The 72,089-nt window shown below is 41.2% G+C and overlaps 2 protein-coding genes across 12 annotated transcripts; one reads left to right on the top strand and one right to left on the bottom strand.

Annotated features, from left to right (window-relative positions):
- Window positions 1-6,289: 6,289 nt before the first annotated feature.
- LOC307110043 (olfactory receptor 5J3-like) lies at window positions 6,290-14,393 on the top strand. Of its 4 annotated transcripts, none has more exons than XM_079789087.1 (3): window positions 6,290-6,345; window positions 6,763-7,333; window positions 11,490-14,393. In XM_079789087.1, the coding sequence occupies exon 3, from the start codon at window positions 11,490-11,492 to the stop codon at window positions 12,447-12,449; it is 960 nt and encodes a 319-aa protein (XP_079645213.1). In that variant the 5' UTR covers window positions 6,290-6,345; window positions 6,763-7,333; the 3' UTR covers window positions 12,450-14,393. The 4 variants fall into 4 exon arrangements, with proteins under 4 accessions (XP_079645213.1, XP_079645214.1, XP_079645212.1 ...); XM_079789088.1 differs by having other exon boundaries at window positions 6,295-6,345; window positions 7,121-7,333; XM_079789086.1 differs by having other exon boundaries at window positions 6,299-6,345; window positions 6,471-7,333.
- Window positions 14,394-23,285: 8,892 nt separating this feature from the next.
- CTNND1 (catenin delta 1) lies at window positions 23,286-70,346 on the bottom strand. Of its 8 annotated transcripts, none has more exons than XM_079787722.1 (21): window positions 70,128-70,346; window positions 46,174-46,292; window positions 44,659-44,949; window positions 42,402-42,473; window positions 41,671-41,823; window positions 40,240-40,775; window positions 36,263-36,726; window positions 34,975-35,158; window positions 34,005-34,122; window positions 33,398-33,551; window positions 32,934-32,951; window positions 32,415-32,483; window positions 31,466-31,593; window positions 31,213-31,363; window positions 29,764-29,956; window positions 29,311-29,425; window positions 28,437-28,524; window positions 27,405-27,467; window positions 26,441-26,544; window positions 25,712-25,798; window positions 23,286-25,434 (listed from the first exon to the last, which is right to left on the bottom strand). In XM_079787722.1, exons 3-21 carry the CDS (start codon window positions 44,851-44,853, stop codon window positions 25,423-25,425), a joined length of 2,904 nt encoding a protein of 967 aa, XP_079643848.1. In that variant the 5' UTR covers window positions 44,854-44,949; window positions 46,174-46,292; window positions 70,128-70,346; the 3' UTR covers window positions 23,286-25,422. The 8 variants fall into 8 exon arrangements, with proteins under 8 accessions (XP_079643848.1, XP_079643849.1, XP_079643853.1 ...); XM_079787723.1 differs by lacking the exon at window positions 70,128-70,346 and adding an exon at window positions 51,578-55,619; XM_079787727.1 differs by lacking the exon at window positions 25,712-25,798.
- Between the last annotated feature and the right edge of the window lie 1,743 nt (window positions 70,347-72,089).

Here is a 72,089-nt window from a genome sequence, read left to right as displayed (position 1 = left end):
CCAAGGCTGTGAGATACCTCTGTCACCTGATGATAAGTCCTCTTCTTTTTGTTTAAGCTGACTCAAATTGAATTCCTCAGTGCTTCATTCATATGTGTTTATTAAGCACTTATATGTTACTCTTCTCTAGTAAGTTTTGGAGGATACATTTTAAAATTCTACCTCCCAGGAAACTAATCTAAGACTGGGAATACCTGTTTCAAAAATTGATAAATACACTAATTATGTCAAAATAACAATACTTTATACTTGTATAGCACTTAGGACTTCATATGACCTTTCCCAGTGGATACCTACTCCAGAAATCTGTGGTAGAGATCAAATGAGAGAATGGCTGTGAAGTTTCCAAAAGCATGAAGTGTTATTTTCTCTAGAGATGATTCATTCAATAGATAAGCAACTAATGTTTGGTTTTTATACCCCTACAGAAGGGCATAACACTTTTCATATAACTTCATACTTTCATGCATTCAACAAATATATGTGGTCTACTTTGTACCTCATGCTGGAGTTAGTGTGATGAATGAGAATGTCCCTGCCCTCCAGGAATATAGATTCTTGTATTAAAATAATTATCAAATTATGTGTCCTGACTATCTCTGGATGGCTGTGCCTGTCGCCATTCACCTTTCCAACCTGGGCCTGCTTACTAAGAATCCCCCTTTTCTGGGCACTGGATAGAATAGTGAGGTCAAGAGACCCTGCTTTGAGAAGTGGCTGTTCTAGCAGGAACCAGATGGCCAGAGGAATGAAGTTGTCTGAAGTTTAATTTTCATGTGCTATGAATACTTTTTCCCTTTGCCTGCTGCAGGGATCTGGGCCAAAGACTGAGTGGGTAACAGCAATAGAGAAATGAAAAACTAAAAATGACAAACAAGGGACACAATGACACATTCTCACTTGAGAAAGAACTGAGAAAGGACTGCAGGGAGTTAATGTGGGTGTATGGAAATGATATGCAAATGTGACATACAGGCCAGCTCAAATTATTAGTCTTTTTATTTTACAAACCTGAGTGTTGGTTCACTGAGAACATTCACCTGGGATCAACTGTGTGAAAATATTGACTGCTAACCTCACTCACCTTCACTATCCATTTGATCTGGTGCTCAGTGATGAAACATTTTTAATAAAATAAATAAATAAATAAAATAAAACATTTTTTATTCTGGCCCTTAGTGTCTCATTTTACTTGACAGAGTTGGATACATAGTTTTCAAGGTTTCTTCCATCTTTTACGTATGTTCTTAGTACACAGAGTAATAATTTCATTTGTCCTCATTATATTCAAGAAACCCATCCCAGGAATTGAATGCTCCTAGAAAGTCTAAATCATGGTGAATGTGCGTGAGAAAAGGAGAGGATAAAAAACAAAGTTGTGGGAAGAATTAACTGGAGAGGGAAGGATAGGAAAAGGTAGAAAACTAGAAATGAACCTGACAAAAGGTTGTAGAAAACCCTCCACAACCCCCTAGCTTCTTTAGAAATGCAGAGCCATAGATAATCTGCTCTCTCCCAGCAGGAGCACATACCACAATGCTACATATATATTAGGTTCTCAAATATTTTTTAATTGTTGAACTGAGACAAACTGAAATTCATTCCATTGAAGTTATTGTCTCTGTAGCTAGGGAAATTCCCAATAGTAGAGTGTCTGAGTAGAGGTTTGTTGCTCACCTTATGATGATGTTGAAAGTTGAATTATGTATCAGCCAATGCCTTTTGGAGGGACCCCTGATGCCCCTTCCAAGTCTGTGATTCTACATTTCTATGACAGTTTATTCAGATAAGATTGAATTTAGTTTCTTGCAACTCTCAAAATTTAGGCTGACACACCTGAGTCTATATTTGGAAATCCTTCTGTAGCCTGCTCTTTCCCAGTTCCAACTACTTCCTCCTATATCCAATCCCCAGTCATCCTTTCTGGCCTAATTGGGGGGAAGTACCAGATTCCCTCGTCCTGTGCCCCTTCTGAGTTGCTATTAGTCATTTCAATCCACTTTTCTGTTTCTTTAATTTCTCCCAAAGTCATTTCCTTCTATTATTCAACCAATAAATAGTTATTGAGCACCACAGTGTACCCTGCGATGTTTGGATCTATATGGAATACAGAACTTGAAAACACCTTGGTCCCTGCCCTCCACGGTGCCTATATTTTGAAATTGAGGGGCAAAACAGCCACATGTTCAGTAATTAAAATGAGCTTAGGGCAGTTTCTAACCAATGACTAAGTGGCATGTCCAAGGGAAAGTGCTGTAGGATTTCAAAATAAAAAAGTGTTGCTTTCAGTTAGAATGGTCTAGAGAAGGGAAAGTTTAAATTGGACATTGAATTATGGGAAAGATAAATTTGATTGGGGAAGAAAGAAAGCCATCATAAGCTTGAAGAATAAAATAGGAATTCGAGCAGGGCATTACTTGCAAAGCCCTGACTGCATGAGCACAGGGCCAGTCCATGCCTGATGAGTGTAGCACAGAATAAACCGTGTTTCTGAAAGCTGTCATCCTCAGCATCTTCAGTTCTTGAGGCTGTAATCCAGCCACGTTAACACTGAGGGCTGTTTATGACTGAGGGAGAAAGCATTTTGTAGTCATTAGCTCTCAGAGGCTTATTGCAGATACTTCCCACACTCAGCCCCATCCTAGGAAGGAAGCATATGCTGGCAGCTGTGAGCATTATTTGCAGGAAGGTGAGCAATCAGCCAGCTAGAAGAGAAGATGGGATGGGATAAGAGAGAAAGGTAGATGTAGCTGAAAGGCTGAGGTGACAGGCTGTAAGAAAGGTGGGAAAGAAGAGGCGTACCTGAGATATTATTTTTAGGAAGCAGAGATGTGTTTAGACAAATTATTTGCAACTTGCTGTCTGCGGCACTGCGCCTTTTCAGCACCCTCCTGAATGGACAGCAGCGCTTCGCCCAGGCTTGCTCTTCCCTGGAGATGATCATCTTGTTCCAATTCTACCTCACAGTTACCTTTTTCTTCTTCATCCCAATCCCAAGAAAAATCTACTGTATTAGGATGAAATCAAATAGGTTACTCTTTTTGTCTTTGTTTCCAGGAAGACAAAATTATATTCAGCAATTGGTAAATCTAAATTGCAAGACATAGTCAATCTAAGCGATCATTAACTGAAAACTTGCTATGTACTAGGACTAGGCTGCTACACACTATAGGTGCTGTATCTCATTTGGTTCTCTCAACATTCCTGTGAGGTAGGGATTTTCAACCCACTTTACATATGAGGAAGCTACTAATCCTAGCATTATGTGATTAATCCTAGGCTACACCACTAATAAATATCAAAATCAGGATTTAAACCTGGTTTAAGTAATTCCCAAAGCCTTGTTAGTGTGGACCCCAAGATTTTAGGTGAGACACAAGTTAAATTTATTTTAATGTTATATTTTTAATGTGCATTAAAAATGAACAACTGTTATATTAAATCCAAGGATTTTAGAAATGTTTTTTCTTAAGGTAGAACTAGATTTAGTTCATTTTTAAATGAATTGGCTTTTTAAAATATTAAGTAAATATTACAAGTAGCATGTAGATTTAGCAAACATCATGACTGACTTTTAGAAAACATGGCACTAGGCTAGACTTTACATTATTAAATGATATTTCTGGAAATGTATCCAATCCTCAATCTTTGAAATATCACTATAGCATATAATTTCCTCATAAAATGCATATCCAACAAAGGTATGCTGAGATGCAAATGCTGGGGGCTCAGCTAAATTCACTCACTAGAAAGTGACTCACCCCAGACACCAGCGGGATAGTGCAGGTGGCTTGAATTCATTTTTCAGCAAAATTGCGAGTTTCATCTCTGATGAATCTTTAAGGTCATGGAACCGCACATGTTAATTTGATGAGTTCCTAGAGTCCTAGAGTTCCTTAGCTCCTACCAGGTTCCTTTCCTGCTCCTTTGGGTGTCTAAGACAAAGGACTTATCTAAGGCAAAGGAACCATGCATGGACTCTTGCACAGGGTAGGTATTCAATTGATAGCTATTAAACAGCCCTAGCCTGTTTGGCTCAGTGAATAGAGCATCAGCCTGCGAACTGAAGGGTTCTAGGTTCGATTCCAGTCAAGGGCACATGCCTGGATTGTGGGTTCAATCCCCAATAGAGGGCATGCAGGAGGCAGCTGATAAATGATTCTCTCTCATCATTGATGTTTCTATCTCTCCCTCTCCCTTCCTCTGTGAAATCAATAAAGATATATATTTAAAAAATAATAATTAAGTAATGCCTACAGAGGCATGAGTGAATAGTAGGTATTATATGTAAGTAGAATTTAAACATGAAGGGGAAGATATTCAAAGAGAAAGTTTCCATTTCTCCTTCATAGAGAAAGCAGCATAAAAATAGACACCAAATCCATCCAGCTCAGGGTTTTTGACCTTCTGCTAACATCAGTGGATTAAGAAGTCACCTGCCTCCCCTACCAATCTGAGCCCAGTGTTGCAGACCCAGCAACCACCCCTACTCCTTCTCCCTTGCCTGCCTCAAATTATACATGCTTAATAAGCCAATAAGCCAAGTACTTTCTTTCCCAGTTACCTTTATGGTGAGAGGTGACCATATGATCTACTTCCGGCCAACAAGCCTTCAGGAAAAATTAGCTACCTGGCTTCTGGGCAAGATATTTGTTCACTGATTAAAAGAAGTCTGCCACCACATGGCCAGGATGACTCAGTGGTTGAGTGTCAACCTATTAACCAGGTGGTCACAGTTTGATTCCCATTGAGGACATATACCCAGGTTGTGGAATGGGTCCCCAGTAGGGGGTATGCTGGCAGCAGTGAACCAATGATTCTCTTTCATCATTGACTAGAGGCCCAGTGCACGAATTCGTGCACCAGTGGGGCCCCTCGGCCTGGCCTGTGGGATTGGGCCAAAACAGGCTCTCCAACATCACCCAAGGGGTCCCAGATTGCGAGAGGGCGCAGGCCAGGCCGAAGGACCCCATCAGTGCATGATCGGGGCCGGGGAAGGACACAGGAGGTTGGCCATCCAGGGAAGGACTGCGGGAGGGCTCCAGGGCGTGTCCAGCCCATCTCGCTCAGTCCCAATCAGCCAGATCCCAGCAGCAAGCTAACCTACCAGTCAGAGTGTCTACCCCCTGGTGGTCAGTGCACATCATAGCAAGCAGTTGAGTGGTCTTAGCATATCATTAGCATATTACACTTTGATTGGTTGAACAGCTGACCAGATGACCGGACACTTAGCATATTAGGCTTTTATTATATAGGATGTTTCTATCTCTCCCTCTTCCTTCCTCTCTGAAATCAATAAAAATATATTTTTTAAAAAGGAGTCTGCCACCAAACTAGTCATAAATTGTTTACATTTTGTTCCATTTATATATATACTAGTAGCCCTGCACATGAGTCCATGTGCCAGTAACTCGGCAGTAGCTCATTGCCGCCCTCCAGTAGCTCCCCCCGCCCCTTCATAGCTTGCTGCCCTGCCCCCTCCTATAGCTCTCCGCTTCCTGCTTGTAGCCAGTAGCTCACTGACACCCTCCTGTAGCTCTCCACCTGCTGCCCCGCCCTCCTGTAGCTCCCTCCGCCCCCTCGACCCCCCCATAGCTTGCTGCCCTGCCCCCTCCTGTAGCTCTCCACTACCTGCTTGTAGCTCACTGCCCCACCCTCCTGCTGATCCGTGATCTGGTCGTTCCGCAGTCAGTCGTTACACTTCACAGCTTAACGACCATTTGCATATTACATCTTTATTACATAGGATTATATAATATATACACATGATAGACAATTTATATGAAATTTTTTCCAAACACAAAACACTTCAGTGAGAAGTTCTTAAGAGTTGGTGATTCTCTTCCTAGTCAGTACAGTTATCAAAATCAGGACAGTTTACAGTGATCTAGTTCTATTATGTTATCCACAGCTCATATTCAAATCATGTCAATTGTCTCCAAGATGTCCTTTATATTTTTACCCATGTATCCATCCAGAGATTATTTAATGCCAATGTCCTATCATTTCCTGGTACTTTTTTTAATGTCCAAGTATGTCCTTTGACTAATGCTGGTACTTTGCTGGTGCCCTGCCCTGTCCTGCTCTTGGTCTTTCTGTCAGTATCATCACAGCTCAGCTGAGCACCCACTGGACTACACATACCTCAACTCTCTGTGACTCACAGACCCACAGCCACGCCCCCTTCAGTGGCCTCAGCTGAGCCCAGCATGACGAAGTGTCAGGCGAGGTGTCAGCTGACAAGTGAATAGGGAGGAAGCTGTCCCCCTCCCTCCAAGCACAGTCCGAGGAAAAGGAGGGGAAACATGACAACTGGGAAATGATCAGTGTGCATCTCTGCTTCAGGTAAACAATTCCCTTGGCTCCTCCTTATGCCCATTGGCATTTCCTGTGTTTAGAAGTTAGCTTCATTGTTAAATACATAATTTTTTAATTGCTAATATAAATAAACTACCCATTCTGTTAACAAGGCCTCCAGTGCCTCCTCAGATGACTCCCTAACAGCCTAAGCCAGGAGAGCTTCCTAGAAAAGGTCAGACCCCAGAATCCCTGGCCCATGCGCCTCCAAATCCCCTGGTGCCCCACCACTGTGGAGACACAAAGTGAGGAACTGAGCCCTAGCCCTATCTAACCCTACACCCACACTTTGTGGAGCTCAGTGTCACCAATTCGACCAGCATTAGAGCCCAAGACAGGCCCTTGTGTCCAGCAGAGAAGCCCCCCTGTGTCATTTAGAAATAACTGGGTAAACTGTCCCCAAAGTCTCTGCAAGTTCCCAGGGGGAAGATGACTTTTCTTCATCCAAACCTCAGCATTCTGGAAAGAGATGGGAAGGCTCTACGTACTCCTGTTGAATCTTCCTGCTGGCAAAAAAAATGAACCGAAAGTTCAACTCCTCAAGGAGACTCTAGCCTCCCTCCTCCTTAAGACTTTGCAAAGCATGTGACCAAAATCTATAGGGGAAAATCTCTTCTTCCCTGAGGTCTGAACCTTCCAGGACCCCTGGAGAGGATATGGGGGTAGGGGTGGTTAAGGACCTCCCCAGAGCCTTCAAAGCCACCTGGGATCAGGAGGGCATCTAGCTAGCTTTATAGACTGATAAGACTGGGATGTGTCACAGCTCTGGTCCCGAGTTTCACATTCTGTTATCCTACGTGTGTGTCCTGTCATCAAATCTGGATGAGTGGCTATCCCAGAAACAGCTCTGAGGAGAAGAACCTGATGGACACAAGCTGGAGTGAGAGTGAGTCCCAGCATTTCCCCACATGGCTGGTCCAGAGGATCTTGAGTCTCCACTGCAGCTGTAACAAGCTGGGGAGCACCATCTGCTAAGGTTTGTATTTGTCTATTAAAAAGTCTACTAAGTCCCACCAGAGTTGATTCAGAAAGCTGAGGTTGTCTGTTCTCCTTTCTCTCTCCCAAAATCCACCCCATCCTGCCTCATCCTCTACTCTGTCCGCCTTCAAACATTTCCTGAGACCCCCACTGCCTTCTAGGTTATCAGATTGACTGTCATGGTATCACAGTGCTTGTGTTCAAGTCACCCTTATTTTATTTAATAAGGCCCCAAAGTGCAAGAGTAGTAATGCTGGCCATTCAGGTATGCCAAATAGAAGCTGTAAAGTGCTTTCTTTAAGTGAAAAGGTGAAAGTTCTCAACTTAATTAGGAAAGCAAAAAATCATACCTGAGGTTGCTAACATCTATAGTAGGAATGAATCCTTTATCCATTAAATTGCCAAATTTATAAATTAAATTTTATAGGTATATATGTATAGGAATAAACATGGTATTTATAGAGTTGAGTACTACTCATGGTCCCAGGCATCCACTGGGGGGTCTTGGAACATATCTTCTGCAGATAAAGGAGAACTACTGTATCAAGTGCCTACCCCTTTTCCAGAAGTATGCCATTGACACACATTGTCTTTCAGCCCTCACAGAAACTGAGGAAAATGAGGCTCAAAATTGTTGAGTAACTCTATCAGGTTTCCTACTTTTTTCCAGTGCACCTTTGCCTAGTAAATGACTGAGATTAATTCTCACTTGAGGCTGTTGCACTTCCCCATCTCCTCCATGGAGCCCCACCTTCCTCATTCCTCCTGGCCCAGCCCTGCTCTTCCTCTTTCTGAAGCCTTCCCAGATGACTCCAATGGGTTCCTACAGCAGAGTGGGCACTAACGAACTTCACTCTTATGTCATGAAAGTGAAGCCATCTCTCAACAGAATTTCAATATCCAAAATGGCCTAAGCCATGTCTCACACAATTTTGAAAATTGTTGTTTAAATACTTTAAACAACTGTAATTGTTTAAATACTTTTGAGCAACCACAAATGTTCAAATACTTTCAGATAACAGTAGTTGTTCAAAGATTTGCTCTTCATTGGATTTAAAACTTAGAAGAGTCTCTTGTTTTCAGACGTTATAATGTGAAAGGGAAGCAAAACAAGCTTGTGGGGATGATGGGGGAGAAAGACTTAGAAATCTTGACAAAGCCTTGTTAAACAATTCTCTATACATCTGTGTAAGTAAAATGCAACAGTCTCAAAAAGAATTCAGTTGGGTAAGGGAAGGCTGACTAGAAGGGCTGAGGATGAGTTTGCAGGATTTATTAAAGAAACCTAGAGGCACTTTGTAAACTGAGAACCTCAGAGTACACCTGTAAGACTGTTGATCAAAGTCACCACAATTGAGACTTACTGAGAGTTGAGCCTCTGAAGGAATTGAATGGCCAGCTGGGAATTGGGATGAGAGTAGTAGAGGATTAGTAGAGGATTTCCAGTTTGAACCATGGAAAGATGGTGAGAGGTGGGAAGTTGGGGAGGAGGACAGAAAACTTTATTTACTGGAGAAGACGATACAGGTGCTCAGCCTAAATACAATGCTGAGAGAGAGAGTGTGTGTGTGTGTGTGTGTGTGTGTGTGTGTGTGTGTGTGTGTAGGGAATTGAGCTGCCATCCTATCAGAGAAAAAGGAAAAGATTAATAATCATTGTAAATCAAAGACTCATGGACAAGAACTAAACCCCTAAGAAAGTTAGAAAAGAGTAAACACAAAAGATACCTGAGTGGAGATACGAGTACAGGGCAGGAAGTTGACTTTGTTAGGTTAAACTTCAAGACTGACTCATGTGATAGGATTCTGCCATACCACCAGAACCCTGACTTTTAGGGTTGCATATTCTAACCTTTACAGTAAGCAGAAGGTTGGTCTGAGAAGTGGGGATGGGGTGTTCTAATGAATTCAGTGAAGCGGGGTGGGGTGTTCCAATGAATTCTACAAAGTCCCATTATCGCAAACCCAGCTCTGGGAAGAAGGAGAGGTAGCCGGGCAGAAGGTAGAGTCCTGAAACTGACTAGTTCTTCTAAGGCCACGGTCTTCAAACTGGGATTGGATACCCCTGAGGGTAAGTGAAGAACTTTCAAGGGATTCATAGGCAAAACAATTTTAAAGAAAGCAATTTCCAGAACCTCAGTGTCTACTGAGAAAAACCAGTGTTCATGTGAGTTTATCTGTGATGAGGGTAATGTATCCTTTATCATCTTCTTTTTCACAATTGCCCTTCTCCCATTTTGAAAAGAAATGCAGGCTTCTAACCCATCTTGAATTTCAGTATGTCATTTCACCAGCCTACAAAACTTCCAGGCTCCCACACAGAGATAATTTCATAAATTACTTTAATGACTGCCTATAAAATCCTTTGTAAGTCAGATGGGAACCTTTCAACAAAATGGAGGATCTTCTCAAATTGACCAATAATGGAGCGTTTAAAATAATTTTTGATGCTACATCACTATGTGATTCTTGGCATTAACTAACAAGGAGTTCAATGAGTTGAATGGCATTATCATAAAAGAAAAACTCCTTATATTCCTATCTATTCATTTATGTTAACAATGTTTCTCAGAACTTCCTTCTTTATGGACAAAATATTTGAGTGATCAAGGTACTTGTATAGATCCTTGTGAGCTGGTGAGCTGAACAGACCCTCCTAAACTTGTCAGTTACAATCAGGTGTAGCGTCTCCTTTTACTAGACAAATTCACATGGATTCTTTTTGTGTTGCCTGAGGCTACACTGGCACAAAGATCCACAGCCGGGCAGGAAGTTCAGGGAAGATGCACTCACTCACTGTCAGATTGTCAGGACCAGATGTGATCTTAGACGTCTTCCATACCAAAACTTGACTTTGCCAATGAGGAAAAACTTGACTTTGCCAATGAGGAAGCAGAAGCCCAGATAGAGAATTGTCCAAGGTAACAAAGCTCATTTTAGGCAACAGAGCCAGAACTAGAAAGCAGGTCTCCACCCGGTCACTCCAAGTGCTCTTTCGGTCATACCCTGTTCCTGTGACAACAGGTGGAAACAAGGCTGTTCCATATTCTTCTGCAAAATGGCACCACATTTCCTCCTTATCCTCTAGATAAACTGTTTGACATGGATGAAGAGGTCAGTGAGGTTTTCCTAGGACTGATTTCAGGATGTACCCCAGACCCTTGAAGAGGAGGGAGATGAAGTGTAGAATAGAGAGGAAAGTATGGGGAGAGGGCATTTCAAGTCCTCCTATGGATAAAAATAGTGGAAGATAGGCAAGCAAGCACTAAACCACCATTTCCAAGATGGTGATATCCCAGGTGACAGTCAACTCTATAGATCCTCAGAGGACAAAATGGTTATAATACAGAGGAGGGACTGCCCTGAAGGATGTTTAAATAGAAGACAAAGTGAATACTGATGCATAATACAACATGGATGAGCCTTGAAAACATTAAGTGAAAGAAACTAGACACAAAAGGCCACATATTATATGAAGCTATTTATATGAAATGTTCAGAATAAGCAAATCCATAGAAACAGAAAGTAGGTTAATGGTTGCCAGGGGCTGGGGAAGTGGAAAGTGATGGGGAATGACTACTAATGGGTACAGGGTTTTCTTTTTTGGGTGATGAAAATGTTCTGCAATTAAGTAGTGGGGATGGTTGCATACTTGTGAATATACTAACAACCACTAACTTATTCATTTTTAAATGATGAATCTTATAGTATGTGAAGAATATCTTGGTTTTCAAAAAGACAGAATGAATTGTCAAATAGAGTCATAAGCATATTTGTCAATACAGGCCTAAGATATTGGGGAAGAAGCCTTACATTTATCAATCCCTGCTGTGTCCCAAACATTCAAATATTTTACTTTTTTTTGTTTGTTTGTTTTAGGCCACACAGAAACCTTGAGAAGTAGGCATGTTTTCTTCATTCCACAGATGAGAAAACTAAGGCTCATAGATGTAGCTTATCCAAGGTTATATAACCAGTTAATGCCATAGTCAGAATTAAGGCAGATCAGCCTGACTTCACAGCCCATGTTCTGCCCACTATAGCATGATACTTCCATTTAGCTTCTTGTGACTGTTCTCCCTCATTCCAACTTGCACAGTGGTGGGCATGTTTGAGTAATACTGTTTGGGTGATTATCAATTGTCACCTCTGCAGATGACACCTGGAGAACTAGCCCTTGCCAGTGGCAACCACACCCCAGTTACCCAGTTCATCCTGCTGGGATTCTCCAAGTATCCAGATCTCCAGGAGCTTCTTTTTGGAGCCTTCCTGCTCATCTATGCCATCACAGTGGTGGGCAACCTGGGGATGATGGCGCTCATCCTCACAGACTCCTGTCTCCATAGCCCCATGTATTTCTTCCTCAGTGTCCTCTCTTTCCTTGATATTTGTTACTCTTCTGTGGTCACACCCAAGTTGTTGGTCAACTTTCTGGCCTCTAATAAGTCCATCTCTTTCAAGGGCTGTGTGGTCCAGCTGACCTTCTTTGTGGTACATGTCACAGCTGAGAGCTTCCTGCTAGCCTCCATGGCCTACGACCGCTTCATGGCTATCTGCCGACCCCTCCATTACAGTTCTGTCATGACCAAGGGGACCTGTCTCCAGATGGTGGCTGCTTCCTATGCATTGGGTGGAGTTAACTCTGTTCTCCAGACTGGGAATGTCTTCGCCCTGCCTTTCTGTGGGCCCAGCCAAGTGACACACTACTTCTGTGACATCCCACCCCTTCTCCAGCTGGCGTGTGCCAACACAGCCACAGCAAGGGTGGTCCTCTACATCCTCTCTTCTCTGGTTACCCTTGTGCCTGCTGCAGTCATTCTCACCTCCTACAGCTTGGTCTTGGTGGCCATTGGGAGGATGCGCTCAGCAGTTGGGAGGGAGAAGGCCCTCTCCACGTGTGCCTCCCACTTCCTGGCCATTACCATTTTCTATGGCACCGTGGTTTTCACATATGTTCAGCCTCATGGATTCACTAATGATACCAGTGACCAAGTGGTGTCCGTCTTCTACACCATCATAATTCCCATGCTCAACCCTTTCATCTATAGCCTCCGAAACAAGGAAGTGAAGGATGCTCTGCAGAGGAAGCTCCAGGTCCACATCTGTCCCTGCTGAGCCCTGCAAGGCTGTTTGTTGGCTTGAGAAAGGCATAACATCTTCCAAATCACATTCTGCATTGACCTAACCAAGAGCAGCCCTGGTTTTGAAGGAGGTGGAAGAAGTGGAGAAGAAACAGCAAATATCATACTCTGTCCAGAGCACTGCAATTTTTTAAAAATATATTTTATTGATTTTTAACAGAGAGGAAGGGAGAGGGAGAGAGAGTTAGAAACGTCGATGAGAGAGAAACATTGATCAGCTGCCTCCTGCACACACCCTACTGGGGATGTGCCCGCAACCACGGTACATGCCCTTGACTGGAATCGAACCTGACCCTTGAGTCCACAGACGGACACTCTATCCACTGAGCCAAACCAGTTAAGGCAAGCACTGCAGTTTTTAAAGCATCTTTATATCCATTATCATATTAAATCTTTGTCACCGTGTTGGGAAGCAGCATTGTTATGATGATGCATTTTATGAATGAAGGATACTTGACTCTGTGAAAATAAATTAGTTACCTGAAGCCATACAGTTAGTGAGAGAATAAGTGTTTGACATCAGAACTTCCACAGCAAAACAAAGGAAATTTCAATTATACCACAGCCACAAGTTAAGTCTTTTATTGGGAGCTCATCCTAGCTTTCAAAAAATATCCGACAAGGGCCAGCACAGTCATTTCTGTTTTGCACTGACTTAGTGAAGTGGAGATAGGCTAGGCTATAAGTGGCTTTGTTTTTTAATTCCTGTTCCAAAAAGAAAGATGACTGGGACATAACTCCTTATTTCTTATTGCTGCTATATTCTACTGAGCTGTTCCATTTAATAAAACCTCAGGATCAAGAGAGACCTTTCCTTATACATACAGATGTTTTCTAGCCAGATTATGTGCACATCTCATTATTCTCAGGGGGTGGGGTGAGAGAGAGAGAGTGTGTGTGTGTGTGTGTGTGTGTGTTTTGGGCAGTTACAGAATTATATAAGACACTGTGGTTAGGAGACTGATTAAAAATATTATATTTGGCATGAACATCTTTAAATATATATGAAATGTGGTGAGTATATGTGATTTAGAGAATTACACAAATGAAGAAGTTGAACTTGACCTAACTTGGGGTTGAACACTGGACTGGAAGCCATGCTCTTAAATGAATACAATCTGAACTGAGTCAGCTTCACCCTGAGAGTTGTGGATCATTGAAAAGGCTTCTTTCAGATTCAAATAAAAATTTTCTAAATACAGAAAATCTTATTACAAAAACAAGTTTATCACAGAATCATTTTTGAAAACAAAATAAAAATTAGAAACAACCTAACTGTTCAAAGATGGAAAAGGATGAAATGGTTCATCCCCCAGATGGACGATGACGGAACCACTAAAAATTATGCTTGTGAGGAAGGACTACATGATCACATGGAAAACAGCAGTCAGAACCCATAGAGCGATTGCAACAATGTAAGAAAAATGAGTGGCGCCCTAGCTGGTTTGGCTCAGTGGATAGAGTGTCAGCCTGTGGACTAAAGGGTTCCGGGTTCCAATCCAGCCAAGGGCACATGCCAGGATTTCGGGATCGATCCCCAATAGAGGGCGTGCAGGAGGCAGCCAATCAATGATTCTCATCATTGATGTTTCTATGTCTCCCTCTCCCTTCCTCCCTGAAATCAATAAAAATAAGTGTGGGGGGGGGGTGGTAGGGGGATGGGAAGAATACTCAAAAGTGTAACTAATGGTTGTATTAGAGTGATAGCACCATGGGGAAATGTTTTTGTATTTTTCTCAAATTTTTTCCGAAACTTTTGTGATGTCATGTTTAATTTTGATACTTTGTTCTAAAATCAAATAATTAAAGAAATCCTTTTCAGGAAGCTGAGTGTGAGACTTTCTCCATTTCATCTTCTTTCCTTTGGCCAATATTTCCTAAATTCCTCCGGTGCTCCCTATTCCTTTAATGCATAAACTACATTTTTAGAACATACCCACAAGAGAAGTCAAGACTGGAACATTACAGTGAAGTGACTTGGTAAAAATTAATCTAATTCATTCATTTGTAAAAGTATTTATGAAGCATTTAGGTGCAACATATTGTGGTAGGCCCTACCTGGGTTAGTAGGCAGACCATATATGTATTAATCATAGTATATCTTATGCTACAGTAACTAATAAACCTCAGTCAGTTGAATAGGAGACTGATCAGGTGACTCTGCAGGGCAACTATATTCCTCCATCAGCATGTGAACAATGCCACCATCTCAACCTGTGCCCTCCAAGATTTTAATGGTGGGGGTAATAATCAAGAAGGTCAAAGACAGCGTTTTGTATTAACAGGCCTGAGGTTGGCTCACAGCCCTTCAACCCTCATGTCATTAACCTGAAATCAGTCTTATGCTTTCCACAGAACTGCAAAGGAGGCTGGGAAACAGAGCCTTCTTTTACACCTCGAGAAAGGAAAACTAAATGTGATTTAGTGAAGACATCGCTTTGTCTCTGTCACTGGCTAATTGGGCAGTTGGTTAGACCATCACTGTAAGGGGTTCTAAAACATCACTAGAATAAATCAGAAATAAGGCGCTGGTTTACTCATGTTTCTACATAATTGAGGTGGATCGTTTCTTTGGGTATACGTTTTAAAACCTCTCTCACCTGTGCTGAACTATCTCTATGGAATGTTTTCTGAATCACACACCTAAGTTGCATGGTGCTACTACAAGCAGTAAAACTAACTCTGAGATTGGCTAGATGACAGTTGCCTGAAGCTACTTTAAATTTAAAAACTAAATAATGCACAACGTAGTAGCATTTGCTAAGAGTGATCTTATCTGAGTTTAAACCCTGTAACATATCACCCAAGAGTTGGTACACACCCAAAAACATACACTCCTAAAGGAAAATAAGAAACCACAAAAAAAAAGGAAAGCATTTTAAAAACATGAAAGTCAGCCTTAACCGTTTTGGCTCAGTGGATAGAGCGTTGGCCTGCAGACTGAAGGGTCCCAAGTTCGATTCCAGTCAAGGGCATGTACCTTGGTTGCGGGCACATCCCTAGTAGGGGGTGTGCAGGAGGCAGCTGGTTGATATTTCTCTCTCATCAATGTTTCTAATTCTCTATCCCTCTCCCTTCCTCTCTGTAAAAAAATCACTAAAATATATTTTTTTAAAATAAATAAAAACATTAAAGTCAGGGGAAAAATACAAAAGCTAAACATGCATATGAGATGTAATTTTATGGTATAATTTTAATTAATAGGTTATCCATTGCTATCCACCTCAACTACATAAATCTTTCTATAAAACCATAAAAGACATTCTGAGGAGGGGCATCCTGTCCCACTCACTGTTGTATCCTCAGTGTCTAGATCAGTGCCTGGCACATTGTAGGAGCTCGATAAACATCTATTCAATGCATGAATGAATAGGTATTTACACATTTGTTTTCCTTAGACCAGTGGCATTGTCACCATCTGAGAGCTTTTGAAAAATGGAGACTCGGTGTCCACCCCAGATCTCCTGAAACTGTGCCTTCATTCTAACAGATCAATTGTTTTAATTGATTTTATAGAGAGAAGGAAGGGGGAGAGAGAGAGACATCAATTTGTTGTTCCACTTATTTATGTATTCATTGCTTGATTCTGGTATGTGCCCTGACTGATTGAACCTGAAACCTTGGCGAATCCAGACTTGAGCTACCAGGCCAGGGCCATGGTTCTAGTTTTTAAAAGTTCAAAGCTTTTTATCACAAAAGTTTTATCTCTGTTTTGAGTTTCCAAAACATATTTAAACCTCAAAGGCCAGGGATTGACTTTTTTTGGTATTTGCTCTATGCTGCCATGAACCCACCCAAGGCGTGGCTGCCAAGAGGGACAAGCATCACTGGGTTAAAAATAAATTACAAGAAATAAAATCAGTGTGTCAAAATAAGATTCCACTACACCTGGTTGTAAAGATCCACACATTGGCACCTCCACACACTTTACCTCTCAGCCACAAACTTTGGCAACATCTTTACAGCATTTCATACATATGTTTTAAATCTTGTCGGTTTCTTTTATAATTGGACACAGTTGTCAGACTTGCGTAAATTCAGTAAGCATCAAATTTACTGTTTTTGGCATAAAAATATCTTCCTTTGTCTCAACCATAAAATCATTAACATCACACTGTATTTTTTCATTTTCTACTATGCTTTTATGAATAAGGGCAAATATGCAATAAAATGTTCAAGTAACTACACAAACATTGCCATATTTAGAAGTAACACTCCAACTGCAGCACTCCTGGTTGGCAGACAGCAGTACCAGGAGGTAACTTAAAACAGTTACTTGTCTACAGAAATGAAAGTAAAAGTTGGTATAGGAAGGACTTGTTTGCATGCATATTAGCATAACCAATGGACATGGACACTGGGGCGGTAGGAGCTTGTCCTAGGGGTGGGAGTGGTCGGGGAGGGGTCAGTCGGGGGAAAAGGAGACATATGTAATACTTTAAACAATTTTTAAAAATTAAGAAAATGAAAAAAAATTTTTAATGAAAAAAAAAGATTAATGTAAATTGCAGATGTGTATCACAGTGTGATTTTACCAAAAATCCAAAATCAGAAGTAAAATCCTTGAGAAAGCCTCTTAGAGCCAAGATGATCATGACCCAGCTTTGAGCTCGAACAGCCCAATGCTCCCCCTTGACCTCTTCTCTAAAGTCACTAGTCCCTAAAAAAAAATACAAAAAAAAAAATACATCTCCCTCATGTCAAAGGGCAGCCCCCCTTCTCTGGGTCAAGCTCTATTAGGATATGATGAGGCCACTCGTATGACTTTGTCCTCAAAGAATCAGCAATTTGGTCAGCAAGATATGAAAATAATGTTGTTCTGACATGTCTTTAAGTCAGTTGACCAACTCACATACCAGCTAGCAATTTTTATTTAAATGTTAACTTTGCTATAATGGAAATTGTCTTGAACCTGTTCTCTTTGACCCTTCTTACACTCCACTCACCTCTCCTTTTCTGCACACATCTACTTCATTTGCCACATACTATGCTCCAGTACTGTGATATAGATATAGGCTCCTCATCTCCTGCAACTGGTGCCCTAGAGCCTAGCACGGTCTATCAGAGGCAGCACCAGCTCTAAGTCCCTTCAGCCTCCTCTTGCCTTCTTCCTTTTCTACTTGTTCAGAATGCTCTATTTTTATTTATTTTTAGACAGAGAAGAAGGGGGAGGGGGAAGAAAGAGAGAGGAAGAGAGAAACATAAATTTGTTGTTTCACCCATTTATGCATTCACTGGTTGATTATTGCATGTGCCTTGACAGGATCAAACCTGCAACCCTGGCACATCAGGATGATGCTCTAACCAAGTGAGCCACCTGGACAGGGCAGGAGTGCTCTATTTGTTAGTAGTTACGTATATTTAGTACCACAAAAGTCTTATTTTAATCATCATCTTTAATTCCTTCCTGAATATAACAACTTGAAAAATCAGTGTTCTAATCACAACTTACCAATATTTTAATTCCCCTCCCGCAAATTACACACTGCCTTTTCCAGTTAATGCTTACTTTTACCAACATTATCAGTACCTTTGTTTAGCGTTCCTTCTTGCATCTGACTTTCAATTTGAGATCATTTTCCTCTGCCTTAAGAACATCCTGTAGAATGACCCATTCTGAGTGGCAAACTGCTTTTACCTGAAAATGTCTTTAGTTAGCTCTCTTTAAAAAAAAAAAAAAAAAAAAAAAAAAAAAGTTTTACTAAGTGTCAATTTCCATAATAGTTCTTTTGTTCTTAACAGGATAAAAGGTAAGAATTTTTTAAGAACGTTATTCCACTGTTCTCTGTCTTTCATTGTTGATGCTAAGAAGTCACCTGTCTGGGCTGCTTTCCATAAGCTGCATTTCACCTTGATGTTTCTAGTATGAATCATCTTTAATCTCGATTGGACTTCATTGGGATTCCTAAATCTGAGATTTTTTTGTTGTCTTTCACCAAATCTGAAAATTTATCAGCCACTGTCTCTTTGGATATTGCTCTTTCTTTCTGTTGTCTCCTCCAGGAGCTCCAGATAATGTATTAGATCTTCTCTGTTGCCTTCTATTGTCCACAACTCAACTTCTTTGCTATTTTCCATTCTTCCTTCTCCTCTTTCTCCTCATTCTCTGGACTGTATTCTGGATTTCTTGAGAACTATCTTTTAATTCACTAGTACCCCTTCAATTTTAAATTTGTATTTTTCATTTCTAATTCAAAAAAGCTTTTTTCAAAATCTGCTGGGGTTTTTGTAGGGGTTGTTTTTGTCATCTTATTTTCAAACTTGTTTTAGTTCATGAGCCAAAATGTTATTTCATAGTTTGTGTGACAATGCCAATATCTGAAATATCTAAGGATCAGCATATCTGTCTCCCTTTTCCCTCGTGATGCCTTCTTTCTTTGTGCATCTTATAATTTTTTAAGACTTAGAGCAGTGGTTCTCAACCTTTCTAATGCCGTGACCCTTTAATACAGTTCCTCATGTTGTGGTGACCCCCAACATTAAAATTATTTTCGTTGCTACTTCACAACTGTAATTTTGCTACTGTTAATGAATCGTAATATAGATAACTGTGTTTTCCGATATTCTTAGGCTCTACAGCAGCAGTTCTCAACCTGTGGGTCGCGACAGGTTGAGAACCGCTAGCAGGGTCACCTAAGACCATTGGAAAACACAGATATTTACATTACGATTCATTAACAGTAGCAAAATTACAGTTATGAAATAGCAACGAAAATAATTTTATGGTTGGAGGTCACCACAACATGAGGAACTGTATTAAAGGGTCGCGGCATTAAAAAGGTTGAGAACCACTGCCTTAGAGGGTAACATTTGCTTCTGAAAATAACCTCGTGGCATGACCGAGTACCACTGTAAATTCCCCAGGTAAGATATTCTGGATCATACAGGTAGTGTAAATTTGGGAAAACCCTCAGAGGGCCCATCTTGTGGTTATGAATTCTCAGGGAAGATACTGTATTATTTTTCCTTCCATCTATCAAGGTTGAGACAAGTATGTTCCTTGCTGCTCCCTTCTACAGTTTATTTCTTGTTCACCTTAATACTGAGGGTATACCCAGTTTTACCTCGAGTCACCTGCCAGATTCCTCTTTTCCCGTTTCCTATATCCTGTGAGTCACTAGAGTCAACACTTAAAGTCTGCTGAGTTTGGCAAAAGTTGAGCAAAGGCTAGCTTTAGCTGTTGCTTACTTCCTAGGAGTCCAGTTTTCACTTCATTTTGAAGATCTGTGAATTCCTTACTTTTATGTTTACTCAGCAATGTGTACATAAGTTTCTTTGATAAATACATTTTACCTCCAGGAGCTCTTGTTTCTGCTGAAAGGACTTTTCACAATGCCGAAAACAGAAGCCTGAATGAGTTCCAACTACACACACTACACTGCCCCCACCCTTGATTCTGGTAACAGAGTGGGTTGTAAAAAGGCCCAGAGTCCAAAGTTTGCAAAAGGCGAAGAGAGGACTAAAGTGAAGACCAGAGCAGACTAAGTGCCTGCCATATCACCATGGATATCTCATACTTTTTTCTTTTCCTCAGGCACAAATGACTTAAGGCATTCAGACGCTTTGTCCATTAGCATGAGAGATATCTGGAGAGAGGCAGCAATATAGTAATCCCTTCTGTATCCTCAAAGTGGAAGAGCCTGTCCTTTTCAAAAATAGACTTGAATATGAGAGAAGTATAGCACTTTTCCTGAACTAAAAAGAAACCAAAAGCTAGTTGCCATGTACTTATGATAATACTTATGGCTCCTACACTAACCGGTATAAAACTCTTGATTCAATCCATTTGTGGGTAGATGACCCTGATCACTTCAGACAATATAAAAGGAGAAACACATGTCAGGAGGTTGTGGATGAGAAAGGGGTTCTACAGAAAGCAACCTCACAGGGTCATCTGATTATAATTTCCTCACTGGGAAGGTCATGGTGGGTAGTCATGCCCATAGACCTAGAACTTTATAGTAAATGATTTATCTTTGCCTTAAGCAAGCCCTGTACATTGTTCATGTGTATCTAGGTTAACACACCTTTGAAATACTGGAGGAATCCTTTTCAGACCCTGGGAGGTAAAACCACCCTCCAGGGAGCACATAATGGAATCCCCCACCTTGCTTTCTCCCTCCTTCATTTATTCTTCCTTAGGTTCCCTCCTTAATTCCAAATGCATAAAGAAACTGCAAACTGTCACTCTAGGAAGTATTTTTCTCAGTCTATTGAGATCTTGCTTCCAGGTGTATCCTGTTTGCCTCTAATAAATTTTTATAAAAATTTTCTCAGGCTTGGACGTTTTCATGTCAACAGTATAATAATGTGGACAGACTAAAATAATTCTTTCACCAATTCTTTTCCTACCTCACTTCCTCCAGCCTTTCTCTCCACCTATGTCTGCCCCTAAATTGTGGGTGGATCTGCCAAAGAACTAATACTTTAAGGGAGACAGACAACAGGAAAGTCAAGAGGTCATAAGGTTACATGAAAAAAAAATTAGCTCCTACACCATCTTTTCTTACTTTTTTGTACTTTATTTCTTGAGGTAGGTTGTCCCTCAGGAGTGACTTTACGTTCCCAACTTCATTGGCTCCCTAGTTCAGGTACCCTTTGTAGCCAGAAGTGACACTTTAGTCCAAGTCAGCAACTCCAGGGGAGTCTCTATGCCATAGAGGGCCCCATATCAAAGACTAGCTTCACCTCTTAGCAACCTGGGCATTACCTACATAATAGTTTGCAAGATTAAGAAGTTTCTCCAACCCACAAGATACACATCAGCCTATCACTATTATCTCAAATTCTACAGTAAGCAATACATTCCTGGGAGAGACATTCTTCCCTCCAGAATTCTCCCTTACTTGGTCATCACCGCACACCACTACCAATGGAGTTGGAGCCAGTCATGCTGGATTCCAGTTAGAGGCTGGAACCTTAAGCAAGTCACCAGATCAGTGTCTCAAGTTGCAACTAACCACACACATTAGAATAAACCAGGTGACTTACAAGATTTTAGAATCCTGCCCTAGCCGGTTTGGCTCAGTGGATACAGCGTCAGCTTGCGGACCCGAAGGGTCCCAGGTTCAATTCCAGTCAAGGGCACGTTCCTTGGTTGCAGGAGGCAATCAATCGATGTGTTTCTCTCACATCGATGTTTCTGTCTTTCCCTCAGTAATGATTTAAAAAAAAAAATTTTTTTTAGAATCCTGAGTCCAATCGATTGAGTCAAATTTTTGGAAATAGAACATGGGAATCCTGGTAATTCTTGTGTACTTCTCAAATCTATCAGGCTGTATCTAGTAGGTCTATAACTATGCCTATACCGAAATGAACCTTTATTACCCAATACTTCAGATATAAAAAGACAAAATAAGAAAGACTGGTCCTTGCTCTTCCTGGGTGAAATGTTTCCAGTTTGTAACAAAGTGCATTAGTTCAGCGAGAAAGAACAAGTAGACACGGAAGGTCATAGTTTTGGGCTGTCAGAAAGTATGTCATAGCAAAACTCATTATACAGTTGGTTTTACAAACATGTTCACCATAAAATAAAAGCCTCATTAAGGCAGAAGAGTGGTTGAGCATAACCTATAACCTCTTCCAGAAAAACTGGGCATCTTCTATATGCTAGGCATTGTGGTGGATGTTTGTCTCTAAAATCTAACATCCACAACAATGCCTAGCATATAGAAGATGCTCAGTAAATATTTGTTGAATAAAACAAATGAACCAACCCAGGGAGAGGGGAGAAGAGTAAGGTTTGTATATAGCTCAATATCAGTGGGTAATAAAAAATATGATAGAAATAAAGTCCACTCTATTCACCAGCAACTAGGTATTTATATAGGTTAAAACAAACAAACAAAAAACCACTATCTTAGGTATGGCTACCAAACCTTTTTGGAAAGCAAACTCTTAATCGCTTTTTGGTTCTGTGCTTCATCCTTCTAACCTAAAACTAAACTATCAAACTTTAAATGGTATCAGTTATAATGCTTACATTTCCTAGCCCTAGAAAGTTTTCATACCCAAGACCTATTCAACAAAACTGAGACATGACCATCATCAGAAGCAGCTATATATTTTTTTAATCTAAAGATTGGGCATACAGAAACATTTTACATAAATCCTCATCTTTTTATTATAAAACAGGAAATATGGGCCCCAGAAAAAAATGTCTCTTTCCACAGGTCTTAATCCCTGACCACTGCAGTAAATCCCTGGTAATCCAACAAGTATTTGCTACCCACCCACATATTTGGTAGGATACAAAGGAAGCCACGGAACTGTCCCTTGTCTTCTTGCTAAAGGGTTACAGATAGCCAAAGAAGCAACAGTATGGCCCAGTTTTTATTATTTCTAAACATAAGCCTTTTAATCCTATATTTTAATAATTATTAGAAGGTTAGTGGAGTTGGTAGCTTCTAATCTTCTACCCATAAATGTTACGTTTGAGAGGGCCTTGTATTGCAATGGACTTTATTAAACGTTGGTTTTGTCAATGTTGCAAAAAAAAAAAAATTTTCGGTGACTAAGGAAGTCATTAACTCTTTATACTTCACTTTCCTATCTCTAAGTTAGCAATAAGCTTCCCAGGCTCGACTTAGTCACATTTAATTTTTAAGAATCTTCAGAGGGAAAATGTTTCATATACAATTAAAAAGAATGTTGCTTGATAAAGTTAAGATTGAGCTCAAAACAAATCCATCCTGGTACAATCCCCTTCTTGGTGCTCTGGAGAGAAAAAAAAGAACACACACCAATACATAAGAAAGTAACCAAGATGAAAAGGAGCTTAAAGTGAAGAAATGACACAGACTCCCCCACATACACACTTTAAAAACTTTATTTATATAAAAAACTCATTTGTTTTTAAAAGCATTAACAAGAAAAAGAAAAACAGAAAAGGTATGGAGCAGAAGACATGCCCCTTAGTAGTGTTCGGTGGGAAGGTGCAATTTTTGGTTCTCTGGAATTGAATGTTTAGTGTTTCTATAAACGGAAAAAAAAAAGAAGACAGTTAAAGGTCCCCAAAAGCCCATGGCTGTTCTATTATCCACACCCCACCAATAAAAAGAGCACCAGCAAAAGAGTAGAGAGGACAAAAGAAACCAAGAGTGGGCCAGGTCAAGGAACGGGGGCAGTTTCCCCTGTGCAGTATGCTCTTAGGGTCAAAGAAGGAAAAGACTCCTTTTGCCAGAAAAGGAGTGGGAAGAAATGGGAAGACAGAAAAGGGGAAATAAGGGATTTTAATGCATAGAGGAAGGGGAAGAGGCCAATGGGTTGTGCACTTTTCTCCTACCCCATAGCCTCCATATATAAGGGAAGGGGAGAGAGAAGGATGAAGATTTCCAGTTTGCACTGAACAGAGCTTTTAGATTAAGAGGAGGAGTCAAAGGCAAGTAAGGAAAAGGATTTAAAAAAAATAAAAAATCAACCAGCATAGCAGCCGATTCCTCTAGCCCAAACAGCTAATATACACTAAACTGAAAGGAGGAGGTATCTTGGGGCGGAGGGCAGGCATGAATTCCCTGCAACCCCTTCAGAGATGATGGTATACTCTGGACAACTAAGGAATAAGAGTCATACCACTCACTCCTTCCACCAACCTCATTTTGTTATCATTAGAACAGGATTTTTACAAAATCCCAACTATATACTGTTGAGCAAAAAGCTTGCTATGGCTGAAATTAGAGGCTACACCAATTCCCACTGGAGAATCTGAGGGTCTCTAGGTCACCTCTCCTTTCTATTTAGGGCCAATAGTGGATAAGAATCAACAAAATGTAATTTGCAAAATCATGAGAAAAGAAACTGCAGAGGCAAAGAAAGGCACATGGAAGGGAAGGAGGAGGTGCATCCCAGGCCAAAGGCACAAAGAAGAGGCAAAAGCCAGGGTCCACCCCCACCTTTTAGGGTAAAGGGGGCAGAAGTATGTACATCAAGTCCTTTAGTCAACTAACCAATCCAGGGAGTAGGCAGGAAGGACAGGGCTATATGGGTGGGAAAAGGAGAATAGGGCAGGGGGAAGCCAGCTTTGAAGCTTCCTGCCAGTTTCAGACTGATTCATGTACATTCCTACTAGCTGCTCCTAGAGGTTCCTTCTCCTCCCCAGAAGACACCTTTCTGCTCCTTCTCACCCAAAAAGTCTTCCTGGACACATTCTCCTCTTTCAAATGGCAAAGCCAAGTTAGCAGGCATCATCATAGGATGCGAGAGGAGGGTTAGGACGGCCTCGGTAAGGGGCAGCGGCAGCGCCCCACGGCTGGCACGAGGCTTGGAGAAGAGATGGAGTCTGTAAGTCGTTGATGGTCCCTGCACTGGAGAGGAGGAGAGCCAGGTTTCTTAATCTCAGTTCTAGGAGACCTTCACTTACTCAACGGCCCTTGCCAGATGATTATGTGCCAATGTTGCCAGCCTTCTTTGCTTCAAAAATAGTCATTAGGAATAAGGAAGAGCTCACACTTCCCATCAAAAAAAAAAAAAAAAACACAAAAAAACAAAAAGTCCCTTCCCCACCAGGAAAAAAAAATCTCTATTAAGAATCATCGGTTTATCAGATTGCTGTATAATGCATATATAGCATGTGACTTCCAATTCTTCCCACGGCTTCCAATGAAGACTCCCACTCTCTCTCTCTCTCTCCCTCCCTCCGCAGAGGCCAAGAGTTCCAGAGAGAGCTGGCAGAAAGAGCTAATCTGCAGCAGTTTCTCAAGATACGCATACAACTGAGTCAGGGTTCTTGGGAGCAACTGGAGAGGATCTGGGGTGGGAGGAGGAACGATTAAGCTTCATTGGAAGAAGGAGTCGATGGAAAGAAGGCAGCCACTTAGGGCTATTAGGGCAGGCAGCCTGGCGGTTGGCACAATAGTCCAGCGAAGAAAGGGGAAAATCATCAGTCCAATTCACCACCAAAAAATAAAAGTACATATATTATATGCCCAGATGTAGCGGAGATCGTGATGCTAAATCTTCTGCTGTAAGGAAAAAAGAGAAGAAAATGTTAATAGGGTTGGGAGTAAGAACCACAAGTCAGTTGAACAAATCTGGAAGGAGGAAAGTAGCACATAATGGAGAATCAGATCACCAACGGCCTGCCCCAGCCTCTTAGGCAATAATCACAGAAAAGCACCCCAAGCACCATGTGGCTGAGACTAGTGTCTCTGGCCTGATCAGATCAGCATGATTGGCAAACCGCTGGCACACAGGGCCTCCTGTCTCAGCGATGATCTTGGGGGTGGCTAGAGGACATACCATGGGGGGCAAAGACACTTGGTCCCCCTCCTCATCCAAAACCAACACATCCAATTCTTCCTCCAGAGATTCCTGTCCCTCGTCCTGCTGTGAACACATGCAATTTGTTAGTATGGGAATAAGGAAATAGGAACTGTGTGAGTATGTGCTAGATCTAGGGCAGTGGTTGGCAAACTCATTAGTCAACAGAGCCAAATATCAACAGTACAACGATTGAAATTTCTTTTGAGAGTTGAATTTTTTAAACTTAAACTTCTTCTAACGCCACTTCTTCAAAACAGACTCGCCCAGGCCGTGGTATTTTGTGGCAGAGCCACACTCAAGGGGCCAAAGAGCCGCATGTGGCTCACGAGCCGCAGTTTGCCGACCACAGATCTAGGGAAAATGCCCAAATCTGTAAACTTGAGAGCAAAACAGGGTAATAGTAAGAAAAGGGCAAGATTTCAAGAAAACACAGGTAGGGACAGAAAGAGAGTAATGTATATGAATAGATCAGTTAGTGTTAGTCATGTCAGTAACACATTTATAGTCTTCCTGCCCCCATCTCGATCGAACATCGCAGCATAAAGGCCCAAGAAATCCCAACAGGAGTCAAAACTCCTACTTTTCCCAAAAGGCCCTACCAGAAGAGGATGCGGTCTTTCGCTAGGTATTTTTTCCTACTTCACAAACATGCAGGCTTCAAAACAGAATCAGCTGTAGAAGGACAGCAGTACATAGAAAATTTACCATCAGGGGTGTTCCCTTCAATGGCTCCATTTCGCCTAGATCCCCGGATCGATCCAGTGTTCTATTGTGGTCCCCTCTCTCATTCATTGTGGAATAGTTGTTATCTAAAGAAAGAAGCACACAGAAACATGATATCCCTCTCTAGTGTATACTATATATTGAGCAGATTAAGTGTGAATTAGATGCCTCTGTTAGGAACCTAACTTTGCCAAATGCTCCAGAAAAGCATTAAGGTCTGGTGGCCCCTGACCTAAAAGAACTTGAATCTAATTGGGAAGACAATATATATGAAATATGCAGAGTATGAAATTCAGGGTAGGCAAAAGTAGGTTTAGTTGTTGGTATGGAAAATATGCAGTAATTAATAAATAATAATACAAGAATAAACTCTGGGTTTTATGTACTCACAAATGTAAACCTACTTTTGCCCCATCCTGTGTGCTAATAAAGCTAACCAGACAGAGAGGTCTGTCTATAAGGAACGAGAGTGAGGTGTGCTGCCACAGTTAGTAAGGGCCTAACAAAGCAGACAAGACTTCAGTTAAGTTTTTTGGGGATGAGAGAATTTAGAAAGGCAAATGGGAAGGACATTCCAGTAAGAGGTATTACATGAGCAAAATCAAGGAAGTATAGAGTGAAGAAATAGAAGAGCAAGTCAGACCAGGTGAGCTGAAAGAGAGCACATGGAGAGAAGGAGCCCGGCATCAGACTATGAAAAGCCGTAACAGTTTAGGTTCTGTAGGAATGGGGAATGCATATGATGATTTTTTTTTTTAACTTCGAGCAAGTAGGAATGTGGAAGTAGATGGATCAAGTTTCATTAAATTTCCAAATGGCAATGTCCAGTTAATGCTCTTCCAGAATGGTAATAGTGAGGGTGCTAGAAAACACTGCAGAGACAGACAGTTCTCCTCATCACAACGAAATAATACTCCATATCCATAGGCGGGAATTAATCACCTACCTAATGATCTTGAGTTTGACCCCATATTGCTCATCTGAATTTCTTCCCGATCAGGTTTCTTATCTATATGAAGACAGAAAGTTATCCAACTAAAAAAACCGAACTTTTCAAAATCTAGACAGCTAGAGAGCAATCATAAAAATTGCTCTCTAGCTGTCTTTCATCCCTCTCATCAAATTTTTACTGAGTACCCATTATGTGCCAGGCACTAGACAAAGCCCTCATGGGACTTAAAGCAATCCCTTCCTAACAGACGCCTAATATAAAGACCCCTTCACTCTAAACCAGCAATTTTTAAATTACTTGGTCTCAAGACCCCTTTACAGTCTTAAAAATTATGAGGATCCATGCCCAGCTGGTGTGGCTCAGTGGTTGAGTGTCGACCTATGGACCAGGAAGTCATGGTTCGATTCCCAGTCAGGGCACATGCCCAGGTTGCAGGCTCAATCTCCTGAGGGGGGCGTGCAAGAGGCAGCCAATCAATGATGTCTCTCTCTCATAGATTTTTCTTTCTATATATAGTTCTCCCTTCCTCTCTTTCTAAAAATAATCAATAAAAATAAAGAATATAAGGATTATAATAAATAAAATAAGAATATAAGGGTTACAATATACACTTAAGTGAAAAATCTGCTCATAGGACAAAAGGGTTTAAAAGATATAACCCAAAATAGCAGTGGGTATCTCTAGGCAATAGAAATAAATGATTTTGTTGTTGTTTTTCTGGTTGCCTGTTATTTTCTAATTTTACAACAGTAAACATGTATTACTTGATATTATATGGAAATATAAAAGGAAAAATTAATCATTTTGCAATATATCCATATATCAAATCATGTTGTACACCTTATATTTATACAATGTTGTGTGTCAATTACATCTCAGATAGAGAAAATAGAGAGACTAGGGTTCATTTTCCAGTCATTTTAAGTCCACTTGCAAAGACAAGGGTCACACTTGGACTAACTGCCTGTTTTGTTTTATTTTCTAATGATCAAACCTACCAGCTTATGCATTATAATACTTCTGTACCTGGTTTCTGGTTCCGGTCAATAAGAGGAAGAGTGCTATCATCATAAGAATGACTGCTCTGGCTTCGAGATGCATTGTTTAGATTCACCTGGAGGCAAACATAAAATGCAATAATGTCAGAGTATTGAATTTACCCACATCTTATTCCCTAATGGGCACAGAACTTTAGGTTCCTATTCCCAAATACAACTCTTATAAGAAGTAAATAGCCAAAACCGGTTTGGCTCAGTGGATAGAGCATCAGCCTGAGGACTGAAAGGTCCCAGGTTCGATTCCGGTTAAGGGCATGTATCTTGGTTGCGGGCACATCCCCAGTAGGGGGTGTGCAGGAGGCAGCTGATCGATGTTTCTCTCTCATCGGTGTTTCTAGCTCTCTATCCCTCTCTCTTCCTCTCTGTAAAAAATCAATAAAATATATATTTTTTAAAAAAGAAGTAAATAAGGGTTAAGTAAATACCTACATAGTGAAACAAAGTAGGATATTATGACTTCTATCTGTGTTCCTGAACAGAAGATTACAAAGATACCAAACACTCATACTATCAGAAGACCTAGTCTGAGAAAATGGCAAACTCCATCAAAGGGCTGCTGCAGATTTGGGGAAAGTAAAAAAGGCCCCCATCCTTCATTGCCACTAGTATATACAGTGCTCTGTGACACAGAGGAAAACCAGAGCTATTTTGGCAGCAAATGAACTATTGGCACCATTCACTTAGGGAGAGGAGCAAACCAAATGATTTCTTTACTACCAGTGACTAGGGTCAAAAGTACACTTAATGTGATCGTGAAAGAGAAGAAAAAGAAACCAAACATAAAGCATTACCTGACATTGAGAAAAAAAGGTAAATGTCTCAGACCCTAAGCGTTACCCTACCTGAAAATCTGATTTCTTCCATCCTTCCTTTTCCAGTGGCTTCCGCAGTTCCTTATATCCCCAGATTGTCTGTAATACAAGTGCTGCTGCTCGAACTTCCTTTTCTGAGCGGTTCCTTTTGAGAAAAATAACACCACATGGAATTTGGATATAAGACCAAGGAAGAAGCTAAGACCCTGTTCTCTCTAACATAATGTAACATATGAACATAAATGCCAAAATGGGTAAGATCAAGTCCTGTATTCTGTCCCAAAGAGAGGCATACAAAAATATTTAATGGAAAAGTCTGTTATTAATTTATGAATCAAGATGGACAGCAGGGTAATTAATACCACTTCACATTTTACAGTAATTAATGGAAAATAACTGTAGAAGCAAAAAGGAAACGCTCCTTCCTAAAAATCCCCTCTACACTTAAACTCTTCCAGTTGTAATTTTAAGTGTTAGGCTCACCCTGATTTGTTGATCAAGACCAGCTTTTCAATACCCTGTGTCTCTCGAAGCTTTTTGGCAGCCTCCAAGTTCTCAGCAATAACCTCGTTGATGGTGTTCAAAATAGAGACCACAGTGTCCTCAGAGAAATTCTGGGAAGAGCTCTGTTGCCCACCTGGCAGATTCTTTACCAAGTTGGGAATAGCATGTTTACCTATAGCAGTGAGACAAAGGAATGTGTGTTTGAAGAATGAGCCGAGTCAGGTATGAGGAGCCTAACACTGCTCTTAACTGCAATCATATAAAGTATAGGTACTATCCCTATGAATCCATTGCATTCTCCTATAGGATTACCATATCAAAAGAGCCAAGGACCTGGAATAGCCATGAATTTATTTCCCTTACTATTTCTTTATTGACTCTTTCCTTTTTCAGTCATGTTGAAATAATGTCAATACTTATATCAAAAATGCTACACAGTCCTTTCAGATATTCTAATGAAAACAGTATATTTAATATTATAATAGTTCAATAGAATATAATCATTATGAATTAAAAATATATATATCTGGACTCTGGCAGTTATGAGGTATTTTAACATTGAGCATACTATTTACTTTACCTGACCTGGAGTTTCCTTATTCTATTTAAAAAAAAAAGAACCTTTTTAAAGTGCTGACAATCAAATGAGAACATACAGAAGTGCTTAACAAGGCCGACTAACAAAGTAAGTGCTTAAAAATAATAGCTGTGGCCCTGGCTGGATGGTTCAGTTGGTTGGAGCATCATCCCGTACACCAAAAGGCTGCAGGTTAGATCCCAGATTGGACCACCAATCCATCGGGGAGGCAACCGATGGATGTTTCTCATGTTGATGTTTCTCTCTCTCTCCCTTCCTCTCTCTAACACCAATAAACATATCCTGGGAAGAGGATTTAAAAATAAATAAATAATAGCTATTATTGTTCTATTTTTAGAGTCATCACTTCTTGTCTTTCTAAGAACCATTCAACTACAGTTGACCCTGAACAACATGGGGTTTGAACTCTGCAGATCCACTTACATGCAGCTTTTTAAAAATAAATATTGTAAATGTATTTTCTCTTCCTTATGATTTCCTTAATAACGTTTTCTTTTCTCCAGCTTACTTTGTGAGAATATAGTATATAATACATATAACATGTGTTAATCAACTGTTTATGTTATTGCTAAGGCATCCAGTCAAAAATAAGTTATTTAGTAGTTAAGTTTTTGGGGAGTCAAAAGATATATGTGGTTTTGACCTTGTGGGGCTGAGCACCCCGCGCTGTTCAAGGTCAATTGCATAACCCTCTGCTACCCTTGCATTCACAAACTATGAAGGGCTAGGATCCTTCCTCTCAATCATTTCAATAAATAAATTACTTAGCACCTGATGGATTAAAACACTGTACTAGATGCTGAGGGAGTGGTTAACATCCTACTCCTTACCAATTAATTCTTTGTTGCGAGCATCCACGGCCAGATTTCTCAGAGCTCCAGATGCGGCTTTCACTACCCGCTCATGTTCATTGGTCAGGAGGTCAGCAATGGCAGAAAGAGCCTTCTCTTGACGCAGAGCAGAGCGGATGTATCGACCATACTAGAAGTAAGTAGCACATGGAGGTGGAAGAGATTACAAAAGGATGCAAAGTAGTTATCTAAGTGCTCCCACCTCCAAATCCATTTTCTAAAAGGTACTCACTGTCCAGCGCCCAGCACACAAGTTCTGGATAGCCCCAGCTGAGGCTTCTAGGATGGCAGGAGTCTTGCTCTCCTTGAGGAGTGAGATGTATATCCGAACCACCTCTGGCTGAAATAAAAGCTCATAGCCTACACAAGAAAGGACAAGAAAGCAGAGGATACTAATTAGTACCTACAAACCAGGCTATGGTTGGTTGAAGTCCAGCCTTTATTCTGGACTGATGGGTTTGTGCTCCTATACCATTAGGCTCCCTCACTCACCTACCCACCCAACAGCAAACTCAGGGGCTTGATTCCACATCTCCTTAAGAATAATTAGTCCACGGTAAGAGCAGAGCAGATATCAACTCATCATTTGCAACATGTCTCTCCTCCTTCCTTGCCTCTTCTCTCCCACAGTTTACTTTGGCCTTGCTTGGCAGCCAGGCATGGGTAATTAGGGGATTCATCTGCTCATTGATAGCACTCAGGGTTAAAAATTCCTCGTCTCAAATGAGTTATTTCTAACTTGACCAAGTCATTCTTCCCACCTTTTCTGTGACTAAGTAAAAGGGCCTATTGTAGATTTAATGACATCTAAAAAATGTATGTCCTGGAAAGCTGGGAATTTTGGATTCAGTGTATGGATGAATATAAAGATTCAAACTATGATAAAGAGGCTTCTTATAATAAGTAATGTTTAAGACCCAAGAACTACTGTGGCTACATAGGGTACCCAAATTTCTAATCATCCAAATCTTATCCTACCCTCAATAATGTGAATAGTTGCCATAACAAGCAAGTTACTGCTATACTATAGTTTCCCAATACTTTCATCATCACTTCAAATCCATAAATCAGAAAAGACAGAATAGTAAACATATTGTATAGTCTAGTGTTCGGCTACCAAGTAGTTATCTGTGGACTATGTTTATGAGACCCTTGGAAACTGAAAAGAAAAAATAACTTACCTCGAGCAGGACTAGTTCTTTTAGGGAAATCCACTGTGTCGTTTGCTGGAACTTCTGTGGGTTTTTTCCCTTTGGAAATTAAAAAAGGGGGGGAGGGATACAAAGTTTAAGAAAGGGAAGAGTCCACCTGGTGCATTTTTTTTTTTATTATTCTTTAGTCAAAATCTTTGAATCAGAGATGCATCGAGTGGGAGGGAGGCGGGGAATATCCAGGCCCCCAGCTTGTCCCAGCAGGGGGCTGTGCAGAAACAAGGACAGAAATAGGCAGCAGAGAGAGGTAAGATAAGGATAACCACAAATGTTGCTATTGTCCTGAGTTCTAGTAACTGGGACTGCTGCCCAGAAATAGCATGCCATGGGCCATTAGCTCAGATGAGCTAAACTTGTTTCAGTGGTCTTCCTCAACTTAATTTTCCTACATGCATCCACAGGGAAGGGTTAGGCAAGGAAATACTAGGGAAGCTAAAACTAAAACATGCACATTAGAAGTAGATAAGCACCTTAAAAGATTCCACTCACCTCTGGAGAACCACTCATCTTCCAGTGCATCACCCAAGGTGGAAAGCAGAGGGTAGAAATGAAGGAGGGAAAATGCAGGAGAGAGATGTCAACAGAATCATGAGCAAATAAGCAGGAAAGCAGAAGAAAAGAAAAAACATGGGAAACACAAAGGAGGAATGGAGAGAAGGCCCCAGGTTAGCTGAGTTCTCCTCCTTCACTGCCCCAATCACTGATACCACCATTACCACCACCACCACCACCACCACCACCACCACCACCACCACCACCACCACCTCCACCTCCACCACCACAACCACCTTCTTGAATAAAGTACACAACACAAGGGAAGCAGCAGCACAGCACAAGGACATATTTGGGCAGATCCTATACTGCTCAGCAAGTATTTTGCAACTAAAGTTAAAAGCATTTCTTCCTTTCCCGGTCCTACATTAAAGAGCAAGAAGGAAAGAGCTCAGACTAACCTTTGCCCTTCTTGGCCCCAAAGCAACTGGCAGCATGTGGCCCAGTATTGTTGGCAACACTAGGAGGTGCCTCTTGGTAACGTTCTGCCTGTGGGATCTCCCGATGAACTTGATACGACAAGTTCCGAAGAAGGCAAACGCAGTTCTCCACAAGCTTGGGAACATAAGAGAAAAGACTCGATGAGAAAAGAGAATGCCTATAGTGACTTGCCATAATTCAGATATTACAATACTGATCCAAAAAGCATAGTCCAATCCATCATCTCTAACAGTCTCTAAGTGCCCCAAGCTTCTCAAAATCCTTATAGCCCCTGGCTAATGGAATGACACATTTGGTGAATGGCACAAAACTTAGGGTCTTTTTCCTTAAGCTTTTTACTTTTTCCTACTTAGTAAAATGTACAACCCTGGAAGTATGGCTAAAGAGCTTTAAGGTATAGAGGTGAAGAAAATTCTAAAAAACAGTTTTCTCCTAAAGTGAATACCCATTTTAGGGAGTAGGGGCTGGTTTAGGTATCCAATATTACTTAAAAGCCTGGAATGACAGGTCTGCATTTCAGGTACCTCATGGTTGTTTTAAGTGGAATTCACTCAGCCATTAACTTACCTTGCTGTCTGAATCCTTCTGCCCAATCTCAGCCTGAACAATGAAAATGAGGGCATCCACTAAACCATCACATTCCCGAAGTTTCCGTCGAGCTTCACTCCTCTCTGAGCTGACATTCCTAAGGGGAAATGGAGAGATGGCAAGATGATTCAAATCCAGAAATCCTCCCCTTAAGATCCCTCAACATCTACAAGTCTCCTCACTACCTTTTTTATAATAGTGAATACCCCATAATAAGCAAGGCACTGCGACTGAAATTAAGTAAGATAGTCTCTGCTTTCAGGACATTTAGAACCAGGCCAGGGGCAGGGGGCAGAGAGGGTGTCAATAAAGTATACCAACCACAATAATTTAAGATGGAATAGATGCTTCTTGTATAGAAGTACAAACGAAGAAAGGGGCAGAGCACATAGGAATATATCCAAAAGAGAGAAAGAACATATTGTATCAATTATAGAATGTAAGAAGAAATCAGGAAAACCTTCAAAAAATAAAGGCACTTGAGTTTAGCCTCAAATGATAAATAAGGAGAGAAGGGCACTACAAATAGAAAAAAACACAGATCTTCCTCACCCTACACCCCACTCTTCTAGGACTCTATATTCTTTTTGTTGCATTGATTACTACCTGACCAGAAATACAGATAATTGAAAGCAGGGGCACAAACACAGGACTAGACAAGTGACTAACATGTGGTAGGTACCGAACAAATGTTTACCAACTTAAATGAACAAAGTCAAAGAGGCACAGAAGCGAGGATATGTGGGAATAGCAAGTAACCACCATCATGGGTGTATGTGGTACACAAGGAAGTAGCAACAAAGGTAGAAAGACAGGTTGGAGTCATAGCCTGCAATATAGACAGAATGGAGGCAGAATGACAAGCTAAAGAATATGAACTTTCTTTTTAAGGAAATTTAAATTAGTCCTTAAAAATTCAATCTTCATACTCTCAAAGCCCTTGTGTTACCTAAGGCAGCCAGCTGTGTTGGTAAGCACTGACTCCCACTCAATATGGCGTGGCTTACAATCTTCGTTAGGTTCCCGCTCCCAGCCAGAATGCGGAATGATCACTTCGTCTGTCAAGGCATGCAGGGCATGGTCCACAATCTCCATTTTGATTGAGTCATGGGATGAGAGATTCCACAGGGTTCCTGGCAGAGACAACTCGTCAGACAGCTCTTCAGCACCCACAATATGCTTGAAGAATGCCAAAGAGAATCCCCTATTCCATCATTTCGCAGTCTTCCCCAATGACTAAATACCTTGTAATGAATGATAGTCAAGCTTTTGTTTGTGATCCACAGTAAGAAATATATTTTTATATTATGGCTCAATACAAATACACATATCATAAAACAGTTTAATAAAACAATTCTTATTATAAGCAATGCTTTCTAAGATATCTACACCAGGGTTTCTCAACCGCTAGATTTTGGGGCCAGTTAATTCTTTGTTGTGGGGAGCTGCCTGTCCATTGTTAGATACTCAGCAGTATCTCTGGTCATTACTCATTAGCACTCTCCACCCCCATCCCACTACCAGTTATGACAATCAAAACTGTCTTCAGACATTGCAATTGTCCTCTAAGGTGCAAGATTGCCCCCAATTGAAAACCAATCATTATTGCAATTTCCTTCCTTCCTTTCTCTTGGAACGCTGTCTGTGATCTACAAATTGTGTTCAATAGACACTAACAAATCACAACCCACAATCTGAAAAATCACTCTTCTAAAGAAAGGACCATAAGCTCAAATGTCTACACATGCCGGAAAGGTGAGTCAGGATAAGCAGATATTTAAAAGAAATTGTAAGAACATGAACAAATGGCAATGATACTCAGCTTCAATGTTTATGCAACAACTCATGGCAGTAGTTGGTCAGAACAACAGAATGTGTTGGGAATTATTGCAAACTAGAGAACACATACCTCAATCAGCACAGACCAACTACTGTCAGGTAGCAAAATAGATCCAATGATACCAAGCAGTTCTTGCACATTGTTAACAAAAGCCAAGAATCTGGGAATTTTAAGTGAAATTTTCTGAATTTTAAACATTAGCAACAAATTCTTTAAAATTTTTAAAACCCTGCATGACCCAAACAAACCTGTGAGATGAATTTGACCCTAAGGCCATTAGTTCACAACCTTTAATCAAAAGTAAAAAGGACTGGAAATCCTTCTAGCACTCAGTATCTCCAGAGGTAACAGTGACCCTAACCTAGCAGTTTCCCTTAGACTTAGACCTACAGCTTACCAGTAATGACTTCAGTGAGGTCCACATCACGAGCCTTACGGAGCAACCGCACAAGGGCAGGAACACCATCACAGTTTTTTATGGCGATCTTGTTATCCTGGTCCCGCCCAAAAGAGATATTCTTGAGAGCCCCACAGGCTCCAAGGTGCACTTCCTTTTTGGGGTGGTCTAACAATCCCACCAGTACTGGGATGCCCTTGAGCTTCCGGACGTCAGTCTTCACCTTGTCGTTGCGATAGCACAAATGTTGCAGGTATGCAGCTGCATTGGACTTGACAGCATCCAAGCGGAATCCTAGCATGGCTATCACCTCCGGCAGCTCTGGCTGTCTCCAATTGGGGGGTGGAGGCCCTCCCTTGCGCAGGCTATCCAAGCTTGCTAAACTTCCTCGTTCATGCTGGGCCAAAGGAGCCCAATAGTACTGGTCTGAGGGCACCTCCTCACCAATCATGTCTTCATAGCTCCTGCAGTGTTGGAAGAACCAAGAGGAAAAAGGGATATATCAAGCTGGTTTCCCGAGTGTTCCCATTACCTCCTCTTCTTCATGGTAGGAGTAACCCCAATTCTAGTACACTAGATCTTATCTCTACTTTGCATAAACGATATATCGATCAATTTTTCTTAATGAGATAAAGTAATAATTTTAAAGGCATCTCCAACTAGATTAAAACTATCTTTTTTTTTCCTGTGAAGTTAACAAGCATTCAGAGACGTTAATCACAAAACAAGATCCAAATCTTGCTTAGCAGTGAATGTTACCCCACAGCTTAACTTCTCTGGATAGACTGAAATGAAACTTCAGACAGCTGTTAACCAAAGCAACTGACTCAACGCCACAGTGAAGTCAGCAAACAATGCCTGAGAACACTTATAAGCCCATAACTAAATAGGAAATGAGGCATTTACACACAGGAAATAGCTAGTGGGATCTGATTTGATTCCCATTCAGGGCACATGTCCAACAGGTCACTGATTTGATTCCCATTCAGGGCACAAGTCCAGGTTGCAGGTTCGATCCCCAGTAGGGAACGTGCATGAGGCAGCTGATCAATGTTTCTCTCTCATCTGTTTCTATCTCCCTTCCCCTCTCTCTAAAATCAATAAAAACATAGCTTTAAAAAAAAACAGTACAGGACTTCTTACATCATATGAGGCTCTGGTTATATATGAGGTGAAGTCTGAACATTAATTTTCACAATTCATCCCAAGGTCACCTCTGCTATTCAACAAATGTGTTGGGCTGATTTCCAGCCCCCAAATTCTAAAGACAATACCTCCAATTCTGTCAAAATAGAGACTACTGATCAATATCACATTTTAGATACCCAGTCACTAAGAAAAAGAACACAGACAAAGCAATTGAAGGGAGAGAGATTATTATTCCTATTTCAGTACTAACAACTACCACTAGAGGGTGAGTCTGCCACACTATCATTTATTCATAACCACCAGGAAGGAATAGACCCATTATCTGTTGAGTTCATCTCACACAGTGGCTCCCACAGGAGAGAGGGGAATCTATTGTGTGGAACTCTCCAAATAAGCACACTGTTTGTTCCACAAAACCACTCCCACTGTCACCAAACCCTCAAGGTTAGCCTAAGCAGAGGGCCTTATAGCTGTCAACATCAACCACTCAACAGTAATTTAGATGAACAAAGAAAGCATTTAATAAAAAGCACTCGTTTTTAATGTCATTGAAACAAAATGAACGGGTTATATAGCTAAATTTCTAAAGTAGGCTACTAAACAGTATATTAGTAAGATTCTATTTCAGTAGGGGAAAAATAAAGTCAGAGTCTGTTTATATATATAGGAAAAAGAACTCAAAGGAAAAATGCACCAAAGTGTTAACAGTAAGTCTTTATTAGTGTAACAGTAAGTATTAGTGTGCTTTTCTGTGTTTTTTTCTTGTTTTGGAGTGAGCATGTTTAATTTTTATTATTATTTTAATATAAGTAATTACAATAACCACGATTTTGGTTATTCAAGAAATAGGTCCTTCTTTACAAGCAGTGGATCATGACATTCTTTCCTTTGTTTTACCAATAACAAGACTGTGCCCAGAGAGATTAAATGACTTGCTCGAGGCTACAGAGCCAGTGGCAAAGGTACAACTAGAACTAAAATCTTCTGGTTCACTGCTTTTTCCACTAATCATTATGCCTTACTGTTTTTGTTTGACCTTGTATTACTCTCCTAGGCCCGGAACAGGAAGCTACAAATGTTCTTTCTAGTCAAGCAGGTTTCCAAGTCCAGTGCCATCCTGGAACAAACCCAAGAACCAGGCCCAAAACCCTCTCTATGTCAACTGTCACAACAAGGGACAGCAGAGAATGACCTGGTCACCCACACCCACCTAGGCCCAAATCACTCTACTAATGAGGAAGTCAGAAAAAGTAGACTTGTCAGTAATCAGTAATCAGAAGGAGCCAACACCCTGGGCAGACTCCTTAGGTGATAGCTGTTATCAACCATTGCTCCAGCTGAGGTCTGCTGCCCCACCCCCTAACCCCAGCCCACCCCCACACCCAAGAATAAAAAGTGAGTCACATGGGAGTTGGATTAGAAGTCCAAGTTACCTGAAAAGGGAGTGACTTGGGTTTAGATAATGGGGCCTATACCCCTGGGACCAACCCAGTTCACTGTTAACCAAAGCTACCTAATATGAGAAAAGTGAGCACCAAGGCATTTTTTTAGAAGGTCATGACCTCATACAGAAATTCAGCAACAGCTGCTAGGCTATACTTACCATCAAGACATCCACAAATCTTCTCCCCTACTTCTTAATTCCCTTTAACTGGAAAACACTGTCTCTGATTTATTCTAAAGCAGGTCTGGCAGCTCATGGGCCAAACCTGTTCTTGTACGGCCCCAGAACTACAAATGGTGTTTACATTTAAAAGATTGCAAAAAGAACACCACCTCGCCCAGCCAGCATGGCTCAGTGGTTGAGCATCGACCTATGAACCAGGTGGTCAGTGGTCACGGTTCGATTCCCGGTCAGGGCACATGCCTGGGTTGCGGGCTCGATCCCCAGTGTGGGGCGTGCCAGAGGTAGCCGATCAATGATTCTCTCTCTTCCTCCCTCTCTGAAATCAATAAATATATATATATTTTTTAAAAGAACACCACCACAATAACAATATACAACAAAAATTATATATGGCCTGCAAAGGTTCTTCACAGAAAAGGTTTGCCACCCCCATTCTCAAACATTCTCTCAAGGCAAACCATCTATCTACCAGTCCAAATATCAATCACTCCCTTTTTCACACCAAAGAATCCCCAGGGATGAGTAGGAAAGTCAGAATAGACAGCTGCTTCTCAGAGTGTCAATAATGTACCACCCTCTAAGGATACCACCCCTGGTTTCACTTTATAAGCAACTATAAGAACCTACAGGACTTTTGTGAGATCAAGATTTGTTTTAAATTTAAGACTAAAACCACAACAGAGAAGGTTTTTGTACCTGTCTATTCTGACCCTGAAAGCCTAAAACCATTAACTCTGTTCTTAATAACAAACCAGAAGCTGAAGAAATTCACAGAAACAAGTGAATATTCCCTAGCCCCAGGCACCAGGCTCCTTTGTGGTGCTCCCTATCACCAAAGGGGGCCAGATGTTAGACAGAAATAACAGAAACTCTTGGCGAGAAGCAAGCAACGGCCACAGTTTAGGACAAAGACCAATAATCATCACAAGTTGTTCTCTATCATTAGAATATGTAACTTTTAACCCTTTGCACTCGCTTGCTTTTTTCTCGATTCCTTTATTCTAATGCTAACCGTGTGGAGTCACACTCGACATCCGAGTGCAAAAGGTTAAAAGAGGAAAAAAAGCAAGTCGATACTTATTTAAATCAGAAAAGGGAAGAACAGGGTGGACTTCCACAAGAAAAAGCAAAGGAAAGGAGACCATAAGGTAATAAGAAGGGAAAGGAAGAGCTATCTTTTCCTTCCCCTTTTCTTGCCTACCTGAGGCGTCGGCGAGGGTCAGAGGGGGTCCCAGTCCGACGGGCAGTGCCATAATCGGACATCATGCCGTAATCCAGGTCATCGTAGCCCATGCTACGTTGGTCGTCTTCTAGACCATAAGGCTCTGGATGAAAGCGATGCAAATCTACGCTGCTCCCACCTACCCGAACCTGGGGCTGTGGCCCATAGACATCCTGTCTACTAGGTGCCCGGTAACCTTCCATGCTGGGCCTATACCGTTCCTCAATGCGGGTCACCCGGGACAGACTGCCATAGTTGTCACTGCTACTTGGATAACCATCTTCATAGTGGCGGCTATATCCATCAGGAGGGTAGTGGAAGTTCCTGGGAAGGGTAGCAGTGCCTGCTTGCCCCACGTAGGGACCAGGTCCCCCATTGCCATTCTTACGGAAGTCACGACCCAGTGTCTGGATATAGTTGTTAGAAACTGATGAAGGATCAACAGGCAGTCCGTCTGGTCCCATAGGGATTGGCTGTACTGTCCGAGTTGTCACAGTCTTTACTACTTTCTTGACCTTTAGGTAAGAAAAAAGAAAAATTAATGAAGCCCTGGCCAGCATAGCTCAGTATGTAGAAGCATCGTCCCGTACACCAAGAGGTCTCAGGTTGTGGGTTCAATCCCTGACCCAATCAGGGCAAATGCAGGAGGCAACCAATCAGTGTTTCTCTCTCACATGGATGTTTCTTTTTCTTTTTAAAAAAAATATATATTTATTGATTTCAGAGAGGAAGGGAGAGAGTGAGAGAGAGACAAAAACATCAATGATGAAAGAGAACCACTGATAGGCTGCCTCCCGCATGCCCCCTACTGGGGATCGAGCCCGCAACCCATGCATATGCCCTTGACCGGAATCGAACCCGCGATCCTTCAGTCTGCAGGCCAATGCTCTATCCACTGAGCCAAGCCGGCCAGGGCTCACATGGATGTTTCTTTACCTCTCCCTCTCTCTCTTCCCAACCCCTCTCTCTAAAAAAAAATATCAATGAAAATGTCCTCGGGATGAGGATTTAAAGAAAAATTAATGAAGTGTAGAATATAAGCTTAAATTCTAAATTACTCTAAGCAATGAAAGAAACCCCTATCTCCAGCTCACTTTACATAGAAATGTCTTACAACCACCATTTATCCTTCTCCCCACCTTATAGGAAGTCCCCAGACAGGCAAACTGCCCTTGCAGTAAGTATGCCAATAAGGATAGCTACTGTAGATCTTGATACACCTTCTCTCTTCTCCACTCCATTCCATTTTCCCATATCTCACCTATCTTCTATGTCTGGACAGAGATCACTTTCGCTTTCACTACAGATCAGTGGCCCTTTGCCCACCTTAATTAAGTGCTTAACCCCTCCCCTAATAGAAACCATAGGAAGACCTCATACAAATCCCAGACCTTATAAATCTTAGCTTACTGTAGTCTCCGTGCGGCGAGTGGTTCCATCATCCGAGGTTTCCACAGAGACAACAGACATGGCTCCCTCAGGGTCTTCCTCTGTATAGGTCTCCACAATCTGCCCTGGCTCCTGCATCCTGGGGATGGTGCTATAGAGAAGGTGACTGTGATCCTATAGAAAAGAGAAAAAAGAAAAGAGTTACTATTAAGCCATATATACTAACAATCCATCCCAATGAGGAATACTGTCTCCTGAAGACAGAGACTCCTAATGCATCTTCTAAGGGCCCCAGGACTTTAGAGCGGTGGCTGTCCCCATCTTTTGAACTTGTACAGAAAGACAGGAGATCTAATTTCCCAGTTCTAACAAGAACTTTTAAGATTAACCAGAAAATCTCAATAAGAGCCATCTTCTGACGAACTCTGTTACCCTTCAGGTATTGCCTACGACTCAAGACCAGCCAGAGTTTAGGTAGGATTTTCTACAAAGTAGACACACACCCATTCTAGAAAGGGGATACAGTAATTGAGGGATCAAATACTGGATCAATGGTAATTAAAATTCATTCCAAAATAAAAACTACATATATTCTTTGAAGCTCCACTGTTTTATTTTCCTAAATAGAAGAAACCGATTAATGGGTGCTTACAGTGTGCCAGGCACTTAACAAGACACCAATATGCTCTTATAGGCTGGGGAAATATGAAGATACACATGATGCAACCCAGACCTTAAACCCAAAGAATTACCTGGGGTCCGTTGAGTTTCAGATCTGAAAATTTCTGTCGCTCAAGGTCAGCATCGCCCACAAACCGGCCGTTCTGAAACATAGCCCAAAGAAGACAATTCATTTTGTGGCCTTCCTTTGCTCTATCAAACACAAATGATCTATTTTCCAAACAGAAAAAAAGGGCTTTCAAGAAGGTATTTGTGGCCTGGAGTCCTTCTGTCAATACTCATAAAAGAACCACATCACTCCTTAGTCTTAGCACTTTCTCAAAATTGGAATCAGACCTGGAACTCTGGCAGACTGGGTCTCTGGAGCATAAGAATGCAAGCTCCATGAGGGCAGACAGTTTGGGGGGATGGGGTTGCCAGTTCTGTTTAATAATGTACCCCCTTGTGCCTTGAACAGTGCCTGGCACATAATAGGCACTTAAACTACTTGCCAAATAAATAGCAGAGACTTAGATAAGTTTCCCAGAACACTATCTTTTTGGAAAGCCATATGTATATAAGGAAAGTTGGAAAAGTTAGGTTGGGGAGTTTCCAAAAGCCTTCTTTATTGCTCTACTGCTACTGAAAACTCCCATACCAGGCAGCTTTGTAAAGAAAGAAGAAAGAGCTATGAGTCTCCCTTTCCAAATAGGAAGAAAACAAGTACCCCCAACTCCCCTCAAGCAAACAGATGTCTCAACATCTTCATCATCAATTATTAAAGCCACAGAACACATTAAAAAATGTCACCCTTACATTGTTCTGTCTTAAACAGCAGGAAATAGACTACTGACATTATACTACATAAAAATACACTTGACTGCTCCTCTTCCAATATAATACAGTGAGATCCAGCCACCTTGGGAGACTCCTCCCCCACCCTACTCCCATTACATAGAGTGTGTAATGCTGTAGGGAGAGGAAGTTAAACATTATTTTCAGGAAGAAGGAAGGGTGTGGTTTCATTGCTGAGCAGAAGTTAAAAATAAAAGAGAGAGACGGGGAAACTATATACTATAAATCCTGGAATTCCCCACCACCTCCAAGCCTGAGCAATCTTGCTCTCCCTTTCAATATACGCCTCTCATCCCTAACCCTCTATTCTGGTGTTTATAAAAATTCTAGGAATGTTACAAACATACTGCCTCCAAATTCCTGACCATCCCCCAATAGGAATTCTGTCTTCTCTGTCTTAAAAATAATTAAGAAATCAGTAAAAAGGGCTACTGAAGCATGAGCACTGTTCTTAGTTCCCATCAGAGATCTCTTAAGATGCAGTTTATCAGGCAATGCCTAGAGATTACACTTACACACACAAAAAAAAACCTCAGACAGATTACATCATAGCAAAGTCAGACTAGAGAAATTGTAAGAAACACAAGATACTTCTTATTTCTAACACCAACTCTCCCAAGTCACATCACAGAGCCAGCCAACCCAGAGACCACTGGCTCCTGTGGCTATCTGGGTTAAACTAGAGCATGATGCTCCCTCTCCAACTCTAACCAACAAAATTAACAATGACCCCTTCCTCCAAGACATGATTTGCACAGCCAACAAAAAGAGCACACAAGAACAATATGGAACAGGAATACACAATTTATGGACACTGCCACACCTCCTGAGTACATACTGTTCCCTGAAGGAGACTGAATTGGACTTGAGAGTACAAGGTGCCCAACTTCCTGACCACAAGCAAGCATTTACCTTCCTGAATTTCTGATACCAAGGGGGAGGGATAGGAGATCAGAGAAAACAGAAGTAACCTGAGTACAACTCCAAACTATATGACCTACTATTATTAGAAGTGCATACCAGCCCAGCTGGTGTGGCTCAGTGATTGAGCATCAACCCATGAACCAGTAGGTCACCGGATGATTCCTCGTCAGGGCATATGCCCAAGGTTGCAATTCCCAGTGGGGAGTGTGCAGGAGTTAGCCAATCAGTGTTTCTCATCTACATTTCTCTCTCTCTCTCCCTCTCTCTTCCTCTCTTAAGTCAATAAAACTTTTTTTTTTTTTCATTGAATTGCATACCACCCAGAAATCCCACTCCAGCAAAACTGGAAATCAGGTGGATGCTTCTAGAGATAAGTGCACCCAACTCAGCACAGCAGCAACATATTCCCTATCTCTTAATCAGTATTTGTTTTCCCTGTAAAGATTCATCATAAAGCATGGGCTCTGGGCAGCCCATCACCATGAGGAAAGTAGTTTCCCAAGAAGAATCACAGCCTCTCTATGACCAGGCCAAAGTCCTACCTGCAGGTCTGATGGAGAGAGGGGTTACCTGATGCCGGCGGGTGAGGGTGCCGTTGGCCATGAGTGGGTTGGCATCTTGTGGCGAGACCCGGACGCGTTCCAGTTGCGCCGAGACGTGGCGCCGTTCCTCCTCCAGCGCCCGGGTCAGCTTCTCAAACTGGGCCTCTTGTTCCTTCACAGAGGCTAAGATGCTGGCGGTCGACTCCACCTCTGAGTCGTCCATGAAGGTAAGGGGCAGAGCCGCAGCAGGGCAGGGTAAAAAGGAAGGTGGATCACAGAGGGAGGAGGAAGGAGGGAGAAGGCCCCCCCTCACTTCACACTACCGGGGAGAAGGTAAGAGAGAGGAGAGAAAAGGTCACAGGTCAGAGAAGACAGATGAATTATTCATCCCAGAGCCAAAGATGCCTTCTTGTGGTTTTTACTGCAGTGCAGAAAGCGAGCCACCACCAAGTCTGAGAGCCCATCACCAGTGTCTGCTCAAGCAGGATCCTTTGCCCATTACCCCCTTTAACACCCCTCCAGAAATAACTACTGAAAGGTAAGGTACAACTAGATCCCAGTCTCTACACTGTTGGTAGGAGAGGAAGAATGTGGCTAAGTGCTGTAGTCATGACATGAGATTAAAATTATATTCTTTTTCCCTGGAAAATTTTGCTGGCATCAACTTAATGGAAGTTGTACAATCACTTACTGTCCTGAAGGGACAAGCCACTTCTAGAGATAAAGGGACAGTTACAAATCTTACTTAAAATCTCACCCAAAACTGAACACTGAAACTGCTCCATTGGTGGCAAAATATACTAAATGAATATGCTAATTAAAAGACCAATAAAAAGTGAAGTAGTAGAAAAAACTTCCCACCAACAAAGCTGGGAAACAAAATTAAGGCCCTCATATTTAATACATTTATGAGGGAGGCTTTCTACTTTTCAAAACTATACTACAGTACTGGGGGCAAAACATGTGCCTTGGCTAACAGAGACAAGAAAGCAAGAGAGCCACCAAACAAACCTCTTGTGTAAAAAGGCACAATTTTCAGTGTCCTTCAGCTCTTGTGGAAGAAAAGAAACATTAGGCTCAAACTAGGAAACCATCCCTCAGAGTAGTTCATATTGTAATCTCAGACAAGCAATGCCTAGAACTTCCTACACCTCTGTTATCCAGCAGAAGCTCTAAACAGACTATATTTTTACCTCTTTACTTATCCTAAACTCTAGGTAATATCAAAACTTCTACAAGGTTTATATGTACTACTTATAAAATAAATGACAGTTAAATAGAAATGAAGAGTTTCCCATACCATATTACATAAACTGCAAGCTGGCTAGTAAATGGAGGGGCATTGTAGTCATACTGCTGGGCTTAATGGGGTTTCTCTCTTGCATGCTGGCTATGGCAGACTTTATGGCCAGTCCAAAATATACCATGTTGAAAGGCAGATTTTAGAATAAATCTTCTCCCCTATTCCCCACCCTCTCATCAACCCCTAAAAAAAAAAGGCACTTAAATTTTTTATTCTTAATAAACATATTTCCATACACACCTGTTAAGAGAAGGTCGTAATTGATTGTTTTAACACAGAGAACAGCCAAGTCTAGATTCGAAAAATCATGGGAGAAGCATCCCAGCCACCACAGCAAGGAGGAAGCAGGAAGGAGAGAGCTGCAGAAATATTTGGAGGAAAAATGGAAATGAGAGAAGAAATAAACATACCCAATGCATTAAAAAATAAAAAGAGCATGGGCAGGTATTGGGAAAAAGACAATCTGGGAATGAAAGGGAATAACTGAAAATAGACTGGGAATTGCTTGATGTGACAAATGTCCTTTGGACTTTGCTCTGTTTTCAGATACCTGGACCTTGGATGTAGCTTTCATTAAAACCTGGATCCTACTGTCATATCAGAGGTTCCTCTACTTGTACTTATATACAGAATCAGGAGCAGGTTATAATATGAATAAAAATTCACTTACCCCCTGTTCCCAGTAACCAAATTGGAAAGAAAAAAAAGAAAGAAAACGCTGTTGGAATGCCCTTCCCCCTCCTAAGACAGAAACCTCAAAGCCCAGTCCCAGCATGCCCACAAAGATATTGAGAAACCAGTGCAATAGTAGAGTAGGGAAGACATGTGGAGACTAGCCTAGGCTTTGCTTCAGTTCCCTTTCCCACGCTCTCCAGAGCCCCACCAAGCACACTTGGGTCTCTGCTTTAGAATACAGGCATACCTCAGAGATACTGCAGTTCAGGTCCAGATCACTGCAATAAAGCAAGTTGTATGTAATCTTTTTGCTGGTGGAGGGTCTTGGCTTCAATTTGTGAAAAACACAATATCTGTGAAGTGCAATAAAATGAGGTATGCCTGTATATGGAGCATTCAGCAAGCAAGAGTACCCAGAGTAACTGATAAATGGGTGCCCAATAAACTCCCTATTTAAGTTTCCATCACTATGACTTCTTCCAGTGGATCCAGTCCCTAAATCCAAGAATGTGGTAGCCCTTTTCTAAATTCCTCCCACTTCCAGTTCTGGGCTCCCACAATCACTTATCAACTTCTGTTCTTTTCATTCCAAAGCCCACTGTTACTTTTTCATATTCTCACCCTACATTCCAACAGTATACTCAAATGGCTTTAATAAGTACCCTTATTTTTTTTAAATGTTGCTCCCTTTTCATCTCCATTTCTTCATTTTAAGCACTTGCCATATCCGCTATTACAATGACCTATGAACCTTCCACACCAAGAGGACTCTTGAGTTCAGGAGAGATTCTTCCAGTTCTGGGTTTCAACAGGGCCTGAACTGCAGTTACCACTCTGGCAGCCTCTACCCTGTAATTTTCTTTGCTAATAAAAGCTCAAACTACCACTACTATGGGGCATACAGTGACAACAATCCCCACTACACAGATAAATAGTCTGTCACCCTGTCATAAATGGCCACTTTTTGCCCTCACAACTTTAATTCAATAAAGGGAGTTAAGAAGAATAGTAGGAAAACTACTCAGGGCTCTAAGGCAGGAAGCAGTATCTTTTCCTAGCTTCAAGGCTTTAAAAGCTGACCACTTGACTATAATTTGGAGAAGAGGACAGCACAGTTAAGTAGAAAGAAATCAGATTTCCTAGGCATGGAGAGATTTTCTGCCTGAAAGAGAGTAGAAGCAGAGGCTGTGTAGGACCAGAATAGGGCTCAGAAGTCTGGTCCCAGTCCTGGCTCTGCCACTAGCCAACAATGGCAGCAGATCACTGCCATGTTCTCCGTAAAATCCCAATACCACTAGCCCAGTTTAACTCAGAGTTGCTGTAGGATAAGGTGAGATAATGTATGTTATACAAATATGAGGTATTAAGTTGTTTCAAGAGCTAGTTTCTATCTTCCCATTACATTACTTAATGGTAATGCCTCAGCCCAAAAGTATTTTGTGAACTAGTAGGTAAAAATAATTGAATCAAGAACACAACTGGGTTCTAAGGAGTGGATAAGCTTGTTTTCCTACTCCAACTCTATTTACAAGGAGGTCCCACCTCGGCCAGTGTTTCTGGGGCATAGAGTGCTTCTCCAGGGACTGGCAGTCATCATCACATTACACTTCTGCTGTAAGTTCTTGAATCCTTATTTGAGGCCTTTGCAGTTTATTACCAAGGAGAAAATTAAGGTGAAAAGAACTAACAATTACTGAATGTTTATTATCCTGGCAATTCTTACAACAACCCTAAGGAAGTTTTACTGCAAATGAGAAAACTGGTTCTAAGTGAAGAAATTACCAAGGTCTCAGTTAATAGCAAGTTTTGAATTTAATCCCAGATCTATGCCATTTCACAGTCTGTGTTCTCTTTATACTGCATGCTATCAAGTCCAAAAAATTCAGTCCAGTATGAGAGGGATGGTCCAGCCCTTCTCCCCTACAACCCCTGAGAGCATTTTCCCTCAACATCACAGGAAAGGGGGAGGGGGAGGGGGTGAGATCCATTTATCTTCAGGTTAAAGGATCATCCACATGTCTACATAAAAGATATAAGTAGGGGAATGAAAATAAATGGAAGGAAAAAAAAGCATAGTTGGGGAAGAGAATTAAGGAATTAGGCAAGTTATTAAGTACACTGCCTCATGAAACTCAGAGACTTAAGGAAAGATTCTTCTCATGCCATATATATATATATCAGAATCTGTAAACCATTAACTGACTTTGATAGTTAGTCAAGAAGACCTTATGAGTCCAGGCCAACATAACACCTTTCCAGGTTTGCCATTTAATATTTTCAAATACATTACACTTGCTCTCATTAAAAAAAGACCATCATGGAACTCCCAAAGTGAAGGGGACAGGGCACATAAAATGAGCCTTGCTGCTCCCCCTAAGACTAGATTTTCTGGAAATAACTGATTTTACTCTTAACAAGCCACAGGCAAGACTCCAGCATTCAAGTAATGACAATGGTTAAATATTCAGTCTCTTGTGTAAGAATTCCAAACCAAAAATAGTTAAATTGAATCAAGTACCCAGAAGGACCAAACAGTTGGACAATGGCAACCAGGTAGTAGGGAGAAAGAAAAAAAAAAAATCACTTGCCAGGAGCACAGTCCCTATAATGATTTGTTCTACTATAAACTGACCGTAGAAATATAATTAGGAATTACGGTTCTTAGCAATTAAGAACAGACTTTGGAATCAAATTGACTAGGTTAAAATCCCAGCTCCATTGCTTCTTAGTTATATGACTTTGGGCAAAGTACCACAATTTCTAAACTTCAGGGGTTTTTCTGTGATATGGGAGAAATAAAATACATAGGGTGATTATGAGGATTAAATGAGACAATCCACATAAAGTACTAAGAGAAATGTCTTGACACACAGAAAGCTATTAATACAAATAATAGTAGAAATAGCAACACAAGGGACTTTGGTGGTATTGGTAGGGCCTTTGAATAAAAGACATGTCGCCACATGTTCCCCTCTCCCATCTACAGTAGTCCTGTAGACTACAGGAATTCTTTACACTCTCAAAGGGAAAAACAAAATCAAACTCCAGACTGGAGGTCAAAAAACCTGGTTTCAAGTCCTGATTCTACCAAAAACTAGCTGTGAGAACACAGAGAAGTTATAACCCCTGTAAGCTTCTATTTCTATTACTTTTTCAGAGTTTAGCTTTAATGGGCTAATATATGTAAAATTTTAGGCTGGGTGACTCTGAACCTCTCTGTACCTCTATGCAATTCAGGTAAGTATATCCAAAGATATGATCAGACTTAGGCAAGCAAACCTCTGAGGAAAAAGGAGAAAATTATTTGTCCTAAGAATTCTAAACCCCACAAAATAGTCTTTGAGTCCTTAAGAAATTTTATCTTCTATTGCCAGCCCCAAAATCAGCTTTCCTCCTTTCTTCCTATTTATTCATTATGAAATCAAAACCAATGTCACAAAGTTATGCTCTCCCTGTAAAAGCAATGATAAGCAAAACTCCTCTTCTGTCATCCTAGAGATTTTAAATTGCTTTTTTAAAGCACACTGAGCCCCCTCCTACTGAAGAATACTGACCAATAAAATACAGCACCTGGCCCTCGCTGGCTTGGCTCAATGGAAAGAGTGTCGGCCTGAGGACTGAAGGGTCCCAGGTTCGATTCCAGTCAAGGGCATATGCCCAGGTTGCAGGAGGCAGGAGGCAACAAATTGATGATTCTCATCATTGATGTTTCTATCTCTCTCTCCCTTCCCCTTCCTCTGAAATCAATAAAAATATTTTTAAATATATATATAAATATATACTTATGTATAGTACCTGTAATACTACAGAATTGCATTATATACATTCAAGCCAAGAAAGGTAGGTAGGTCTTCTAGATACCTAACAAGTATTAATTTCCCTTAACTGGCATTTGTCCCAAAATTCAAAGCAATTATTCTTGTTCAACCACAAGAGAAAATTGCCATTTTACTTTTAAAATAATATATTTTGTCAATAGTTTTTCCATAGTTTCTTATCACAAGGAGTGCTTGTACCACAGTCCAAAGCCTAAGTAACCCCCCCCCCCACCACCACCACCACCACCATTTAATGTTCCAGAAGCTCAGTCAGACAATTCTAGTATTTCAGTCTCACTCCTGCACTAACCCTAAAAACCTGGCATGATTTGCATTAAGGCTAAAGAGAACTCTGCTTACTTCACAATCTCATTTCAACTGAGCACTTCTCATAGTTACTAAACTGATATTCTGGAAATGGCCTTGTTTAGGTGCTAGCAATTTCTGAACTTCCCTGTGGATTTTTTATGCTAGGCTCTCCTTCTCCCCTTAAGAGCATCCAAAAGGTTGACTGAAGGAGTTTCACTGTGATAAAGATTCACTGTGTCTACCATGAATCTCTTTGGTGACTTAAGGAAGTCTTTCAAAGAATGATACATTCTATCTACTTGGGGTATCAAAGAAAAGAAGAAAAATAAATATACAAGTTTTTAAAATACTCCTTGTTAAAAGGAGGTTGAGCTGGCCCAGTTACCTGTCAAGATTTAAAGTTTTACTGTGACTTAAAATTTTTTAAAAATCACCTCTACCATCTTAACCCCAAATTTGGAAACCAGATGGAACATTCTTCTTGCTCTCTTCCCCTCTCAAGTATTCTGGAAACCCCGCCCCCCACCCCCTACCCCCCCAACCATAACATACTAAAATGGCTAATGACGGAGTAGCTTTGAAGCAAAGGAAGGGTGTGGCTCTCAGCTAGTGAGGGGGCCCAGGACTGAAAGGGTAAGGAAAGAAACTAAACCTGATTCTCTGTAGCATGTATGACACACACACACAGGACTGGTCTAACAAGTCCTTCTGATCTCTCAGGCCAGGCCTCCTCCTTCTCCTCCCCCATCATCCACATGCCTCTCCAAAGCTCTCTCCACTGGAACAGATAACACAGAATTTTCTCTCAATCCTGAGGGTCTGAGGCACACTAAGTTACTTACCTGAATCCCTGCTGCAACTTTGCCAAAGGGGCCTCACTTGGCCTTATAAGGAGAAAGTAGAGCTTTAGGGAGAGGCCGATAAGAAAACAAAGATAAAAGGGGGGGGCAAAAACCGAGGGAGGTGTCAGACTGGAGGAAGGGGAGAGGCCAACTGCCTTTCTCCTCCTACAAGAGGGAGAAAAAGAGGGAGGTCAGGTACACAATGGGCACTGAGAAAAAGTCTAATCAAAATGGAAAGGTATTTATTTAACTCTTGTGTCATAAAAGAAAAATTCTAAAATCATCTAGGACACCTCGTACCCTACCCTAGGGGAGAAAAAATTTTTTCATGGAAAAAAAAACTTAACCTTAGGGTTTACTAGAAATCACCCACCCAACTGAGCTCCACATTCCTTTTTGAAAGAGGCAGCTTCTCACCAACCACCACCCTCAACCCCTCCTTACTTTCTATCTATGGCATTCCCACTCCCACTATCTCTTTGCCCATCATTTGAAGATCACTTGGAAAAGTTGAGCATGGAACTGAGTCGTATTTACATAGTCCTGCTTCCTCAGAGCCCTTTGAAGAGAGCAACAAGAAACCCCTTCCATCAGGTTTAGTATACAGTTCCCTCTGAGGCAAGCAACAAAGAGAAAGGAGGTGTGAGTCTATAAGGAAATCAGAGGAAGTGTGAAGGTACTATTTCATCTATAGGACAGAGAGCTGAAGAAAATGTTTCTCCCTATCTTAAAAAAAAATCTGACCTTACAGGGGAAGAAAAGTTGTGAGTTGTTAATTATTAATCTCCCCCTATAAGTTATCACATAATCTTTTCAACAACTTCTGAGGTAATATTGGCCCCTTTTTTATTTATTTTTCTTTTTTTATTGATTTTCTATTTTTTAGAGAGGAAGGGAGGGAAATATGGAGGGTCAGGTCAGAGAGAGAGAAACAGCAATGTGAGAAACATGAATCAGTAAGCAAAAAGACCTGGGATTGAAACTAGCTTTTTTTCTTTTCTTTTCTTTTTTTTTTTTTTTTTGGTCAGTTTTTGGTGTGTTTTTTTAAATCCCCACCCGAGGATATTTTTCCATTGATTTTGAGAAAGAGAAGAGGAGAAGGGAGGGAGGTGGGGAGAGACACATCACTGGCTGCCTTTGGCACGTGCCCCAAACCCAGCCAGGGATCAAACCTGCAACCAACCAAGTACTACAAGCCCTTGACCAGGAATTGAACCCAACACCTTTCGGTCCTTGGACCGATGCTCTAACTACTGAGCCAATCCAGCCAGGGCACTGGTCCCTTTTTAAACTATATGTCAGAAGCATTCAGAATCCTGCCCAAAGCCATATACCATTAAGTGCTGGAAAAGCATCTGTTCTATTCCAAGTCCATGTTTCTTCTCCTGGACAGAATGAAAGGAGCATGAAGTTTCTATGCTTCTTGTGGTTAAAAGTTATTCTAACTCCAATAGAGTTGAACTGACCGAGGTGAGAGAGGATGGGGTGGAAGCATCTAGACCTCTGTCTGGTCTTACCTTCACTTTAAAGAGCAAGACCTTTCTCAATTCTGTGGAAGAATAGCTTGCAATCTACCTCAGATTTCCTATGTTATAAGGAACAAGAACTCAGGAGGGATGGTGCGAGGAGAAAAGTAGTACTACTTTGTACAAGTACAAAATTTGTACAGTCACTTAACTTTCCACTGGAAAGCCTGTTCTAGACATCTGGCTATATGCCATCTTTTCTAATAGCCCCCACATCAAGAAAGAAACTCTAATCACAAATATCCCTACTCTCATATTTAATGTGACATCTTACTAAACCAAACGCAGAGATCAGTGTTGGGGTGGAAACAGAAGGAACTAGAAACAGGGAAGACTGTGCTAGCCAGCAACAGAACAGAGGGGAGGGATTGTTCTAGCGGTATGTTAGCAATCTGCCTCTAGGGCAGCTGTCCTTCCCAGCAATCAAAGACTGGTTTGTGTGTATGTGCTCTGGGGCTAGCCAGCTTGGCAAGAAGCTTAAGGACTCAGCCACCCAATCCACAGTGAGAAGAGATGCCCATTTCACAGCGGGAATGGAGGGCAGGGAAAAGACAAAACAAGGCAAAAAAAGGAAGGAGGAGGGGAACAGAGAAGTGTTACGGGTGCTATTTCAGTCTATATCAGCGGTCGTGAACCGGTGGTCGGTCCGTGAGGTCCAAAAGGTTGGCGACGGCTGGTTTAAGGAAACCTTTGGAGCAGCGGTCGCCAACCGGTGGTCCGAAAGGTTGGCGACCACTGGTCTAGATAGAGGGGGGAGAAGGGGAGGCCCAGAAAACTACCAATCATTCCCTAGTTATGTGCAAACAGACTTGCCAATACCTCTCAACACTGAAATCAAAGAATGGGTGGGTTTCTCCAGTTCTGGATGTAGTAGGGTGCCAATTGAAAGGATGAGATCTAAAGTGTAGGGCCCCAGCAATGCCTTTCAGACCCACCAAAAATATCTGCAATATGTAGTTTTAAAATTACATAAATAGACGTCTATCTCCTTCTAGAATTTCTTAATTAAACCTTAGAGAGCTATAAATAATAGTAGCACACACAAAACACAGTGAGATCCCCAATGCTCAGAGATGGAGCACATTTCTATAACTCCAGAGTTAAGATGCAAAGGGCCACAGTCAGAATGGACATCCCTAGTCCCTGGGAGTAGCTGGATGCTCTAAGACCCGTCAGACACACAAAGGCAGCTCTCTTCTCAACAGAGGCTTGCAGCAGAGCTCCTCTCCAAGGACAAAGAGATTTCACAGGAGAACCACAAAGACATCGCCCCTCTCCGTTTCCCCACTCCCAGCTTTCTCACTTCCTGTCACAGTAGCACCAGACCACAGTCTCCCAGAAACAAACAAATACAAAAGTGCTGGATTCTGGGCTGCAGGCCAACCGCATTCCAGGGCATCCTGTCTACCAATCACCAGCCAGAGCTCCCACTTTGCCCTGCTCAGTTCCTTATCATGTTCAGGGAAAACAACCCTCCTCCCTGCCCCAAGCCAACGCTGCATAGGACAAAGCTCAGGCCTTTAAAAATCAGCAGAAAGATGTTGTGTGTGGATCTAGGGTTGGAGTGGGTAAGGGGATTTTTAAGATTCCTACTTGGCAAGTTTCTTCACTTTGGAGACACTGCACTGGGGATTTTAAAACTACTGCTGCTATTATACTCAGTTCAGCTACATGTAATACATCCCAAAGAAAGCTTCATCATGTCAATCTGATCTCCAACCTGGATTCAGTCAATGGAATATTCCCACCTGGAGAACTACTCTAGGACACATCCTCTGTCACCTTCTCCATCACCCATTTCCACTGTCCTCAAAGTCTTTCAAACACTTTTCCCCCACAAGCATAAAGCTGAGTCCTAAGAGGCCCCACAGAGAACAAACAAAGGCAGCGGACTCCACCCTACAAAGAGGCAGGATATAGGCACCAGCAGGTGCTAGGAGCAAAGTTCCCTACTCCCCTAGGGAATGAGAGGAGGACCCCTAAGAATTGCACAGTAGCCCTGGCAACAAAGAGGTCAAGACAAAACCTCAGCGTTTTTTGCTCACCACTCCCCGCCTCTGGGTCAGGGGCTGTAGATTTGGAACCTTGTCAGAAAAGAAAGCCTCCCTTCCTAATAAGGGTTCTCAGCTGCTTCCAAGACTGGGAGAAATGATACATTTTTCCATTATCTTGTACAAGCCCAATGGACCTTAGCCCTTAACCCCAGAAGCAAAGATGCAGACAAAGTCAAGCTCTGTTAGCCAGAGTTTCTTGAAATCCAAAGTAAAGCCCTCTGCCCAAAGGGCTCAATTCCCTTTGCAGAAAGCATAGTACAAGGTTCAGCAGAGTTCTCCAACCAGAGGGATATTCCAGGCATAATATACCACCATATTTTCTCCTCCCTTTCTTTCTCCTAATTTCCTTACCATTCTTGGATCTATTAGAAGTACTCTGGGTTAAACTCCGATTTAGATAGTACAGGAGCTAAGTCTAAAACAGCACAACTTAGCACTAACCAGTTGTGCTCAGTGGTTAGAGCGTGCCCCCCCCCCCGCCCCCCCGCGGGCCAACGGGTCTCAGGTTTGATTCCTGATATCTTGTACTTCAATTGCAGGCTCTATCCCCAGCCCAGATCAGGGCTTGTGCTGGAGACAACCAATCAAGATATCTTTCTCACATAGATGTTTCTCTCTCCCCCTTCTCCCTCCCTCCCACTCTCTCTAAAAATCAATGAAAAAATAGCCTCGGGTGACTATGTAAATAAATAAATAAAACAGCACAACTTAGAAGAAATTAGTACATGTCTAAATCTGATATAACTAGGCAGAAAGAGGTAAGGCAGGAATATACACAATAGTCAGCCATTCTAGAGAAAAGAGAATATTTCGCAACACTGTTTTAGAACAGAATTTCAAAAGTAGGGCCTAGCCACTGCAAATTTTATCAATGAAGCACACAAAAAACAATAGTTTAAGATCTCTTACCTAGCACTGAATCAGACCAACTCCCTTTTTCTCTCAAGAACAACTGAAAAATTAGTTACAATTGTTAGTATTCTTATCAGATTCTCCCTCATTCATAGCCCAGGCCAAATAAATCAGTCAGTTAAGTACTATAGTGGGAGGTGGATACACAAAAGCAAACAAAAATAATAGAGTCTAGTAGGAGAGCTTTCTGAGATACTTAAAAGGAGAGAGAGAAGTAAAAGACACACCCCAGAGACACAGAACAAGGACACACCTAGATCAATGCCGCTGCTCCAAAAGGATGCTTGACAGGTTCTCTGCCTCGAATGGAGGTGAGACAGAAAGGGAGTGCTGACTCCGAAATATAGTCACCCAGGGTGTGAGGGAGGGAAGAGACTAGTATAGCCAACTGATTGCAATTCAGCAGGACTTCACCAGAGCTTCTGGTTCTAATTGTATCTCTAGCTGTTTGCAGACATATTTGGAAAACCCACCAAAGGAATAATGAATGGGTAAGAAGAAAGTCAATGGCGGGGCCCAACGACTTAAGATGAATACTCAATGGTTGGAAAAGCATGAATCTGTTTTGCTAACTTTCCACATTCCCCTTTCGCACCAAATCAGGCCCAACGCTGAAAGCACTGGACGGAGAGGAGGCAGAGAAAAGAATGTGACTGGGGAAGGTTTAGCTACATTCCAACTAGCCAGCATCCTGCACAGAATTAAGAGAATCCGATTCCACTGTGTGAAAAATACTGGGACTCTGCTAAAACACATCCAGTCCCTCTGCCACCCACCATCCCCCACCATCCCCACTCTGAAAAGAAGCATAATTGAGATAGCCTGATGAAGGCACCAGCTGTTTCCACCCCTCTCCCTCCCCCCCAACTCCAGAGACCACAGTTCAAACTCACATCAAACACTTAATACAATTGACAGGCCAGTAGGAAGGAGAAGCCTGGACCAAAATAGCAGGAAGAGTGCCAACTGGCCCCACTAAGAAGGAATGCTTTCTTGGCTCAATGTAAAAATAAGAAACCTTTGTCATCCCCTCCCCTCTGCCTAATTATGTTCTCCTTTCCACAACCTATCCCTCAGTGTCAAATGGATTTCAGTTTTTTTCTCTACAACTCCTTGATCTATTTTCAAATGTCAGAAAACACAGGGGCAATATAAGGTTGGATGTAAAATAATACCTAGGAGATTGGAAGGCTTCCTGGACTGCAACAGCCAACCCTAGTATAGGGCTCCCACATAAGGACAAGGAGATAGGAGCCCACACAGCACTCTTTTCCGTGTTTCAAGTAAGGAAAGAATGGAGAGAACATCGTGTTTCCACACCTGAACATTAATGGTAACCCAATTTCTCAAGGCATGGGTAGCCAGTATTAACTTGATCAGCCCCTCCCCACCCACATTCTAAGTTGACCAGAGTTAGCCAAGGAGGAAGGGAAGGAAGCCAGAACTTCCTTTACAGACAGGAAGTAACATTGGCCCTTCCTGTCGAGTTTTAAACAAATTGTCCAGTTGAGTTTCAATGTTAACATCCTCTCCTGACTTGTTCTACAATTTCAAAATGGAGAGGGGAAATGAAGATTATCTAAAAGTTTCCCTTCCCCTAACAGGCAAGTCCAAGAGTGCTGGCATAATCCCCAAATCAGGTGGTGACATCTGTAATTCCAAAACAGTATAGGATAGTGTGGTAGAAAATTTGAGATTAGCCACCTGCTCACCATGTCCACTACCATGAGCTATTCTTCTTTACTTCTCATAATAATTAAATGACCATTCACCTGAGAAATCACATAGCTATGTCGCTTAACTCAAATGTTTAGGTTTTGTGGCCCTCAAACCTGAAGGCATGGATTTAAATATAAGGATAGGTGGAATAACACAGTACTAATTCCTATATTCTAGACTCAGAACCTAGAAAGAACTGTCTCCCTTTGGAATTCGGAGTTGCTACCCTGGAGGATATCCCTATTTACATTGCAGATTGGACAAAAAGATTATTTTTAAAATGTCTTAGTTTAGCCGAAGCCAGTTTGGCTCAGTGGATGGAGCGTCGGCCTGCGGACTGGGGGGTCCCGGGTTCGGTTCCGGTCGAGGGCATGTACCTTGGTTGCGGGCACATCCCCAGTGGGGGGGTGTGCAGGAGGCAGCTCATCGATGTTTCTCTCTCATTGATGTTTCTAACTCTCTCTCTCCCTTCCTGTCTGTAAAAAAATCAATAAAATATATATTTTTTAAAAAATGTCTTAGTTTAACTTTCCTCCAAGGAACAAAGAACTGTGCCACTTTTTGAAAATTGGATCGGTTCAATATTCCATCCCAAAAGAAATCCAAAAGTCCTAAATCTAGCATTTAGGATCCTAGATAACTCTAGCTCTTTGACAATATCTATATCTATATATATAAAAGCCCAGCAACCAGAATGGCAGAAGAACCAGAAAGACCAGAACAACTGGTGGCTATGACACGCACTGCGGCAGCCAACCAGCCTGACCTGGGCCCCGACTGCCGCCCCCCCCCCCGCCCCCCCCCAGCCAGCCCCTGATCAGCCCCCAACATCCTGATCAGGGGCGAGGCCAGCCACCAACTGCCCGAGGCCCTTACCCCCACCCAACCCCACCCCCAATTGGCCCCCAGCACCCTGTTAGGGGGCAGGCCAGCCGGCCAACCACCCGAAGCCCTTCCCACCACCTAGCCAGGCCCAATGGGCCCCCATAGGGGCTGGCTGGCCGGACCCCACCCATGCACAAATTCACGCACCAGGCCTCTAGTAACAGAAATAACCAAAAGCTCTGGATTCAAGTGTTACCCCTGACACTTATCCAAGCAAGTCATTTTAACTTCTGGTTTGAGTAAGATTAAGTGAGTGGCAAAACATTTTTTTTTATATATATTTTAATGATTTTTTACAGAGAGGAAGGGAGAGGGATAGAGAGCTAGAAACATCAATGAGAGCCGAAACCGGTTTGGCTCAGTGGATAGAGTGTTGGTCTGCGGACTGGAAGGTCCCGGGTTCGATTCCGGTCGAGGGCATGTACATTGGTTGCGGGCACATCCCCGGTAGGGGGCGTGCAGGAGGCAGCTGGTCGATGTTTCTCTCTCATCAATGTTTCTAGCTCTCTATCCCTCTCCCTTCCTCTCTGTGACAAATCAATAAAATATATTTTTTTTTAAAAAGAAACATCAATGAGAGAGAAACATCGACATGTACATTGGTTGCGGGCATGTACATTGGTTGCGGGCACATCCCCGGTAGGGGGCGTGCAGGAGGCAGCTGGTCGATGTTTCTCTCTCATCGATGTTTCTAGCTCTCTATCCCTCTCCCTTCCTCTCTGTGACAAATCAATAAAATATATTTTTTTAAAAAAAGAAACATCAATGAGAGAGAAACATCGACCAGCTGCCTCCTGCACACCCCCTACTGGGGATGTGCCCGCAACCAATGTACATGCCATTGACCGGAATCGAACCTGGGACCCTTCAGTCCGCAGACCAACGCTCTATCCACTGAGCCAAACCGGTTTCGGCGTCAAAACATTTTTAGAAAAACCATAAAGAGAAATATTTCCCACAAGGTAGTATGTATCACTAAAGATTTAGGAAAGAAAAATGGCATTGAATAAGATACTTTCAAGACAACTAAAAACATCTACAAATGTAAACATAATACATACCAAGCAGTTACTTTAAAGCAACTTCAAAATTTGGGGGAGCCCAGCCAATGTGGATCAGTGGTTGAGTGTTGACCCATGAACCAAGAAGTCACCAGTTCTATTCCCAATCAGGGGGTCAGGACACATCCCCGAGTTGTGGACTCAATCCAGGCAGTTGATGTTTCTATCTCTCTTTCCCTCTCCCTTTCGCTCTCTCTCTCAAAATCAATAAAAACATATTTGTAAAAATAATTGGGGGAATCTCTGATTGCCTAGAGTATTTCCTATGCAAGATGATACAGTTACCTGACCATAGGAAAAGGAAATGGAAGGGGGGAAAAAGTTTCATGATTGAGGTCATCTCCCAAGGATGATACTAAGTAACAGATGACAACTAGATAGGTATAATTAAAGGGAAGAACAGAGGGTAAATAAGGTCAAGCTAAACTCCAAACGAGAGAGAGAGAGGGAGACAGAGAGACTTCCTTCACTGAGGGACAGACTAGCTAAACCAGAAATCTACAGAGGGAAAGTAAGAATGGATGATTCAAGACACAAGTACTCTGGTAATCAGAAATCCTTTTACTTTCCCATATGGGGTTACCACAGAACATCACTAGTTGCTGCTTCTTCCATCTTACCAAAGTCTACCAAGCCAAGTAATTCAGTGTATGCTTTAATAACCTTTACTGCTTAAACATACATATGGAAAGGGGAAAAAGACATACAATTAGTTATCAGGAATGATCATCTCCCCCAATGTGCAAGACAGAAATATGGATATGGTAACCTATAAAATGGTCCCTGAAAGTCATTAAATCCTAATGATTAGGACTTTGGGGAACCTGGAGTTTTTTGGGGGTTTTTTTGTCAAATAAGCAAAGGAAAAGAGATAAGTAGGTCAGGCATAACATTTGGTCAAAAGCACAAAAACCAACCCAACAAATGTACTCAAAAGGGAACTGTACCGGATTTAGGTTATTACTTCTCCTGTTCACAGAAAAATGACTATGGAGATAAGAAGGTAGAGAAATATATTTCTCTAGGGAAGAAAATTTTGATCTCACTTCCCAAATATAGACAGGCTTATTCTAAGTCATTGCCCTACTATCATTCTCCTAGACAAGGGTCATCAACCTATGCAAAATCTGCTACTCTGCAAATTATTTGCTGACTATACTCACATGAACTTCTGCAATGGGACAAAGATGGCAGTTAAGTCAAATGTTGCCTAAACTCCTTAAAAATACACAAAGGTTAACAGCTATTGTCTACGAGATCTGAAGTGAGAAGACAACTTTATTTGTACTGTACAGTGCATGATGAGGTCCTATATTTTCCTCTTCTTCCCCCTCAACAACTCCATTGGTGCCTCTCTGAATAGGTCCAGTTCTCCCATCTCTCTTGCTGGCTAGTAAAAACCAGCCTCAGGGCCTTTGTACTTTCTACTCTTATCTACATGACTCCACCCTAATTTCATTTAGATATCTCTCAAACATACCTTTAAGTGAGGCCTTCCCTGACCACACTATTAAAAAACCTCATATCCCTCCTTGCACTTATTTACCACCCTACATATCCTACTTTTTTTCTCAATAACATAATATGTATTTGTTGCTTATTTATCTGTCTCTTTCAACTATAATATCAGTTCTGTGAGGTCTATTTGGTAAGTATACTGTTTAGTACAGCATATAGTAAATTCTCAAATTTCTTTTGAATGAAGAATGTTTTACTTTTTTAATTAAAACAAACAGCTAAATTTTTAAAAAATCAACTTTGCTTCATTTTTGTTGCTATAACCTTTTTTTTCTCATTGTTATCTTAGGCCCATCAATTGGGGTCTCCTTGTAGCTTCACCTGCAGATTTGGCTGACCTTCAGGAAGGTAGACATTCAAATAGCCAACTCTGCCCTGATTTAACAAAGTAGTCAATGGAGAACAGAACAGCAGAGGGGTTATAGAACTCCCATTCCAACAAAGAAACGGTGGAAAGAAATCAGATTGGCACCAACTTCTCCTTTAAAATAGACTACTCTATTTTAAAAGTGTGCTGAATATACACCAGCTACTTTATTTCCATGAGATTTATTTCACTTGCAATGAACTGTAGGTGCTTTGATAAAGGTATTGAAAAGTTGACCTAGTTTCTATAACAATGTCCTATGTCCACAACCATCAGAATATTTTAGTTTCTTAAAATACAAGCTCCCTAAAACAAAAATCTTTTCACTCCACAAAGAACTCTCAATGTGCTACTGTATTCCAATATAGAACAAAATGGGAAGCACACACAAACCTGACATTTACTCTGGAAAAAGTAAATTTCATTTGCTCTACTGTCAAATTAACCAAAATGAGTAATTAACTAGCAAATGTGGATGAGATCTGAAATCAAAAAGATAAAAAAAAACTAATCTGAATTACTAAAAGAGATCTTCTTGGATGACAACAGTTAATCCTAATCTAGATCTAATTGAAATAAACCAGAAGCAGTAGCGTAATATTTGTACCTTTAGCACATGAGTACAATTTATTCTATAATAAGAATCAGTCCTGGCTGGTTTGGCTCAGAGGATAGAGCATCCGCCTGCGGATTGAAAGGTCCCAGGTTCGATTCCAGTCAAGGACACATGACTGGGTTGTGGGCTTGATCCCCAGTAGGGGGCTTGCAGGAGGCAGCCAATCAGTGATTCTCTCTTATCACTGATGTTTCCATCTCTCCCTTTCCCTTCCTCTCTGAAATCAATAAAAATATATTAAAATAAATAAAAAAGAATCTGCCCTGACCAGTTTGGCTCAGTGGATAGAGTATCGGCCTGCGGACTGAAAGGTCCCAGGTTCAATTCCGGTCAAGGGCATGTACCTTGGTTGCAGGCACATCCCCAGTGGGGGGTGTGCAGGAGGCAGCTGATTGATGTTTCTAACTCTCTATCCCTCTCCCTTCTGTTCTGTAAAAAAATCAATAAAATATATATTTTTTTAAAAAGAATCAGAAACTTTTTCCATATTAAGTGTTAGTGAGGCAAAGCAACAGCCATAAAGACCAACAACCTAAAGGGAAAATAAGATAGGGCAGGGAAAGGGAGACACCAGAGAATAGGAAAGCAAACAAAAAGGAGAAAACTAGGAAAATCAATAGTTGGTTAAAAAATGTGGAGAGCTGGGTGGGGGAGTTTGACAGAAAGCTATGGAATACCAACCGAAATTAGTTTAAATACTATTCAGAACACTAGTTTTATGGGTTACTTAGTATGAAGGAAAGGAAGGAAAACTGTAGGCTGGAAGAAACCTAGAAGTTTCCAAACATGGCTGCATCTAATATATATATTTCCCACAGGCCACAGTTTGACTAAATTCTATAATAATAAAGGCATAATATGCAAATTGACCGAACAACCAAACAGCATAACAACCTTCCAGATGACCATGCAATGACACGCACTGGCGCCAGGCCAGCCAAGGCAGGTGCCATGCGATTGGTCAGGGGGGCCCTGCCATTGCCCCACGCTCACCCCGTAGAGGAAGGCCCAGGCCACCCTCTGCGGGGCGATCGATGTGGGGGTTCCACAATCGATCACCCCAAAGAGGGAGGCCCTGGCCACCCTCTGTGTGGCGATCGGTCGTGCAGCCCTAGCTGGGTTGCGGGGGGAGGGGGTGGGAACCTTCCTCTGCAGTGCAATCGATCTAGGGGCTCCGTGATCGATCACCCCACAGAGGGAGGCCCAGGCCAGCCAAGCGATCGCACCCCATGCCTGTCACCCGCAGAGGGAGGCGACAAGTGGCAGGAAGGCAGCAGCACCACACAGATGGCCCTGATCGCCGGCCAGGCCTTAGGGACCCTACCCGAGGGGTCCCGGATTGCAAGAGGGCGCAAGCCGAACTGAGGGACAACCCCCCCATGCACGAATTTCATGCACAAGGCCTCAAGTTCCATATATGAGAGCAGACCTCTTTCTTAAGAAGCACACTTCTCACTCAGCTGGCGTGGCTCAGTGATTGAGCATCAATCTATGAACCTGAAGGTCACGGTTCGATTCCCAGTCAGGGCACATGCCTGAGTTGTGGGCTCAATCCCTGGTAGGGGGCATGCAGGAGGCAACCGATCAATGATTCTCTCTCATCATTGATATTTCTATCTCTCTCTCTTCCTCTCCCTTCCTCTCTGAAATCAATAAAAACATATAAAAAAAAAAAAAGAAGCACAATTCTCACAGGAAGCATTGGTGAACTCAAAATTGCTGCATGTCTCCGTTTTATTAATGTCCATAAATAAGGATTGAAATAGAGAATGTTTCTTAAATATAAAAGAGGGAGGTTTATTTCAAGAAAAGGGACAGTAAATGCCTGTCTTCATTTCTATGTAACTGTTTCCTGTACAACCACTCATAATGGAATGTTATCCTTGAAAATCCTAGTTGAACAAGTGAGACTTCAAGGTAAAGAATCTGGTTCAAAGTCAAGAGTAATAAACCCAAACTAAGCTTTTTCAATTCATTCTCTGCCAAAATTAAAGTTTACCCTAGGATGCTGGAATTCTATCTTTCACAGATACAAAATGATGAGAGACACTTGTATTGCTTTTCTTTTTTTTTTTTACTAATGCATCCAAGTCTCTGAAGAAATTACTGCAAAATATTCAAGCTTTGCCATCTGTTTTTCTTTCCCCACTCACACCTCACTTTACTTCATTAAAAGTTATCCATCCATCCCCACAGCATCCTTATTTTAGACAACCACACGGACACCACTCCCAAACTTGCCTATTACTAAAGATATTTTTTCCCATTAAAAAAAAGTTAGCTTATCCATCCAGGAAGCCCATTTATTCTCTAATATAAGCATCTATATCTACTACAAAGTCTCAGGTTTTAAGACCTTAAAGGGCATTTATTCCAACAGACAAATTATGTTTGAGTTCATTTAAAGCATCCATTCTAGTAGCAAGCACTTACAAGGTATTAACATGAGCTGGGAACTGTACTATAAATTTGAAATATATTAAATCATTTAATGATCACAACAGTCCTATGCTATGGTTAATACTGTTCTCATTTTACAGACACAGAGACCAAGGCATAGAGCAATTTAACAATTTACCCAATATTACATGGCTAGTAAGTGGCAGAGCACCATTTGAACCCTGGCAGTCTGGCTCCAGCATCCATGCTCTTACCTACTATGCCATGCTGCCTTGCCTCTCCATATTTATGGAACTCTCAGATTGGAAAGTTCCTGTTTGGTTAGCATATTGATCAAAAATTAAAGAATAATAAAGCATCTGTGGCAAATGTTAACAATGGTGTCTACGCCCTAACTAGTTTGGCTCAGTGGATAGAACGTTGGCCTGCGGACTGAAGGGTCCTGGGTTCGATCCCGGTCAGGGGCATGTACCTTGGTTGCGGGCACATCCCCAGTAGGAGGTGTGCAAGAGGCAGCTGATCGTTGTCTCTCTCTCATTGATGTTTCTAGCTTTCTATCCCTCTCCCTTCCTCTCTGTAAAAAATCAATAAAATATATTTTTTAAAAACCAAACAATAGTGTCTAAATGAAAGAAGGGTATATCGGAGTTATTGTGCTTATTCTGGCAACTTTCCTATAAGTCTGAACTTTTTTCAAAATTAAAAATTAAAAATTTACTTTTATCATCATATAATGGGACATGTTTTGTGAAAGGAATACCCAAATTACCTGTTTAAAGGCAGCTTTAAAATAAAATAAAAACCTCTGAATCCTTATAATATTCCCACTACATGCCTGATCTAAATTGCCCACACTATTCGAGTCAAACTGAAGGACTCACTGGAGAAGTGGCCCTAAAAATGGGGAACACTGTCTCTAAACTGGAACAGTAAATGTGGGCCATGTTCTCAATGCTTAATATTTAATAATCAACAACATACAATTCTAAGTAGAATTAGGGAGAAAAAGTACTTCCAAAAACACATTATACAACATAACTAAATACAAATAAATCCATGCCCTTATTTCCCCTAGCTTAGTTCTAACCTGAACAGTTGTTTTCCCCTCCTTACAATCTCCCCGCCAGGCTCTCAATGCTTTCTATTAGAAACCTTGAAGGCAGCTGCATTGGGCAGAGTAATCCTACTTCAGCTTCTCATGGCATTAAACCCCTTTTGCGAGAGAAGAGAACATGAAATCACCCACTGATTACCTACAATTCATTCCTTTAGGCAAGTTTCTTGTTACTATTATTCTAAACTATACATAAAAATTTGGGTTCTTAAACTCATAAACTTCCCAACACACTTTGTGAACAAAATCTCCTGAAGTTTCATGGTGGAAGCAGTGACCAACAATACGGTGATATCCAAACACAACTTTGTTGAAACACTAATGTTCAAAGTCCAGGCGTCCTCAAACTACGGCCCGCGGGCCACATGCGGGTGTTTTTGCCGTTTTGTTTTTTTACTTCAAAATAAGATATGTGCAGTGTGCATAGGAATTTGTTCATAGTTTTTTTTAAATTATAGTCCGGCCCTCCAACGGTCTGAGGGACAGTGAACTGGCCCCTGTTTAAAAAGTTTGAGGACCCATGGTTCAAACTATCATCCCAAGCTTTTTATGTTCTTATCAACAAGTATAAAAACCACTCACTTCTGACATGGCTGAAAGCAATACTACCCTGATGCTGGCCTAATATGTTTAAGGTAACTAGTGCCTCTCCCCTAGAAGTGGCTACATTAAGGTTTCAATGGTTGAAGTTAACAGCTGTCTACATTATGAAATGAACTGATGAAAACCGTTACTTTTTTTTTAATGTATATTTTTATTGATTTCAGAGAGGAAGGGAAACAGAGAGAGATAGAAACATCAATGATGAGAGAGAATCATTGATCAGCTGCCTTCTGCACGCCCCCTACTGGGGATCAAGCCCACAACCCAGGCATGTGCCCTTGATCAGAACCAAACCCGGGACCCTTCAGTCCACAGGCCAACACCCTATCCAATGAGCAAAACTGGCCAGGGCGACCCTTACTTTTTATACTATTCTTTGGACTGCTTTCCCAGGAAAGAAACCGAATTAAAGAAAATTTTAAATTTTAAATCTTCAATATCTCTAGAAACTTTACTTAAAAATGGAATGTGGGAGATGAATCAAAGGTTGAAATTGAAACTACAGACTAGAGTAAAAGTTTCAAAATTACATTTCAATTTTATTAATCTAGGTGGTATTGCTTCCTATCTCAACTTCGTTTCAGCCTTCCCCACAAAGGTCCCTCACTCATTACATTAAGATCCTTATTGAACCAAGGCTTACTGAACACCTCAGTGATAAGATAATACCTACATTCTAGCAGCTCATACTCTAGAAGGAAAGACAAAAGTAAATAGACAATTTTAATACCATGTGATAACATTTGAACTACCCGCTATAAGCCTCTGCCCTACAAATTGGCAGTATCATTCCAAACCACATGCCTGAAAATTCTCTGGAAGACATTTCACTGATAATCAATGAACTTTGAGGCATTTCCAGTAAATTTAAAAATGGACCCCTGTTCTAAAGATTGAAATAATATCCATGATAGCATACCCAGCTCTCCATTGCTTTATGGAAAGTGGATTTTTTACATATGTTATTCCAATAGGGAGGTTAGAAATCTAAGTGAGGACTGACCCTCTGCAAGATGAAACACCCTTTCCTTTAGCAAAGGCTGATTTTAGTTCTGGCTCTTTTTTCTATTCTCTCTGGAGAATGGCAGTGCATTAGTGGTTAAGTCTGTGGACTTGGTTAAGTAGTCAGGCCAGGGTTTAATCCTGGTCTTGGCCACTAACAGGCAGTGAAATTTCCAGCAAACCTCAGCTTCTCTGAGGCTCAAATTCTTTAAGAAAACAAAAACATTTGTTGTGGGAAATTAAGTAAGTAGTTTAGGCAAAATGCTTAGCACCACGAGAAAAAAACAAGAGAGGGAGAAGGGCTGCCATTTAATAAGGGGGCCATCAGATACCAAAATAGAAAGCAATAAATTATATAGAGCTAATAATTTTTTATTCCAATTGAATAGTGAGCTATGTTAATTTATTTGCACCCATCCCTACAGAGCAACTACCTCATAAACTTAAGGATAAATTGCAATTACTGGGAGCTTTTTATTTTTTTTAAGATTTCCAATAGTCCCAATTCTTATAATAGCTGAAAGAACATGTTCTAGCCCCTCTGACTCTCCACAATTGGAACCTTAAGAAAGGCACTACAACTCTAACCACTCACAAGAGACCCTCACCTGGAACACAGATTATACCTTAGTCATATAACAAAGAAACCAACAGTACATGGGAGTCAAACAAGAAAAGAAAAATCTGCATAACTCTTACTTATTTGTCATTTTTTATCCCAAAACCAAAATGATGAGCAAAACAAAAATTTAAAGATTTACTTATTTGTACCCCTTATTATATTTCCTGAAAGAACTAGTAGAGGTGAGGTAAAAGACAATCTTCCATTTTATCATCCAAAAGGCTCTATAGTACATACCAGTTAAAACAATGCCTCAGTTCGTGGCAATAGTCCTGGACGACAGTTAACTAGGATGCTCACTGCAGTTACACAAAGCCCAGTATTTAAAGCTGGACCCAAATCACCACCATTCAGTCATCCAGAACCTATTTTCAAACTGCCTTTGTACTCCTCCTTCAGATTCCCTCGTCCCTCCCCCTAAAGGTTGAGTAGGAAACCGACACTCTGGCAGCAATATGACCAACCCTTCAAAGATCCACCAAGAAACCTCCCTAGGCTGAAGTCAAAACAGAGAGAACATTTGAAAGATAAATTGGAAAATATCAAATAAGAACTAGAGCCCAACAGATTGTAGACATTGTCTTTTTTCTTTCTTTTTAACTGCACTTGCTATAATTATGAGATCCAGACATGAAAAATCTTACTATAGCCCTTGCAGATTATATTAAAAGGAGGAACAAAGTTGTTTCCTATGAAGCCACAACCTCATAAGGATGAAATCATCTTGCAAAAAATACTCTCAGTTCTAGAAAAGAAATACGAGGAAGTACTATAGTCTAAAAAGAATTGGCGGGGGGGGGGGGGGGGCGAGGCACAAAAATCAGAAGTTATAGACATATCAGTTTAAAGCTAAACAGCAGTTTACATATTAAGGCCCATCTTGTTACAATTAGGGCAGCACCTAATCCAGCAATAATGTTCAGACTGATTCGCATTTTCAAAAGGAAAAGGAAGAGAACACTCAGTTTTCAGCTACTGATGAGTTGGCTATATAATTATCTAGAATCAATATTTTTACAAGAACATATCTGCAAAAACAAATCTTAAAATTAAGTATAAGATTTGAAAGCACAGTCATGGGCCTTTAGCTCTTACAGATTTCTGATTTCACAGCAAACAAAAACTTACCTCCAAAAAAGAACTTTCAGTTTGGTTTAAAATAAGAATTCCCCTTGTGCTTTCTCAAATCCATTCTAAACACTAAAGTTTGTATGTACAGTATAAGTGTTTTCTCTTAGCCTAACCTTATTTAATCCATGGCCCTTTAAGAGAGCATAAAGCTGGAAATATTTTCAGGTGTGTTGCCACTTTACTCAGGTGAACTAAAAAGCATGATTAAGATTTCCTAATCCCTTTCAGCACATAAACCGAATACTATCGTATTTACAGACTGAAAATACAACACCTCCACAAATCTTTGCCATCAAAGGTAGTTTTAGAAGAAAAGGGGATTACAATTCAGTTAACATGGACCCATCTGTTTTCTTTTATAAGGCAAAGCAGGGAGGCAACGTCTAGCAGGAGAATGAGGCTCCCACCCACCACACCTGGAAAGTAAAAGAGGGATCCACCCAGGAATAGCTGGGCTGAAACCGATCTGGGCCGTTCAAACTCTGTGGGAGAAAAAACACCACCGTTTAAGCTGCAAAGCTCCCAGCAACTTTCCACTTCCACAAATCTAATGATGAAAGGGAAAGAAAAGTTTTGAAACACATGAAGTAGCATATGTATAACCAGCTTCCGACCCAGACAAATTCCTTTCCCAACCCACATGCAAAATGCAAAAAAAAACAACCTTTGGTTTGGGCTCTGAAAACACAAGTTTGTAAGCTTAATCTAGAGAAATATATAAAATCAAAGAACACACCAAAATGTAAACTTATGGAGTTGCTCTCACCCCTCTGAATCTATTCATCTCTATTAGAGAGACCTAGGAGTTTGTTTCTGAATCTTGAATATTTTACCTTTAAAAAATATAATAAAATTCCCCAAAGTAAGTAGGAAGAAAAATTAATAATTGCTTAGAAGTCACCCGTCAGCATAGCAGACTCTCTCGTTTTTAAATTCCCTCTGGTTACCGTAAGGCAAAAATTCGATTTGGGTTATCCTCCTTTACCCGTCTGAATACACATTTTTTTAAAAGGCACACACCTCAAATGTCTTCTGTAAACCAGTCCTTTAAGAAAGAAACCCAAGGCTTCGTCAATGTGTTGAGAAAGACAAATCCAGCAAGGTAGTTGATTTTTTCGCCACCTCTTCCTCCTTTCAGGATCTTTCCTGGTCTTCTTTCTCTCCCTCTTTTTTTTCCCTCAGATCCAACACCTAAAATGGAAGTTGCACCCAGCCAAAGGCTAGGGAGCCTGGGTGGTGACAAACTGATCTGGCAGCCCTACCCCCTCGCTTTCCTAAGTGATGTCAGTCCCTGAGAACTTCCAATAGGAGCCAGGCATAAATCAGGGAGCAGATTTTATCCAATAGGAAACTTCATTATAGGAAATTAAAAAAAAAAGGGAGAGAGAGGAGGAGAGAGACGGGGAAGTTTTATATATATATTTATATTTAAAGTGAAAACCGTATAGTCTCTGAGGAGTTACTGCAGGGCTCTGGGGGCCCAAAGGCTTTATAGAAGGGCATGCCTAAGAGTCGGTTCTCTTTGAGGGTGGGGCTCTTGCTCCCTCTCCCTTCCTTTCCGGGTGAGGAAAAAGAGCTGATTTCATTTGCCTGCTGCTATTTGATTTGTTGCTTTCTACCCCAAAGCATTTTCCCAAAGGGAGACTGGGAGCAAGGGAGAGAGAAATCCTAAAAATAGGACTATCATATGTTGATTGGGATGATAGAGGATATTCTGAGGTAAATTTACAGATTCATTGTTTTGGTTTAACTGCATTAGAGCTAATTAGAAAAAAATAAATGCCTCGACTTAAACAGTTCTTAATGTCTATACTTTCAACTAGAAGGAAGCTGAATCCACTGGATTGTTGAGGAAAATCACTGTCTTCCCATTTGTCCCCAGATTAAAATAATGTGGGTATGAGGGACAGAATAAATGGAATGCAATAAACAAGCAATATAGTTACAGAAGGTAACATTATGTGTAAGGAAAAGTAAGTCTCACATCAAGAAAATTAGCTTTCTTTGTGAATTTCAAGCTTCTAGCTCATACATTCTCTTATTATACTTGTCCTAGAAAGTAAAAAGGATTATACAGGTATTTTTTTTCTGAGTTATCTTAATATGTTGTTAGCCATTATTCACCCAATGTTTGGTATATAGTCCCACAGACCCTCATATTTGGTCTAAAGTGTCCAAAAGAATGCCTGAGAAGTGCTAGAAGACCAAACAGGCATCACAGCACTTGTTTGATGGGCTTTAAATAAAACTAGAATGAACAGACATTAGCTCTCATTATCTAAGAATCATCTCCTATTACCTTATCGCATCTTCTAACTCTACTTTCCATCTATTCCTGCTCCTCCACAGCAAATTCAAAAGCCAAAGGTAATTGCCAAAGGAAAACAATCAGCACAGAAATGTTTGTTGATTTCATGGGTTCCTAGATCAGAAACATATTCTAAATATTGTATGATTTTCTAGAAATAAATTGATCTTGTTTCCCTCACACCACCACTAACAACTTGCAAGTGTTTTGCCTTCCCTTTTCGTGTGTGTGTGTGTGTGTGTGTGTGTGTGTGTGTGTGTATTTTCCCGTCTTCCCCCACCAGGAGATAAATTCCATGAAGGTATAAACCAGGGGTCCTCAAACTTTTTAAAGGGGGCCAGTTCACTGTCCCTCAGACCGTTGGAGGGCTGGACTATAGTTTTAAAAAAACTATGAACAAATTCCTATGCACACTGCACATATCTTATTTTGAGGTAAAAAAACAAAACGGCAAAAACACCCGCATGTGGCCCGCAGGCCGTAGTTTGAGGACGCCTGGCATGAACAGTGTCTTTCTAGTACTGGTATATCCCAAGAGCTTAGCCTTATATCAACAGATAAATGAGTGAATAAAGTCTCTTGGCTTACTACTTATGTAATCCTGGACAAGTCATTTAACATTAATGTATTTGTAGATTATATTCAAAATATAGCCCAGCCGGTGTGGCTCAGTG

Source organism: Cnephaeus nilssonii, assembly GCF_951640355.1.
Source record: "Cnephaeus nilssonii genome assembly, chromosome: 13".
NCBI classification, from domain to species: Eukaryota; Metazoa; Chordata; class Mammalia; order Chiroptera; family Vespertilionidae; genus Cnephaeus; species Cnephaeus nilssonii.
This window is presented reverse-complemented; position numbering and strand designations above follow the sequence as displayed.

Coding starts and splice junctions, on each gene's coding strand:
- LOC307110043 (XM_079789087.1), top strand. CDS start 11,490: ATGACACCTGGAGAACTAGCCCTTGCCAGTGGCAACCACACCCCAGTT.
- CTNND1 (XM_079787722.1), bottom strand. CDS start 44,853: ATGGACGACTCAGAGGTGGAGTCGACCGCCAGCATCTTAGCCTCTGTG. Junction 42,474..44,658: donor CCCTCACCCGCCGGCATCAG/GTAACCCCTCTC, acceptor GCTATGTTTCAG/AACGGCCGGTTTGTGGGCGA. Junction 29,957..31,212: donor TCGCAACAAAGAATTAATTG/GTAAGGAGTAGG, acceptor TCACTGCTATAG/GTAAACATGCTATTCCCAAC.